Below are 72,089 nucleotides of genomic sequence, written 5' to 3'. Positions count from 1 at the left end.
CTGGCAATGGAGACCAGACAGAACCCCTGGGACCTAACTCCCAATTCTGTGTTTTTTGGTTTCAGAACTCCGACCCTGGGCTGACCATGTGCAGATGCAAAATGGTGTAGTGAAGAGATAAGAGGACCAGGTATCAGGAAACCACGATTCTAACCATAATTCTGTCATTCCTGGCTGTGACACTTGAGAGGAGTCTTTGACTTTCCTGGGACTAGTCCTCTGGTCAGTAAAATGTAGAGATCGACAACATTTTCATCAGCAAAATAAAGAGAATGTCTCCCAAAATATTTTGCTTGGAATACTGGTGTCAAGAGATATCTGCGGGGAAAAAATATGGTTTTGTAGTCAAATATTTGGGACATGCTGCAGACTTAATCCCTCTTTTGGATATTCACAAAACACATTAGCATGTTAAAAGAGCTGCAAAGTTCTGTGGTAAAGAAATCTGTTCATTTTTCTTCACCCACGATCTTACTTTGGGCTCCCGAAGCAGACACTGAGCCAAGGATTTGAGTACAAAAAGTTTATTTGGGAAATGGAGGGGAAACGGTAAGGAAATCAAGAAGGAAAGTCAGTCTTTTTTTTTTTTTTTTTTTTTTTTTTTTTTTTGAGAGGAGTCTCGCTCTGTCACCCAGGCTGGAGTGCAGTGGCCGGATCTCAGCTCACTGCAAGCTCCGCCTCCCGGGTTTACGCCATTCTCCGGCCTCAGCCTCCCGAGTAGCTGGGACTACAAGCGCCCGCCACCACGCCCGGCTAATTTTTTGTATTTTTAGTAGAGACGGGGTTTCACCGTGTTAGCCCGGATGGTCTTGATCTCCTGACTTCGTGATCCGCCCGTCTCGGCCTCCCAAAGTGCTGGGATTACAGGCTTGAGCCACCGCGCCGGCCAGGAAAGTCAGTCTTAAAGGATACGTAATCAAGTTAGCTGCCCTTGGGACAGCCAGCTCACAATCCCACTGGGGAAATTCTAGAAGCCAGAGTAGGACATAGTTCAGTGATCACACCTGAGGGGTGGGGGAGCTGAGGTGTTTATATACCACCACCTGCCAGTCATAGGCTGAGGACGGCTTGTGGTGAGTGTCAAGCTCCTGGCACTCTTGGCCCATTATTTGAAGGCAGAACAACCCTCCATGGCTTCAGAAAGGACCCTAGACAAAAAGATTCAGACTCGAGTGCTGGACCGTCAGCCTCTTGCACTGAAGCAGTAAGACTAGAGGGATACAGCAGAGCACCAACAGCATCTGCTCCATCAGCTTTTCCCAAACTGCCATGACCCTAGAACGCCTCCTCCCTTATTTCTCGACACCTAAAAATATCCTACAGAACCTTAGGAAACAACACAATCTGTGAGATCCCTCTGGTTCTAATGTTCTAATGAACTCTGATTTTAAGTTACTTAAAAAAACTTACGATGCAACTTCCAAGCTCAACTACCATTCTATTTCTCAGCCTTGACCCTACCTGGCATGTGCTGGGCAAGGCTGGCCTCCTGCCAGGGCTGGCACAGAGACAGGCTGTCCAGGCATGGCAGGAGGAAGAGATCAGGGACCTGCCCTCTTCTCCCGCCCCTCTAGTGCCTTGGATCCATGAGTGTGTGTCTCAGGCTTTTCTCTCAAAGGAGAATGCACCATCTGTAAGAAGTGGCAATCTCTTCTTCAAATGCACACATTCCTTGGCTATTATTAAAAAGTCAAAAAAATAACAGATGTCGGCAAGGTTGGGGAAAAATGGGAACCCTTTTACACTGTTGGTGGAAATGTAAATTAGTTCAGCCAATGTGGAAAGCAGTTTGGAGATTTCTCAAAGAACTAAAAATAGAACAACCATTCGACCCAGCAACCCCATTACTGGGTACATATCCAAAGGAAAATAAATCATTCTTCCCAAAAAACCTACATATACTCGTATGCTCATCATAGCGCTATTCACAGTCACAAAGACAGGGAATCAACTGAGGTGCCCATCAATGGTGGATTGGATAAAGAAAATGTAGTACATATATAACATGGAATACTATACAGCCATAAAAAAGAACTAAATCATATCCTTTGCAGCAACATGGATGCAGCTAGAGGCCATTATCCTAAGCAAATTAGCACAGAAACAGAAAACCGAATTTTGCATATTCTCACTTATAAATGGGAGCTAAACATTTGGTACGCATGGACATAAAGATGGGAACAGTAGGCACCGAGGACAATAAGAAGGAGGAGGGAAGGAGGAGGCAAGGATTGAAAAACTACCTATTGAGCGCTATGCTCACTACCTGCATGATGGATTCAATCACACCCCAAACCTCAGCATCACACAATAAACCCATGTAACAAACCTGCTTATGTACTCCTGAATCTAAAATAAAAGTTGAAATCACACACACACACACACACACACACAGAGAGAGAGAGAGAGAGAGAGAGAGAGAGAGAGAGGAGAGAAGAGAGAAAGAAAGATTTCTTTTAAAAGGAGGGTTCTTGTCTAGGTTCCCAAGTTTGCATATTTAATTTTTTTTTCTCCAAAAGCAAACCGACCTCTTATGTTCAAAAAGAGAACTCCTGTCTGAGCCTGGGGAAAATTTGAGGCCAGAGATCAATCACTAAAGTCTAATATCATACCTGTTTGTAATGAAGAAAAGAAAGGACAAATCCTTACCCATGAAATGTGGATCATTCCTCCAGACAAATGGGCTGTCCTTAAAGAAGTCGTATGCTGATGAACAGTCAGCCTCATCCAACCCCACCGTCAGCGTTCTCTCTCAGAGCCAGGCAGCTTGAAGGCTTCCTTCGGGTAGAAAAAATTACATTGGCCTTGGTTCAAGCCTCCTCACTTTCTTTAGCTGACAAGTCTTAAAAAGAAATCAAGAACCAGAAAGAATTAAAGGTTTGCCTATTTTTCCTCACAGTCAGAGGCGGTGCTGCTTCTAGAATTCATCTTGAAGCTCCATTTTCAATCTCTTTCTCCCTGCACAAACACATCAATAATCGTCCCATTATACACACACCTGAACTATATTTACAAAATGCAAGTATAAATTATCCTGCAAATTGTATTAACACTGTGAATAAATTTAAGGATGTTCATGCGAGACAGAAAACCAGCCTGTTTCTAAACAACAAATACCAATGTAAAATCTATTCAAGTCAGTTCAGTCAAGAGCCTGGCTAGGTGCTGAGTGCTGAGGAGACAGCAGGCTAGGCTCGGTTGAACTGCTGTTTTTGTAGGAAGAAAAAGGCCAGATATTGGCAATTTAATGTGGTCAGCCTTATACAAAAATAAGTCACACAAACCCTGGGTGCAAGGAGTTTACAGTTCAGGAGAGAAGACTAATATGTGAAACAACCGAGGTTGAAACAAGGACCTAAAAACGTACAGTGTGCTGAGGAGCTGAGGGAGGTAACCAGGGCAGGTGCTTTCAGGAAGACTTTTTGCCTTTTATGTTAACAAAAAAATCAAATATGATACAAGTATTTTATTCATTTATTTATTTATTTTTAGATGGAGTTTCTCTCTTGTTGCCCAGGCTGGAGTACAATGGCGTGATCTCAGCTCACTGCAACCTCCGCCTCTCGGGTTCAAGCGATTCTCCTGCCTCGGCCTCCCGAGTAGCTAGGATTACAGGCATGTGCCACCACGCCTGGCTAATGTTGCATTGTTAGTAGAGATGGGGTTTCTCCATGTTGGTTAGGCGGGTCTCGAACTCCTGACTTCAGGTGGTCCGCCCACCTCAGTCTCCCAAAGTGGTGGAATTACAGGCGTGAGCCACCGCACCCGGCCATACAAGTATTTTAAAAAGAGAACTTCCCCAGAGTCCTTCCCTCCAGAGATAATTTACATTATCAATAGTTTAGTGTATTTTAGATTTTTTCTTTGTCTACACTTTTATTTCTGCTTCTTTAAAGAAAAGTTGGGGCTAGGCATGGTGGCTTATGCCTGTAATCCCAGCACTTTGGGAGGCCGAGGCAGGCAGATCACTTGATCCCAGGAGTTCCAGACCAGCCTGGGCAACATGGTGAAATCCCATGTCTACAAAAAATACAAAAATTAGAGTGTGGTGTGCGCACCTGTAGTCCCAGCTACTTGGGGGGCTGAGGTGGAAGAATCACCTGAGCCCCAGAGATAGAGACACGGTGAGCTGTGATCGTACCAGTGCACTTCAGCCTGGGCAGCAGCGGAAGACCCTGTCGAGAGAGAGAGAAAGAGAGAGAGAGTGAGAGAGAGGGAAGGAAGGAAGGAAGGAAGGAAGGAAGGAAGGAAGGAAGGAAGGAAGGAAGGAAGGAAGGAAGGAAGGAAGGAAGGAAGGAAGGAGGGAGGGAGGGAGGGAGGGAAGGAGGGAGGGAAGAGAAAAATTCCTTTATTTCCTTTACTTTCTTAATAAACTTGCTTTCACTTTCCTCTATGGACTCGCCTCAAATTCTTTCTTGCGTGAGATCCAAGAACCCTATCTTGGGGTCTGGATTGGGATCCCTTTCCAGTAACAATACTGCTGATGTCGTAAACGCCCCTTCACCAATACACTTACACACATATGTCTCTTCCATGTCGTCAAAGGGCATTAACTCCCTGGGCCTCTCTAAGGTAGCAGATGGAACCGAAGTCCATGTTGGATAATCATTTAATCATTTATCAAGTAATAGAGCAGGAAGCGCTTCAAGTTGACAACCGTAGTTTGGAAATCAAGGAGGCTGTGATGGGAACGGAAGTGGAGGTGGTAAAGGCTTCGGCAATGGTGATGGAATTGATAAGGACCGGTAGGTGGAGGCCTACCGAGGTCCCTTTTTTTTTGCTTGGCGCTGTCTTCTCTGAAATTTGAAGGTAGAGAAAGTGTTGAGAGAGAAAAAAGTGCATCAGACGCAGATAAGAATTGGAGAGATAAAGGATGTGTGAAGAGCAACCATCTTCAGACTGAAGAACTGGAGCCCTGGGGTTATGCAGAGACTTTCCTAAGGACACAGGACACGGATGGTTCTGGAGAATTAAGTTCCACATCCTCCATTTCCACGCATTAATTTGCCTCGGGATGTGTCTGCAGCCAAAGGTCCTGGAGATTTGCCTTCCCCACCTCCCCCTTCACAAATCCAACTCCCACTGCTGGCTGTTATTTGGTTTGTTGTTGTTAACCATTTCCTCAGTGCATATATTTTCTATATTGTGGCACAATTTTGCTCAGAGGAGAGTCTCACAAGATGCCCTAGGGAAAGCAAGGGAAAGATATGATCTATAAATGTCAAGAAACCAGGAGCGGTTTTCCGACATCCTGTGTGTGATGAGAGATAGCCAGATCAGGGCTTTTATTACACTCTGTCTGATCAGTGTATCAGATGGGATCCTACCACGCGCCGGGCTGCATTCTGTAATCGATGGTAAGTTGTCAAAAATGATTTTTTTAATGAATTGCTTAGACTACACTGTGCCTTGAGAAAAATGGCCCTGTATTCAGAAAATCTCATTTTTTTAGAGAGGCAATTTTAGTAGCTAAATATTTGAAAGTAGTTAAATATTTATGGATTCACAATGTTAAATATTCACATTACCTCTAGTAGGCAGATGTTTCTTATCATCAGTCATAGACTCACAGATTCATGTGTCTCTCATTACCCGCTTCTTCAGTTATTCTTCCAAGTCCTTTCCAGTGATCTAATTGCTCCTGCAACCAAGACATTTTTATCGTCTTCTGTTAATTAAAAGGCTCAACTTCCAATGTGCCATGCCTAAACCAGAATTAGTAGTTGAGAACTATAATCCTTCTTGGAGTGGCTTGGCCATTCACCCACCCTGCTCCCTGCTTCCACCATCATAACCAGCCATCTCCAGCTCCAGCTTTCTGATACTTGTTCCTTCTGACTCTCTTGTCTTAGTCCCTTTGAGCTGCTAAAACAAAATGTAATACCTTAGACTAGGTGGCTTATAAATAACAGAAATTTCGTGCTCATAGTTCCAAGAAGTCCAAGATCAAGACACCAGCAGATTTGATGTCTGATAAGGGCCCATTTCCTGGTTCATGGAAGAAGGACTAAGCCAGCTCTCTGGGGTCTCTTTTATAAAGGCACTTATGCAATTTATGATTAATTAACCTAATAACCCCTAAAGGCCCCATCTCCTAATACCATCACCCTAGAGGTGAGGATTTTAACATATGAATTTGGAGGCAGCACAAACATTCAGACCACAGCATTCTGACTCTTCTGTCCATCTGCAAAAGGAAAAGTGAGGCTGCCCCTGCGGGTCCGCAGGAGCTACAGAAAACAATTAGGGTCAATATGGCTGGATGTCTTCTCATAAATCTCACAGTTTGGGCCAAAAGCACTAAGACCAAACTTGTTCATTCACTTAATCCCCTTATTTGGTCATATATGACCCAGGCAAGCCCACTCCGTACTCATTCATCCTTCTCACTACTCATTACCTCCACCATTATCTTAATGCTAACTCCCAGAGAGAAATCAGTAAGAGATGCAAATAAGGTCTGTGCAACACACAGCACTGTTGGTTCTAGTCCCTAAGGTTCCCTTTCTCTTCAATTCTGGAAACTCAGGTCCTTCCAGTGAGTCCCTTTCTTGATTAAACTAGTTTGGGTTGGATTTCTGTTTGTACATCCCAGACTGCAATCATGAACAATGTATGCAATGTATGAACTACTGTTGCTTTACCATCACAATGGTAGCTTATCTAAAGGGTCTCAGTTCTATCAGTTCTATTTTTCCACAAAACAAGAAGATCCATATGATATGTACTACATGCCAGGAATGCGCAGATGGATGAGTTGCTCCTTCACCAGAGTCAACAGACATTATCTGGGTTCCTGATGTAAGTCACTGGCCTCATGAGCTTGCTATCCAAAGAGAGTGCTCCCCTCTAATTATGACAATTGTCATAAGAGAGGGACAAAATACTTGCTATGGTGGCTCAGGTGGGAACAATGATACCACCATTGTGGGAGCAGGAAAGGCTGATGATTGATGACGCATTTTAGCTGGGTCTAGAAGGATAGGTAGGGTTTCAGCCGGCAAAGATCATGAGAAGGAACTTTTCAACCAGAAAGCCAGGAAAAGCAAAAGCAGAGAAGCAATAACATGCAGGGCAAGTTTGCAAACCAGCAGTACCCAAGCTGGCTGGAATGTCGGGTGTATGAGCATGACCTATGTGAGAAAATACAGGGAGGGAAGACGTAATCACGTGGTGGAGGGGGTGCCTACCTTGTGCTAGGCCAAAAGTGCTAGGCCATTTTTTTTATTCAAAAAAAAATGAATTTAATTTATTAAATTAAATTCTCTTAATTTAATAAACAATGGAAAGAACTCTCAGAACGTTTCTGAGTCAAGGAATGATGTGATCTGAGCTCTACTTTAAGAAGATTAATCCAGCAGCATTATGTGGGATGATTTCAAAGACAGAGAGGATGGGGGCAGAGAAACTAGTAAGAAAGCAGATGCAATAAGCTTAGGCAAGAGATAATGAGGGATTGAACTGGGACGGTAGAGATGGGAAGGGGGAAATTGATGGACGGGAGAGATACTGCAGAGGTAGAAAACCGACATGATTTGACAATTTTAAGTATGAAATCCTTCACAAACGTGTGTATCATTCTTATTTGGTGTTACTTAGAGTAGTCAAGATATGCAGACCATCTGTCACTGATGCTAATGAGGAAGTCAGATTTTATCCTCATTTGAAGCAGGCTGTCAGAAACCGAGAGACCCCAGGCTCACAGGACTGTGTAGTAAGGGAATATCACAGGGCCAGCATTACAAGGACCAGTCACCTATTTAGTGCAATGCCCAGAACAATACCAGGTTCCTACACCCCTAACACCTCCCCAGGTAGAACACCTTGACAGGTACCTGAACTATCACTACCTTCATGAACTTTCCTAAGGTCCAGTAGGACTGTGTTACACTTGGAGGCAAACCTGCTTCAGAGCGCCTCCCAATCCCCCAAGCAGGCCCAGGGCTCCAGGTAGGGACAGAGAACAATCTTTAGAGTCAGGAAGTAGGACTGCCTGTTTCTCATCTGCATCTGCAGCACCCAGCACAAAGTCAGCATGTAGCATTGCACAGGAAATGGATGAAAGAATGATTCAACAACGAAATGAGGCTGGGGATAGTGGCTCACTCTCATAATCCAAGTGCTTTGGGAGGCCAAGGCAGGAGGATTGCCTGAGGCCAGGAATTCAAGACCAGCCTGGGCAACAGAGTGAGACCCCCATTCTAAAGTTTTTTTTAGAGACAAGTGTCTCACTCTCTTGCCCAGGCTAGAGTGCAGTGATGCCATCTCAGCTCACTGCAACCTCTGCCTCCCAGGTTCGAGAGATTCTCATGCCTCAGCCTCCTGAGTAGCTGGAATTACAGGTGTGCACCACCATGCCCAGCTAATTTTTGTATTTTTAGTAGAGACGGGGTTTCAGCATGTTGGCCAGACTGGTCTCAAACTCCTGACCTCATGTGATCCACCCGGCTTGGCCTCCCAAAGTACTGGTATTACAGGCGTTAGCCACCATGCCCGGCCTACAAAAAAAAATTTTTTTTAATTAGCTGGGCGTGGTAGTGCACACCTGTAGTCCTAGCTACTGGGGAGGCTGAGGCAGGAGGATTGTTGAGCACAGGGATTTGAGGTTACATTGTGCTATGATCACAACACTGCACTTCAGCCTGGATGACAGAATGAGACCTGTCTACAAAAATAATCTTAATAATCATGATCATAATAATTGACCGAATTACAGGATTTCTAGAATGTCCAAGCATTCTATGGAGGCCCCAGCAGCTGTTGCCCCTCTCCCTCCACCAGCATCATATCCCTGCATATCTTCTGAAGCACCCCAGAAAAGCTGAGTTCTCCGTGGCTTTCGGCTGTAGCCTGCAAGGTGGTGGAACATGACCCCAACTTGCAGGAGACAGGGGTGGGTGAGGAGGGCTTTGCAGAGTTATGAATCCACTCCTGCTCCACCTTCACCGACTTGGAAGGCCGTAATGTTTGTTCTCTCAAGGGTGGGCGAAAGAGTTGAATATATTAAATAACCATTTTTTAATTTAAGTTGGTGAAGCATTTGGGAATATCAATGGTGTGAACAATTCTCACAACCAAATAATATTCAAGGCACCCACCACAGTGACTACTTATGTCTCAACACTTGTTTCTTTCCTTATCATCCCTCTATTGCTTCAAGCCATGATTTGATGAATCTCGGCGCCAGAAAAAAAGCAAAACTTATTAAAATTGTGCTATCAAACTGTTGTGATTTTACTTCATCATGCGTTCGACTGTTTAAAAACAATGTTCCCTCCCCAACCCTTGAGCCCTAAGCTTGGAAACAATACCCGCCTCAGGTTCTTCTGCTTCTTTCTTGCACAAACAGAAGTTTCTCCTGTAATATTGGGGTCTATAAAGGTCCAGAAAGGGAAATCTCTTGTTGTTCCCCCTTCCTTTAACTACATGTGGGTTGTCATTACTGTACACATGTGGCATTTTGAGATTGAAAAATTACAGCAATCAGAATTCTGCCATGCCATGCCCCAGGAGGATCCCCTGGAAAAGGTCTGAGCAAAAGGCCCTGATCTCTATTAGATTTTTGTTTGTTTATTTTTTTGAGACAGAGACTCGCTCTGTCACCCAGGCTGGAGTGCAGTGGTGCAATCTTTCCTCACTGCAACCTCCACCTTCCGGGTTCAAGCAATTCTCCTACCTCAGCCTCCCAAGTAGCTGGGATTACAGGTTTCTGCCATGATGCCCAGCTAATTTTTTTATTTTTAGTAGAGATGGGGTTTCACCATATGGGCCAGGCTGGTCTCGAACTCCTGATCTCTAGTGATCTTCCCACCTTGGCCTCCCAAAGTGCTGGGATTATAGGCGAGAGCCACCACACTCAGCCATCTATTGGGTTTTGACCATATCAAGGACCTGGGCCCTGCAAATGAGCTGAATGGTGTAAATTCAGGAACTCTCGAGGTGATCCTACAAGATCCTAGACCTTGGAAGGTATGGGATCATCCAGTCTTTTCAGGTGAGAGAAGGCCATTATCAAGGGTGATGGCTCCCTTCCTGGAGACCTAGTGGCCACTGGTGAGCCTAGGCCTTTGTGACCAACTACGCTAAACCTACCCTTCTTGAATCAGCCTCAAAAAGAAGCTGGTGAAAATGTCTCTGTGAAATCATACCAGGAAATGCTGGGGAAAAAAACAAGCTGTTTGGGGACCTGGCCAGCAGTGGCACCCAGACTAATTGGTGACAGAACTTTCGTGAAACTAAAGTAAGGAATCAGCACTCTATGATCACATTCATTTCCTCCCTCTTGTATTTCTGTGTTGTCTGGTTTGGATTTGTTTTTCCAGTGCATTTTCTAGTAAGATTTCCTTGGGAAAAATTCAACTTTACTTCAGCTGAACCATGGGCAGAAAGGATGCAGACACCTGGACCCAAGTAATGAACAAAGATCAGTCCACCTCCCCGCATTGGTGCTTGGAGGAGTGGTGACTAAAGCTCAAGTGGAAACGGGAGGGCAGGCAGAAGACGGTGGGGTAACCAGGAGAGAAAGCAAAATGTCAGAATCAGGAGCTAGAGACCCTCCTGGGCTCCTCCTGGGGCACTCTCTCTCACCCTCTTTAGCTCCTCCAGTCTCTCACCTACACTGACTGCACTGAAGAGCATGGGCTGCCGGCAGGGGAGAGAGAAGAATATTAAGAGCACAGACTTTGCACTCAGACACGCTTGGGTTCAAGGACTCGCACTGCCACACTTGGCTGTGTGACCTTGAATGTGACATTGAATATCCCTAAGCCTCTTTTTTTTTTTCATTTGTTAAAACAGAGTAACTAAAGTACTGCTACTGCATGATAGGTTGTTGCTGGAATGACATGAGATGACACATGCAAACACTGAGTGGAATCGTGTGGCTCAGCCAGCCCATCACCTCTGCCTCTTCTGGGAAAGCATCCTTCTTCTCTTGGGGAATTACCCTTCCTCCCCCAACTTCACCATAGCAATCCAAATGGGAGTTGCTGCCTTTTTACATGACCTTGAAGACAGTGACAAATCAAGAGGTGATCACCCATTCCAAGTTATGCCAAGCATGGTACACACCCCATAACTACCCTCACTGGTCGAGGGATGGGTGTGTGTCCTAAGCAGGTCAATGAGACTCTTCCAAAGGAACCTAGATGGCAGATATTGAAACCCCTGGCTCCAGTCACCCGGACCTTCTGTAGTTGGCTATATGCTAATTTGAATTGTGGTTATGCACCATACAGGCAAAAGGATCCTGTAACAGCCAGAAGGGGGTATTTAAAGTAACAGAACCTGAAATGTGGAACTGGCTGAATTCAGGATATGGGGGTTTTAACAAACATCTGCAAATTCTGTAACACCCCTTCCATCAAGAGGTAGAGTCTCTGCTCCTTCTTGAAGTTGGGCAGGTCTTGGTGACTGCCTGGATTAACAGAATGTGGTAGAAATGACACTGTATGATTTCTGAGGTTAGGAAAGAAATAAGCCATGGGGCTTCTGACAGTTTTCCTTGGGACTCTCACTCTGGGAGCCTTCAGTCACCACAGAAGAAATTCAGATCCCCGAGGCTGCCATGTGGACAGACTGCGTAGAGGGGGTTGCCTGAGAAGCCCCAGCTGTTGGAGTCTTCCCATTTCAGTCACCGCCTTCATGGGATGAAGTCTTTGCAAGAACCCCTTAGCTTCTGTCTGATACCATGAGTAAGGCCTCCCTCGCTGAGTCCAGTCAACCCCCAGAATCGTGAGCAAAATACATGATTGTAATTGCTTTAACCACTGTTTTGGGTGATTTGTTGTGCAGCAACAGATAACCAGAATAGCAAGTGAAGGCAGTCAGGACTCCTTCTTTCTGATAGCAATCTTTGGTAAGAGTCAGTTAAGCTCTTTGTTAAGTGATTACCTGCCGTGTCTGGGGACTCAGCCCACTGAGACTAGAACTTTAGAGATTCGGGCAAATTGAGAGTACTTAAATGTATCATATCATCTATAAATTGCAAGATCCTAAGAAGCTTCTCCTGGAACTGATGAAAAGGAATGAACGTCACCAATGATGTGGTTGGGTATACAAGATATATATGAGTTAGATATGACTTTGAAATATTTCAAGATGCTGAGGAAATAAGTAAGCATGTAATCTTTCCATGAGATAGTTGCATTAAATTGGACGAGACATTTCTGGAAATGCCTTGAAAGGACTGTGAGTGTGTGTGTGTGTGTGTGTGCACATTCATACCCAGGCACTGAATAGCCAAGGATATGGACTGTAATGGATCTATTTTTCTCTTTACCCTGCATTATTTCCTTTTAAATACAACCCTTTCTATGTCTTCTCCTCAGGTTTACCCTCAGGAGAGCCATCCCTCCTGTCCATTCACTAGAGGATCTGAAGCTGCCATTATCTTAACATGATGGGTTAGGAGGTAAAACCTGGCCCATGCTGGGCCTCCCAGAGGTCTTCCCAGCATTGCTGACCTGAGCAGGAAGGCAAATAGGGGGGTGAGAGGGAGAGACCCTTCGCGCTCTGCACTTGAATCTGTAATAATGAAAGACCAAATCTGAGAGCGGAAACGCTCCTAGCCTCATGCAGGATGAAGCCAACACAGAGAGAAAATAGTTGGTGGGAGACCAGAAAAGCCCATGTGGTGCTTGAGTAGCTACCTTTGCCACCACTGACTTACAGCAGCCAAAAATTCACGGCCAACACTGTTTGATTTAATCATCAGCAATCAACAGAATCTTTTAACACAGTTCCAGGGCCATAGAAAGCACCCAATAAATGCTTTTCAAACCTGTTTTCTACTGTTGTGCTTCAGCAAGAAGGAGAAAAGTCAACTATGCATGAGAAATGTGTTCAAAGCCACACTCCATTGGGGCTCAGTGGGCCACGAAGTCAGCTCACTCCATCAGCCTCCTGTAGAGCCCTTAAAATATAGCAGTGCCCAGATCCCACCCCGGATCCCTGAATGAGAATCTTTAGGGATGGGGCCTAGTGCCTGTGTATTGTTAAAAATTTCATGGGTGGATCCTGACTAAGTAAACACAGGTGCTTATCTCCACTCCTTCCTAAAACCCCATAAAATGACAGCAAAAAGAATTAAGGAGCTAAAAATATACAAAAGCAAAAAGAACAGGAGTAGAGCCAACAGCAGATGAGAAATGTCAATAACATTTTGTACCATGGAAACTGCATGGAAGAGTCAACAAAGAAAACCGAATCTAAATGCCCACGGGAAGATAAACAGAGGCAAGCCTGTTTGCACACAGGACCCCAGAAAGGCCCAGAAATTGATCATATGTACCAGGTACCCTGAAAGACAGAGGGGCAAAGTTGGGTTGAAAACAGGAGGATTGGTTACAACCCTGTGCAAGAAGCAGTTTGTGCCCCGATAAATGTCCCACCCACATTGCCAGGCAACAGCCCTTCCTTCAACAGGCAGAAGATAAGGTTCGTTCTCTAGGGAGGATCAACAAGCCAGGTGCTAGAATCTGGGACTCAGGCACAGGTGAGGGCAAGAGGAGATGTCCCTAAGATTAGGAGAGTTAAAATATCACAGGCTGAAAGGAGAGAACCTCCATCCCTCTTCCCTTCCTGCTTCCCCAGTGCTGGAACTAAACTTAAACCTTCAAGACAAGAGCATAGAGAGGAATCCTCCCAGAGAAAATTGATAGGCCCGAGAGAAAGACCCACAGGTAAAGACATTTGGGTGTCCCCATCAAAAAGCCAAATCCCCACCCATTGACCATATCAGGTCATGATCCTACCCATGTGCTCCAGGCTTCCATTTAGCTTTTCAGAGACTCACATTTAGATGTGAATGACAGCCAATGATCCCCAACACGTGAGGAAAACTACTTCAGGAAAAGAGACCAAAACCGTTACATGGGACAAAGATGCCTGGAAGAAAAAAGGCAATGAAGGGAGTAAAAGAAAACTTCTTTAAAAATTGTAATTAATCTGCTCACAGACAGAAGATATTACAGCAATGAAACTAAAATAAAATGCTATTTTTAAGAACCATTTGAGAACAAGAAAGATTATGGCAGAATAAAAGAAGTAAAAGATAAAGTCGCAAAAAGCTCACAGAAATTAGAATTTTTTAATGGAAAATAAAAGAGAAAAGATGAGTGGCCATTCAAAAAATATTCCAAAAAGTGAAAACTTAGAGGAAAAATTTAACCCCCCCAAAAAAAAACTACAAGAAAAATCATTAGAACTAAGGACATGCATTTCCCTTTTATGATGGCAGGAGGTAGAAACTCCAATCTCAAAACCCCAAAACCACTGGTTAACTGCTCATTTTATCTCTACAAACTTACATTCACAGGAAATACATGGGGATAATAAAATAATTGCTACTTACTGAGAACTTACTCTATGCCCAGTGCTTGCTGTGTCTTACATGCCTTATATCTCATTTAATCTTCATAGCAATCCTATGAAAATGGGTGCTATTATTTTTCCTGCTTGCAGATGAAAAAACTAGAATTCAAAAAAGTAAAGTGATTTAGGGGCTATAATTCAACCCAAGACTGCCTGTCCTAACCTATTCTGCTTCTTGCCTGTTAATACAAACTGCATATATGCACACATACACACACACACACACACACACACACACACAGAGAGAGATCTTTACCGGTGCCGCCCCTTGCTCTTACCTCTTGGGTAGCTGCTAACCAGTTTTGTTACTTGCTTTCTTTTGTTATTTTACTTTTCATAAAGACTTAATCCTTTTTGCCACTTCACATTCTCAATTTTTAACTAAATTGGCCATTTTCTGCTTTTCATTTGGGAGCTTTGCACACAGAAATGTGAAAAATAGCTCAGTCCTTGGGCTTGCTGTACCAGCTCATATGGCCCTTTAACCTCACAGTCATTCTTCAGAAGTCAAAATCCCCTGAAAAAGAAAAATCTTCCTTTTGTCCCTATTTGATTAGGTAAGAGGCTGCTAAGGAAGGACTTTGCAGAGATGCAGAAGAGTTCACATCCCCCGTGAAATGCAAAGACCAGCTGGGAGACAATATTGATAGATCTTGGGATGGGAACAAGACCGCCTTTCACCAAGGACTGCTTTATTTGAAAGTGTGAAGATAATGTCAACAGTGTCTGTCTTTGGGCTCCTCTCTAAAGAAAGGGTATGTGTTCAGCTGGGCTGAGCCGGCCCACTCCGAATAAAGGCAATGACAGAATCTTTCAAGGCACGTTGGCTCTTATGTGAACATTATGGTACATTGGCACTGAAAGCTTATAAAATACCTCAAAGGCTACAATGTTACTGCACAGCAAGGAGAGGTTTTTCTTCAAGGATGCACACATGCAATTTCTTCAGTCCTATCTATCTAGGTATTCTTTTATTTTTAAATTTTATTTATTTATTTGTTTTTGAGGCAAAGTCTTGCTCTATTGCCCAGGCTGGAGTGCAGTGGCATGATCTCGGCTCACTATAACTTCTGCCTCCTGGGTTCAAGCAATTCTCCTGCCTCAGCCTCCCGAATAGCTGGGATTGCAGGCATGCACCACCACGCCCAGCTAATTTTTTGTATTTTTAGTAGAGATGGGGTTTCACCATGTTGGCCAGGCTGGTCTCGAACTCCTGACCTCAAGTGGTCTGCCCGCCTTGGCCTCCCAAAGTGCTGTGATTACAGGCGTGTGCCACCACGCCCAACCTATCTAGGTTTTTTATTTATTTATTTATTTATTTATTTATTTTTGAGGCGGAGTCTCACTCTATTGCCCAGGCTGGAGTGTAGTGGCACAATCTCCGCTCACCACAACCTCTGCCTCCCGGGTTCAAGCGATTCTCCTGCCTCAGCCTCCTGAGTAGCTGGGACTACAGGCACATGTCACCATGCCGGCTAATTTTTGTATTTTTAGTAGAGACGGGGTTTCACTATATTGGCCAGGCTGGTCTTGAACTCCTGACCTCGTGATCTGCCCCCTTCGCCCTCCCAAAGTGCTGGGATTACAGGCATGAGCCACCACGCCCAGCCCTATCTACATATTTTTAATGTATCTGTTTCCATAGTGGGTCAGAGGCTCTTCTGTTCCACAAAAACTGTGTGACTAATGCCGACTTTTTAGCAGGGACCATCTCTTCCAGATTCACAAAGGGCGAAAGGAATAATGAGGCGACTAGGGTTAGCTCCCTAATATGTGTCATCACTGAAGCAAATAGAGAGGTTAGAAAACAGATGATATCCACCACCAAAAGGAGAAAAGGTAGGTACAGTGACGGGTCGACTTTCAAGACGGGATTGTCCTGTGAGTCGTTGAAAACAATTCCATAGTAACAAAAGAACATCATTTTGCTAAGCCACCAATATAATTATGCCTTTGGCTATTTATGGGATTATGAAAATCTTGAAAATCACCTGTAGATCAAATTAAATGAATGGCAGCATTTGACAAGATATAAAAATCATTAAATTATCCCAAAGTTTATAATACTTAGGGCATTCCACTTAAATATTCTTAAATTAATTTGAAAAAGAGGCCAAGCATGTTGGCTCATGTCTGTAACCGCAGCACTTTGAGAGGCCAAAGTAAGAGGATCACTTGAGTCCAGGAATTCCAGACTAGCCTGGGCAAAATAGCAAGACCCTGTCTCTATAAAAAAAAGTTTAAAAATTAACCAGACATGGTGGCACCTGTAGTCCCAGCTATTCTGGACGCTAAGGTGGGAAGATTGCTTAAGCTAGGTGGTCAAGACTGCAATGAGCTGTGATCACATTGCACTCCAGCCCGGGGGATAGAATGAGATCCTGTCTCAAAAAGAAACCAAGAAGAAAAAGAAAAAGTTGTTAAAATAGTATTTTGCAGACTACCCAGTGTTTTTCACATCATTTTGTTTGGAGCTTTAAGATACATTTATGAGATGGATATGTCTCCTGTTACTCTCCTCATTTTACAGAGAAGGAAACTAAGGCTCAGAAAAGCTAAGAGATTTGTCCAAGATCACACAACTAGTAAGAATAATGGCTAAATTACTATAGTACTTTACAAGACACTAAGTGCTTTTAAATTCACCATATCCTGTGGAACTCTCCCTATAGTCCTATTAGAACAATGTTTACTAGTAGGCCCATTTCTCAGAAGTAAACTGAGGCTTTGATAAGTGAGAAAGTTTTCCTTTTCAAGGTCTCACCATTGGTAGGATTGGTCAATTCAATACCCACATCCCAGATTCCAAATCTCACTCTCTATCTACTAGAATTCAAATCCAGGTCTACTGACTACGAATCCATTGCACTTTCTGCTGAACCACCTGGCCTTGAAGAGAATAGAGAAATAAATATTCTCCCCTCTTAACTGGCATTTGTTGGGCTGGATATTTTGAAATCCTTAGCGTCCTTGGGCTCCATGTTGATTATTTCAGCTCATTGGGTATTACAGCAATTGTCTACCCAACAGCGCTTTTAAACTGATTTACGAATAGAAGATGCCTTAGAAACTACAGAAGTCTTAACATATGGAAGTACGGCTATAGTACGGCTATAGTTTGGATATTTAACCCTCCAAGCTTCATGTTGAAACTTGATTTTCAGTGTTGGAGGTGGGGCCTATTGGAGGTGTTTGGGTTACATGGGCAGATCCCTCATGAAAGGCTTGGTGCTGTCCTCACTCTATTATTCCTGTGAGAGCTGACTGTTGAAAAGAGCCTGGCACCCCTCTGTGTTTCTCTCTCGCTTCCTCTCCGGCCATGTGATCTCTACACATGGGCTCCCCTTCCCCTTCTGCCATGAGTGGAAGGAGCCTGAGGCCCTCATCAGAAACAGAGGCTAAGGCCATGCCTTTTTTTTTTTTTTTTTTTTTTGAGGCAGAGTATCACTCTGACACCCAGGTTGGTGTGTGCAGTGGCATGATCTCAGCTCACTGCAACCTCCGCCTCCCGGGTTCAAGTAATTCTTCTGCCTTAGCCTCCTGAGTAGCTGGGATTACAGACACCCGCCACCACACTCGGCTAATTTTTGTTTTAGTACAGATAGCATTTCACTATGTTGGCCAGGCTGGTCTCGAACTCCTGACCTCAAGTGATCCACCCACCTCGGCCTCCCAAAGTGCTGGGATTACAGACACGAGCCACCGCGCCCAGCCCGGGGCCATGTTCCTTGTACAGCCTGCAGAACTGAGAGTCAAATAAACCTCTTTCTTAAATAAATTATGCAGCCTCAATAATTCCTTAATGGCAGCACTGAATGGACTGAGGCAAGTACATTCATATATAGCATGATATTTGAAATTTTACATTGAAACCAAGACCTATGATTTTAGAAGACCTAAGCATGCCTCAAAATGCCATCACTAAGCCCTCCACCAGGTCAATGTGTTGAATTGAAAGCATGCAGTAAGGTAGTTTCAAAGCAACACCCACGCGGCCACCTACAAAATACCCTGTTGTTCTGAAGACCCTAAACACTCCTCTTAGAGTAATCTAAATCTCACCAGGTCCAACTGGGAGACAACAACGAATCTGTTAACAAAGTCCAAAGGTTATTAGTCCTAACATAGCGTTCTGTCACTTTTCTTCTCTTTTTAATTCAAAGTTAACTTTATTTTGGCATTGATTTTGGTGTCTGGTATAATTTCATTTTTCAAGCAAAATTTAAAGACTGTCATTTCCACACACTTGCACCCAATGAGAAACAGCTTTGGTGACAACTTTTTTTATTAAAGTTCCTCATGACCAAACAATAGTGCTTCATTCATCTGAATTGAAAGACAAGGTTGTCAGAAAATCTGTAAACTGTTTCCACACAAATCCCCAAGCACTATGAATAGTGCCTCTGTCCAACTTTTTTCAGAGGTCTGGCTTCAGCACAAAACTTGGCTCAGTAGGTTTCATAAAACCAATCTTCAGATGCCACAAATACCCAGCGGGTTTTCTGTTGACTCTGAAAATATCATATACTGTATTTAATCTCTTCATGGGGCACGTTCATTAGTTTAGTTTCCACGTTTCTGATCTATTCGAAGGTTCTTACATGCTCAGGGTATAGTTTTAAGAAATCAAAATGGTTTATTGCTTTTTATGTTTAATACAAAATAATAGGTGTCACTTTTTCTTTTCAACATTTTTACTTTCCTAAACAAAGTGAAGGTAGGGATGAGGGGAAAAAAAACTTAATAGTGTGTTACAAAAGTCCATCATTTTTCTGTTTTCATTTCTCTAATTCTTATGTAACTATGTAGATAGTCTTTGAATTAATACCGAATCTCAATGTCAGTGGAAATCTTGGTGCCAAGAGAACTGCCAGGGATTTAAAACAGAAAGTAGCTCACATGATATATGTAGCTGGCATCAATCTAAGAAACCAGCTTATTAGGGAAGCTTTTCTTTGAAATGCAGCACGAAAGGCTTAACTCATTGCTGCAGATGAGATCTTTCTTGGCTTCACAAGAGAAGGTAGAGCAGGTGCCTATGGTGATTCTCAGATTACGTATTTGATTTTTTTGCAATTAAATGAAAAGTTAGGAACCTCTTGATTGTTCACATTTGTTTTTGCTACAGTTGCTCCCAGGAGAAACAGTATTTCTGCCATTTGTAAATTGGCAGTAACTCCCAGCTTTTCCTTTATGTCGTGGCATATGTTATTAGCAGTCTTCTGTTTCTATGATATTGATATGTTCTTTTTAATCCCTGCTTAAAATTCACTTTTCCTGTGCTTCCATGTGTGAAAACCCACCAGTTTGCGCCACTCTGCCACTACTGTGCATCTTCATTTAACTCAGCACCTATTACATGCTGGCCACTCTCACTGGGCATCTCCACATGTTAGTTCATTTCTATGCTCTCAATAACTTTCAGGGATAAGTGTTTTGGTTTTGTTTGTTTGTTTGTTTGTTTGAGACAGAGTCTCATTCTGTCACCAGGCTGGAGTGCAGTGGTGCAATCTTGGCTCACTAAAACCTCTGCCTCCCGAGTTCAAGTGATTTTCCTACCTCAGCCTCCTGAGTAGCTGGGATTATGGGCACGTGCCACATGCTCGGCTTAGTTTTGTATTTTTAGTAGAGATAGGGTTTCACCATGTTGCCCATAGGGATAAGTTTTGATGTTCTGATTCTACAGATGTCAAACCTGACATTCAGAGATATAAAAAGTAACTCGTCAGCCAGGCGCAGTGGCTCACACCTGTAATCTCAGAACTTTGGGAGGCCAAGTCAAGCAGATCACTTGAGGTCAGGAGTTCAAGACCAGCCCAGCTAATGTGGTGAAACCCCATCTCTACTAAAAATACAAAAAAAATTAGCTGGGGATGGTGATGCACGCCTGTATTCCCAGCTACTTGGGAAGCTGAGACAGGAGAATTGCTTGAACCCGGGGGCAGAGGTTGCAGTGAGCCGAGACCGCACAACTGCACTCCGGGCTAGGCAACACAGCCAGACTCCGTCTCAAAAACAAAACAAAACAAAACAAAAGTAGGCCGGGCTCAGTGGCTCACGCCTGTAATCCCACAACTTTGGGAGGCTAAGGCAGCCTGATCACCTAAGGTCAGGACTTCAAGATTAGCCTGGGTAACATGGTGAAACCACATCTGTACTAAAGAAAACCACAAAAATTAGCCAGGAGTGGTGGCGCGGTAATTCCAGTTACTCAGGAAGCTGAGGCAGGAGAATTGCTTGAACCCGGGAGGTGGAGGTTGCAGTGAGTCGAGATTGCTCCATTGCATTCCAGCCTGGACAATAAGAGTGAACCTCCGCCTCACACACACAAAAAAAGTAATTCATCTACAGTCACAAAGTTCATCCATAGGAGAATTGGGATTTGACCCCAGGGCTAGTGTACTCCAGAGCCTGGTCAGTCCATGTCAGCATGTTGTTCCTTAGATGATGTGTTACATCTGCCTAGAGCAGTAAAAGAGCTATGAATACTGACAGCATCTACATGTGTGTATAAAGGTCACATGGATCATGACTTAGATTCCGCAGGTCTTTGAGATCATCTCTTTCAAACTTCTACACCCTAATAAGCAATTCCCTCTACAACATTCCAAGTAAATGGTTTCTCAGTCTGTGCTTGAGCTGTTTTTAAATGAAAAAAAAAAAAATGTAGTAAATGGCTGTGAATATGATCACACTTACATATAAATATTCATCCCATGGTTGAGTTTCTGCAGCAACGCTCTATTTGGGAGCAATTGTGCAAACAGCCATGCTCAGGGTGGATCAGAGAATTCCCACCAGCAGAGCCAGGCACCCAGGAGAGACCCAGCAATGAGGTATAATCAAGAATTGCAGTCCTTGTTGTTGTTTATGTGCCTTCCTGGGACTGACAATCTTGAAACTTGTCCCCAGAAGGGCCAAACAGCATCCTTTTAAGATGGCACAAACAAGATCAACATAACACAAATTCAGAAAGAAGGGGGATCCCTTACAATCCCACCGGCCGAACTCATCTGTTTCTATTCTTCTTGCTTCCAATCCTTGCCCACATGTAAACATGATTTTTAGAGTTGTAATCAAGTATACTTGCAATTTGCTATTCCACTCTGCATGTTTAACATTATATCATCACATTTTATGATGCTACGCAGTCTGCATAATTACAATTTTTAGTGACTATATGGTAGTCCATCAAATTGACACAATGTAATTTACTTAACTACTCACTCTTAAGTAGTTTCTGGTTTTTCTTTATTATGAATTACTCCACAATGATCATTTTCATTGTTATTGATTTGCCTCTTATTTTGGATGATTTCCTTGGAGCCAGAAATCGGTATATTCTTTTTTTTTTTTTGAGACGGAGTCTTGCTCTGTTGCCCAGGCTGGAGTGCAGTGGTGCAATCTCGGTTCACTGCAAGCTCTGCCTCCCGGGTTCACACCATTCTTTTGCCTCAGCCTCCCAAGTAACTGGGACTACAGGTACCCACCACCACACACAGCTAATTTTTTGTATTTTTAGTTGAGACAGTGTTTCACCATGTTAGCCAGGATGGTCTCAATCTCCTGACCTCGTGATCTGCCCACCTCAGCCTCCCAAAGTGCTGGGATTACAGGTGTGAGCCACCGCGCCTGGCCAAAATCCATATACTCTTTAAAAAATAAATGTAAATGGATTCTGTTTTAAATTTTGTAACACACCAAAGATCCAAGGCCTTAGTGGAATTAACATCATGTGTGGTTATTTTTTTGCATTTTATTTAGTTTAGGTATCTAACAGATTTGTGCTGTAAATAGATAAAATCCTGTTCTCGCGGAGCTTACTTGCTAAGAGAAAGTACAAAGAGAATTTTTTCAAGAGTAAAATAATTTCTAAGTCTTCCCCAAAGAAAGGGTTTTTTTTTTTTCTTCACTTTTGTTATCTTTCTGCCTTTTGTTATCTTTTCTCTCTTTTTAAAATTTCAACTTGTATTTTAGGTTCAGGAGTACATGTGCAGGTTTGTTACATGGGTGTGTTGTGTGATGCTGCAGTTTGGGGTACGAATGATTCTGTCACCCTGGTAGTGGACACAGTACGCAATAGGTAGTTTTCAACCCCCTCCCCTCTCTCCCTCCCTCCTCCCTTGAGTCATCCCCAGTGTCTATGGTTCCATCTTTATCTACCAACACTATAAAAATGCTAGAAGAAAATCTAGGAAATACCTTCCTGGACATAAGTCTCAGCAAATAATTTATGATTAAGTCGTCAAAAGCAATTGCAACAAAAACAAAAATTGATCAGTGGGACCTAATCCTTTCTATTTTTAAAGTCTGCCACATTCACCTCACATGGCTCAGCAAACATTGGTTTTTAAATAGGAGGTTTTTGTTATTGGACTTGTTGCCAGAGAGGGCCCCAAGGTGGGAGGAGGCCTGGACAGGGTGGAGGTGTAGCAGGGGTCCAGTTAAGAGACCACAGCAATATCCATGCTCACAGGATGAAGCCCTGTGAGGTATATGTGGAGATGTGAGGACAAGAAGTAGGAATGGTCAGAAGGGTGCAAATGCAGGTGACATTTCTCAGAATGGTCAGGGGTTGAAGATCAACTCGGTGTGCAATTGGATAAGTATGCTTGTTTGGCAGCTCATTTTCTTTTCTTTTTTTTTTTTGAGATGGAGTCTTGCTCTGTCACCCAGGCTGGAGTGCAGCGGCACGATCTCGGCTCACTGCAAGCTCCGCCTCCCAGGTTCATGCCATTCTCCTGCCTCAGCCTCCCAAGTAGCTAGGACTATAGGCACCCACTACCATGCCCGGCTAATTTTTTGTACTTTTAATAGAGATGGGGTTTCACCATGTTAACCAGGATGGTCTTGATCTCCTGACCTCGTGATCCGCCCCCCAGAGTCCTGGGATTACAGGCATGAGCCACCGTGCCTGTCCTGGCAGCTCATTTTCAAATGATCCTGCCCCAGGCTTAGGAGCAAGAACAATAGATACCTGCAAACTCAGGTTCACCTGAAGTATTTCCAAATCTCTGAGCTCACCTGCCAAAAATGCTGCCCCAAGGGAGTCACTTGTTTAAGGTGACATCCCACCTCCCCATCAGCTTCTAGTTACACTGCAACCCACTCTTGAGTGAATGACATATTATTATATCATCCACAGGTGCCCTGAGGAAGAAGCCACTAGGCTAGGGAGTCAGGGGACCTGAGTCCTAGTCTTTGCTATATTGTTGTGGTAAGTCCCTTGATCTTGCCCAAATTCAGTTTAGTATCTGTACAATGGGGGTAGTAATGACTATCTGCCTGTTTGACAAGGTTTTGAGCTTCATGTGAAATCTTGCATGTGAATTCTCTTTGTAAACTCTGATGTACTACAGAGATGTTGGAGGCGTGAGGGAGCAGAAAGGGGAGGCAGGAAGCTGGTCATATCCCCAGCTGGATGGTGGATGGTAGAAAGCAGAGTCCTAAATGAATAAGATACAGGATAGATAAATTCTGATGAGTGAGCCTGAAAATTTGCCTTAGGAAAAGGCTGCTGTTATAACAAAATTCCATGGACTGGATAGCTTAAGCAGCAGATGTTTATTTCTCACAGTTCTGGAGGCTATAAAGTTCAATGTCAAGGTGCCAGCAGATTCAGTTCCTGATGAGGGCTCTCTTCCTGGCTTGCAAACAGCCACCTTCTCACTGTGTTCTTACATGGTGGAGAGGGTGGGCTCTGGTTCTCTTTCTCTTCTTACAAAGACATGAATTCCATCATGGGCTCTCCACCCTCGTGATCTCATCTAAACTTAATCATCTCCCAAAGGCCCCGCCTCCAAGTACCATCACATTGGGGGTTAGGGCTCAACATATAAATTTTAGAGAGACACAAACATTCGGTCTATAGCAAGGGCTAACATTTGAGGACAAAGCACTGAGGGAAACAGACCTGAATGGGAGGCTGATGGGGCTTCAAGCACCCAGGACAAGAGGATGCCTGAGGATCCTCTTGGTGGTGAACAATGTTGTGAATCCTGCTTCTGTCACTTTCTAGAGTTGTACAAGCTGGACAGGTTACCAACTCTGCCATACCTCAACTACCTGTTCTAACATGGAGACTCATTTATTCACTCACCAGATATTTATTGAGCAGCTACTGTGTACCAGAAACTGTTCTCAGTGCTGGGGATTATAAAAAGGTGATTAAGACAGACTAAGTCCCTGCTTTTATGAAGCAAACATCCCCATGAGATGTACCAGTGCCCTGCGGGGGTCTCATGTAATCTACATGGCATGGGCATAGTAAGTGCTCTAGAATTGCTAGCTGCTATTATCATCTATTTCACCATTTTTCCTGGGGCTTGTCCTGTTAAGATGCTACGTGAATAGAACAAATGCATAGAAAGCCAGGGTATTAACCCAGAGGTCCATTCATATATTGCATCTGTTTGTATTTGCTTTGTGGATAGAACTTCCAGGGTCACCCCCGCACTGCTCATCTCACTGGGTAGCCAATATCTGTGCTATTCAACCACTCTCTGGGCTGTCTTCTCCAATGTGTCCAGAAGGGCATCGCTTATTTAGGAAATGACATGTTCCGAGTTATTAATACATTCCAAATATTAAAATTTCAGCCGAAGCACTGGGAAAATCATGGCAGGATCATAATTTAGGGAGGCCAGGTGGCTAATGAATGCTTGGTGCCCAGGAATATCTTGATTCCTCTGCCCCTCTCTCTCAATTAACAAAAGCGCTGATGATCTCGGGGCTGTTTCTGGCCAGCTGGGATAAATCAGCCCTCTGGCAGCTGCTCAAATGATGTATTTTAAGGGCACAGGCCATGTGGCTCACGATTGCAAAGCAATTGGGGTCACTGTGTTTGCATATGGATTAACTTGCTGTGCAGGGATCCTACCCGCTTACTGTGCCCGCTGTGGGTTAACACTCAGTAACTATTCAACAATGATAAAGAGGAGCCGGACCTAATGACCCTTCAGAATGCTCCCCATCTTCATTTCTCTCCATTCCTCTTTTTATTACTTGCAGCACAGAGAATTCAGTCGGCTTTCCTATTTTCAGAGTCCTTATTCTTCTTAGAAGTTTTCTACATTTGACAGAAAAAGGTATCTGGGTGACTATGGTTGGGAAAAAAACATACTGATAGGTTGAAAATTATTGGCCTGGCCCATTCTCCTTGGTGATTCCAAGGCAAGTCGCAAAAGTTAGAGTCGTTTTGAATAAACTATTAATTGGATGCGCTGTTCTCTGGGGAAATCCAGGGTAAGTCCCATTGATGGGCTTAGGTGGTAATTGCTCTGCTGTGAACAGTGTCTAGAAGTTCCCGAATAGTCTGTCTCCAGTCCCCTGAGCAATCATCTGTGGCACCAAGGAGGTAACTGACTTAGTCCCTATTTAGCCATTCAGTAAACATCTACCAGCAATCTACTGCATTCAACACACCATATTAAACATGGGAAGGTTCCTGCGATGTAGAAGACAGTCCCCAGCAAGCCAAGAGCTTGCTGTCTTACAAAAGGGATCACGGATTCACAAAATAAACACAACACAGTTCATACAGTTTAGGCAACAACAGTTTCATGATCATTGTGATGTGTGATCACAGGTCCTGGATTTTCTGAGCTCATTCTAATACTTCATTTTCTCTGTTATTATCCCCATAAATCAATGAAATATTCCAAAAATTCCAATAGTTAAAAATCCAAACTACATTTCTCAGACTACCTCTACTATTTGAAAGCAAGACAAAAATCCTCTGTTAAAGCAGAAGTTCTGGTTTTTACCTAAAATGATGGCCACTGGCCACCTAAGTATTCTTACCATAGGTGACTGGCCCGCTGATGATTCTGCAGTGGTGATTAACAAGGAACATGAGCCTCTTCAGCAAGGTCTTCTGTACAATGACTTGGCGCATGTTTTCAATGGTCCTTGTCCCACTTTCTTTTCTTTTTCTTTTTTTTGAGATGGAGTTTCACTCTTGTCACCCAGGCTGGAGTGCAGTGGCGTGATCTCAGCTCACTGCAACCTCCGCCTCCCGGGTTCAAGTGATTCTCCTGCCTCAGCCTCCCGAGTAGCTGGGATTACAGGCACCCACAATCACACCCAGCTAATTTTTGTATTTTTAGTAGAGACAGGGTTTCGCCATGTCAGCCATGGCTGGTCTCAAACTCCTGACCGCAGATGATCCACCCACCTCGGCCTCCCAAAGTGCTGAGATTACAGGCGTGAGCCACCGTGCCCGGCCCACTTTTCTCTTCATGTATTAATTTACTATCCTTCTGCCCAACGAACAACAGTAAATAAGACGCAGACCTGAACTCCCAGAAGCTTACTTGATGGTCTAGTGGGGACAACAGGCAATTAAACAGGTCAAGAGGAAAGCAGGGAAGGGACCAGAGCTTCAGATGTGCTTCAAAGGCATTTGGACTTGACTCTGATGGAACTAGGAGACACAGAAGGGTCTTGAGCAGAGGTGCGAGTGGACGTGAGTTGCACTTCAGAAAAGGTGATGTCACCACAGGGGAAGAGATGAAAAGGAGCAGGACTGAAGACAGTGAGGAGGTTCTTGTGTCATCCCAGAGATGACTGCCTCATAAAGCTCCACTGAAAGCGGTTTGAGTTCTTGAGAGCGGAAGGGTGAGATGGAGTCCACAAGCCAAGATACAGTCGCCGTGAGGGGTGCAGGGGCAGAGCATAGCTCCAATTATTTATACATAGTCTTGTATCACTATGCTCTGTGCAGGTCCTGCACACTCTGGTATTTGAATGAGAAGGAGGAAGCTTAGAGACACTCGGTAAAGATAACTTGAAAATTAACCTATCTGTGTGGACTAATATACTTTTAAAAGGCTCAAAATTTGCTAAACTAAAGGGAAGAAACCCTGTTTTGATGATTCCAAAAGGCAGATAATAAATGAATACCTGGTATTTGGCTTTAGAATATGACATTATTTTTTCTGGAGTGTATCTGTCATCAGTGCAATTTTTTTTTTTATTTTGCCAATGTAAAAATGTTCCCTGCAGTAACTCCAAATAGGCTAGACAACAGGAAGTAGAAAAGGAAAAGCAAATAGAGCCCGTGAGCCACAAGGATGTAGGGTCTGTAATAATGCACAAAAAGTTAATTGCCGGGCCGGGCGTGGTGGCTCACGCCTGTAATCCCAGCACTTTGGGAGGCCAAGGCAGGTGGATCACCAAGTCAGGAGTTCAAGACCAGTCTGACCAACATGGTGAAACCCTCTCTCTACTAAAAATACAAAAATTAGCCAGGCATTGTGGTGGGCACCTGTAATCCCAGATACTCTGGAGGCTGAGGCAAGAGAACCACTTGAACCTAGGAGGCAGAGGTTGCAGTGAGCTGAGATTGTGCCACTGCACTCCAGCCTGGGAGACAGAGCGAGACTCTGTCTCAAAAAAAAAAAAAAAAAAAAAAAAAAAAAGTTAATTGCCTATGACAGCCAGACATCAATGCCCTCTCACCTCCCCTCCACCTAGGTTGTAAACATCAGTATCATCATCAGAAAATTCTAGAGATGCTTCAGTTGCTTGACTGGAGTAATTATGTTAGTGACATGGTGAAATTCCCTTAAAGGCTCTCCTTTATCTTTAACCACTTGTCCCTAAGCACCCTCCTTCTCCTAATCTAAACGCTGAGGTGTTCAGAAAGCTGTAGTGATGGAAAGCTGTACGTAAATGTAACTACAATAATAGTGCCATGAATTGGAGCTCTCCACTGCTCCCCAACCCTTCTGGAAGAGAGAAGCTCTGTATGGATTCCCAGGAGACAAGGGGCTGTTTCTGGTTCTCCACTGTCCATTCCAGGACTTGTTCCAGCACCCTCTATCTGCAAAATCTCTTCTGACATTCATGCATCCATTCATACTACCTTCTTCTCTCTCTCATCTCTGGCTAGGGAGTTCCACATAGAACATACTGCCACTCTCTGTCACAATTTCTGCAACTCCCTCACAGGTTTTTTGGTTTTATCCCTGTCGGGTCCCTATCATGCCCACAGCAACTGCTGTGGTGTAAATGTTTGTGTGCTCCCTGCCACATTCATATGTTGAAACCTAATCCCCAATGTGGTGGTACTGGGAGGAGGGACCTTTGGGAGATGGTGGGTCATACGGGCTCCTAGAATTAGTGTCTTTTTAAAGAGGACTGAGGGAGCTTGTTTGCTCCTTCCTCTGTGTGAGATGCAGTGAAAATGTTTCATCCTGAACCAGAGACTGAGCCCTCATTAGACACAAAGTCTGCTGGTGCCTTGGTCTTGCACTTCCAAGCCTCCAGAACAGTGATCAGTAAATTTCTATTGCTTATATGTTACCCCATTTAAGGTATTTTGTTATGGCAGCCTGAATGGATGAAAACAACAACTTCAAAATGCACGCTAATTTCAACACCTTTCCTTCAATATCCTCAACTCCTAGATGTGTCATGATCTCCAAACCTTTGTTAGTAAGTCCACACTTTAGACCACATTTTTACGCAAAATTGGTCCACCCCTAAAATCTCAAAGTCTGAGTTCTCCTTCTCTGATTACAGACTTCTTAATTTCTCCCTCTCCTGTCCCATCCAGACACCATCATCATGCCAGTCCTGCCCTATTCCTGGTTCATGAACCTTTCCTCACTTCGGGGACCTTCCTTCCCAGCCCGTGTTCTAGAATCACCTAGACCCTGACTCTCTCTCTCCTTCTCAAGACAGCCTTCAATATCCAATACCCCACTGGGCACGGTGGCTCACACCTGTAATCTCAGCACTTTGGGAGGCCGAGGTGGGAGAATCACTTGAGGCCAGGAGTTGAAGAACAGCCTGGCCAACATGGAGAAACCCCGTCTCTACTAAAAATACAAACATTAGCCAGGCGTGGTGGCAGGCGCCTGTAGTCCCAGCTACTCGGGAGGCTGAGGGAGGAGAATCGTTTGAACCCGGGAGGCAGAGGTTGCAGAGAGCCAAGATCATGCCACTGCACTCCAGCCTGACAGAGCGAGACGCGTTTCAAAAAAAAATAATAATAAAATAAAAAGCCAGTACTCCTAACATCTTCCACGTTCCTCTAACCTGCTCTGTCCGTTCAGTGCTGATGGGGAGTCTTGGCTCCTTCATGTTCTCCAGCCCCAAATGGTTGCTGCTCTTATAAATTCTTATTGTATTTCTCACGCAACTGATGTCAACTTCTCCCACACTCCCTAAACCCTGCTGGCTGCTCCAGCCTCTTTGTCTCAGCAGATGGTCTTCTTGGCTTATTTACTGACACTCTCAAGTACAACATCTGCACTTGAATTTTCACAGCTCTTCAACTTAACACGTCCAAAACTCATCCAGTCATCCTGACTTCCTCCCTCACTCACCTCACACTCAGCCAGTCTCCAGAGCATGTTGATTCTACCTCCTGCAGCATGGATCTGAAATCCTAATGGACTCCTTCGGATTAATATTTCTTCCCATCTGTATCACTTACAATTATTCTAGTTCAGACCAACATAATCTCTTGCCTGGACCACTGCAAGAGCCTCCTAAAGGGTCTACTCTTGGCCAGGTTCAGTGGCTCATGCCTGTAATCCTAGCACTTTGAAAGGCCAAGGGAGGAGGATCGATTGAGGCCAGCAGTTCAAGACCAGCCTGGGCAATGTAACGAGACACTACCTTTACAAGATAAATATATGTGTATATTAATTAATCAGGCATGGTGCATGCCTGTAGGAAGCTGAGGGAGGAGGAACACTTGAGCTCAGGAGTTCAAGGTTACAGTGAGCCTTGATCCCACTACTACACTCCAGCCTGGGCAACACAGCCAGACCCTGACTTTAAAACATTAAAATAAGGCCAGGCACGGTGGCTCACTCCTGTAATCCCAGCACTTTGAGAGGCAAAGGCGGGCAGATTACCTGATGTCAGGAGTTCCAGACCAGCCTGGCCAACATGGTGAAACCCTGTCTCTACTAAAAATATAAAAGTTAGCCAGGTGTGGTGGCGAGCGCCTGTAATCCCAGCTACTCGGGAGGCTGAGGTAGGAGAATTGCTTGAACCCAAGAGGCAGAGGTTACAGTGAGCTGAGATCGTGCCACTGTACTCCAGCCTAGGCAACAGAGAGAGAATCCATCTCAAAAGAAAAAAAAAAAGTAAAATTAAAAAAAACTACCCCTTCTATTTCACCCACTCCAGTTTGATTATTCTACTCCACAGTGACCAAAATGATATTTTTAAAATGCAAACCAGATCATATCATTCCACTGCTTTAATCCCCTTAATGACTTCCCAATACTAAAAGGAAATTTTTCAAAATTCTTAACATAGCCTAGAAGACTTTATTAGCCGAGGTAACTGTCTCTCTCTGTAGAGTCATCTCTGGCCACTCTTTCTTTTATTCTCTACAATCTAGCTTTCCCTTTTTCCAATGCCAAACTACCATTTCATGGCCTTCTAATACGCTGTCCCTCCACATTTCCCACACCCTTTCACCCATCTCCTTTCCCATTTGGAAAATTCCATTTCCCATCTGGAAAATTCCTCTGCTCTCAGTTTTCAACCTAAATTACACTTCTTCAGGTACTTTCCCCCTTCCCCACTCAGGGTAAATTAGATGTTATACGATCTTAGTGTAGCCTATGTTTTTTCCTCATACTGTGTGTCACAAATGCAATGACATCATATTTTGTGATTACCTGCTTAATGACCATGTTTTCCACTATTCTATAAGCTCATCAAGAGCAGGAGCCATGTCTCATTTGCTCAATACTGTGTGCCCAGACCTGGCACAGTGCCTGAGAGCAGAGTTGGGTTATAACCTCCAGAGAATGAGCCTACGGGTGGGCCCAGCAGCAAGGTGGGTGGAGGAAAGCAAGCCTGTGAAAGGGGGCACCCCTTTGATTTCATTCTTCACAAGTGTCTAAGTTCATTTTGTGCTGCTAAAACAGAATACCACAGGCCAGTTAATTTATAAACCAAGCTTATTTGGCTTATGGTTCTGGCAGCTGGGAAGTCCAAGAGTAAGGTGCTGTACCTGATGAGGGCCTTCGTGGCAGAAGGTGGAAGGGCAAGAGAACACATGCCCATGTCAGAAAGGGAAAGGGGGCTGAACTCCTTTTATCCTTTTATCAGGAACCCACTCTCACAATAACTAACCCACTCCTGCAGTAGTGGAATTAATCCTTTCATGCAAAGGCAGACCTCTCATGACCTAATCATCTCTTAAAGGTCCACCTCTCGACACCTGCATTGGGAATTCAGTTTCCAGCACATGAATTTCGAGAAACACATTCAAACCACAGCAGTGAGCCTCCCAGTCTTGCTCCCTTACTGCTTTTTCTACTGCCTTTTCATTATCTATAACCATCATCATGTGAACACACCACCTTAAAGTTGTTGAAAATATGCCACTTTAGGAGAATGTGCTCAGAGGAGGCAACTGATTTCCATACCCACTCGTCACCCCTCACGCCCTGGTCAGCTACTTTCTGTATATTATGTGTTAAAAATGTATGAATGAGACAAGGTCTTGCATTTCCCCTGATTCCTCGACCTCTCGTCAATGTCTGTTTGACCCCAAAGTATCCACTCACCACTCATTCCCTCAAGTCCTTCTCTCCTTCTCAAGGTTCATCAAGGGAAGGTGGTACCTTCCTTGATCCTCTAACTCCCCTCATCTAACCTCCTTAGATTCATCCTTCTTCCCCTCAAGTTGAAAGTTCTTGAAAGAATTGTCTCCATTTGTAGCATTCACTTCCTCCCCACCTACTCACTGTTATTTAGTGCTTTATTCACTCAGTTCCTGAGTAGCTAATACGTCTTCACAACATATAATTCAAAACATTCCAGAAGGTTCACAGTTAAGCATCATTCTACTGGTCTCCCCAAGCTTCACATTTTCCTCAGCGGCAACCCCCACTACCAGCATCTTGTTTGTCTTTCCAGAAAGCATGTACTTACATTTATTCTTGTTTGTGTTTCTTTATACAAATGGAAGCATTTCTATGCATTTTCTACCTTTAGCTTTTTTCACTTAAAGTACCTTAGAGAGTGTTCTATCTACATCACGATATCCAAAGCTGCCTCATTCTTTTAAAGGGCTGCCAAAGCCCCATGGTGAGAATGGATCATAAATTCTCTACTCTGGACATTGAGGATATTACTCGTGCTTTGTTCTAACAAACATGCTGCAGTGAGCATCGTTGCACATACAGGATTTTTCCACCCTTGTGAGTGCATCTGTAGGATAAATTCATAGAAACGAAACAGCACTTTGCATTTTGGAATCAAATTGCTCTCCATAGAAGTTGTACCAATTCACCCACTACAGTAGTCCATAAATTCACTGCCCCTCATATTCCTCAACAGATTGTTTTAACAAGCGTTTTTATGTTTTTCCAGTGAACCAATCTACTTTTAATTTGCATTTCCTTGTATGAATGCAGTTGTTGCCGGGCGTGGTGGCTCATGCCTGTAATCCCAGTATTTTGGGAGGCCAAGGTGGGCGGATCACTTGAGGTCAGGAGTTCAAGACCAGCCTGGTGAACATGGTGAAACCCCATCTCTATTAAAAATAGAAAAATTAGTCAGACATGGTGGCTGGCGCCTGTAATACCAGCCACTTGGGAGGCTGAGGCAGGAGAACCACTTGAACCCGGGAGGTGGAGGTTGCAGTGAGCCAAGATCGCACCAGTGCACTCCAGCCTGGGTGACAGAGCAAGACTCTGTCTCAAAAAAAGAAAAGAAAAGTAGGCAAAACAATGCTGTTGTGCATTCTTCTTACATTTAAGAGCCCTTTGTACTTCTTGTTTCACCAACTCTCTGTTTCCATTCTTTGCCCATTTTTTCTACCACATTTTTGGTCTTTTGGTTTTCCTAGGAAAACACTATACAAGAAAACTAGTTCCTTGTCGTGGTATAAGTTGCAAATATTTTTAATTACTCTGTAACCCTTTGCAATGTGTCTTCTGTGTCCAGGGAAGCAAATGGAACTACTGTCTCGCTGGTTCCCCATGGCCTCCTGGTTGTGCCCTTCCAAGGCCTTTCTCTGTGCTCATTTTTTTTTTTTTCAGCATTTGACAATGCTGACCCACCCTTTTTGAATGTGCCTTTAAAAATTACATGTACTACTTTGTATTGCACCATCTCCCACCTCTCTGATGGTTACTTCTCTTATTCCTTCACCAAAATTCCTGTGAAGAATGCCCTTGTGAAGAGATCTTTGAACTCTGCCTCAGCAGTTCCCCAGGGATGAGCCCTGGCAGAAGATCTTGCTGGAGTTTTTTCCAAGCACCTTAAGTCTAGTGTGATGCGCAGACAGCTATTTCCATAGCTGAGTCCAAGGCAGGCTCAGCATATTTCCTTGGCTCTTTTACTTTTTCATCCCCACATCAAGCTCAACATGTCTAAAACTGTTCCTTCCAACTTTTTCACTTCCCTGGGGTTCCTATCACTCTCCCAATCCTCCTAGGTCTGAATCCTCCAGTTCCCACAGCCCAGGAGTTGCCAAGTCCTATCAATTCTTCTGTGAAAGTCATCTCCTCCACTTCTGCCCTCCTTCCCAGACCCAGGTCATCATGCTTGTCACCTCACTCTTTATCATGTGTCTTGGATGATTCTTCAACACTTTTTCCTTCTGCAGTCCTGCACATGCAATCTCCCGCTGCCCTTTGGGGAAGCCTCAATCCCTCCCATGTACCAGTGCTCCTCACTTACACCTCACCAGAGGGCTCTGCACAAAGCTAGAATCGAATGTGAATTAAGGAAGCCTGGATCCAAATGAAGTACCATGTATCCTGGAACTGGAAGATGGCATTTCCAAAAGTGAAAATTTTATATATATATACACACACACATATATATACATATATAACATATAGATATATACACACACACACACATATATATTTGTGTTATTCCTTTGGACACATCAGTTCTCTCTCTCTCTCTCTCTCTCTGTGTGTGTGTGTGTGTGTGTGTGTGTGTGTGTGTGCTCGCGCGCGCGCTTTGCCATTATTGCTTTTGTTTGCACTTATTTAATTTATTCAACCAACCAGCGTGTACTTTTATTCTGGTCTCCCAAACTCCTTCCCTCCAGCCCCGCTCTACTTAGCTCTCACTTTTGCTGCAGGTGTACCCACCCCCTAGAAAAATTGGTGGCAAGGAGCCATCTCCAAGACCCTGCTCCGTTTTCCAGTCCCAGGGACCATCCAGCAATGCCAGGCCAGTGAGAAGGTGGCCTAACCCTGACACTCTTAGGCCAGTGTCTCCTGTCCACCTGCGCCACTCTGCTGTCTTCTCCTTCACCTTCCATGAGCCATCTTTCCCCCACCCCCACCCCAACACACACATACAAAGACCCTGCAGGAAATGGCCTCCAGCCAGGTGTCACAGCAGAGTCCGCTGACATTCTAAGACATCCTCGGTGCATGGCTAGTTGCTCTGGCACTTGAGTATTTCTTTGGGTCCCAGGATTCAGCATCCCGCTCTGAGGGACGCAACCACCCTCACACATTCAGAGTCACCGGGATGCTGTTTGGGGGTCAGTAGACAGGATAGAGTGAGGAGAAAAGGGGGCATCCGGGAGTGCAGGACGAGCTGCCCGCGGCAGGAGAGAGAAGGGAGGAGAGAGGTGAGGCCCTGGAAGGGGTGGGGACCGCTGGGCTGGCCCAGGCGGGACCGTGCACCCTGTGTGCGCGCGGCGTTGAAATGCCCTGCACGTCGGGGTAGCGGGACAGAGCTCAGGGCGCCCAGGGAGTCTGCGAGTGCCTCGCTCCTCCTGCCGCAACCATGACAGAGAACTCCGACAAAGTTCCCATTGCCCTGATGGGACCTGATGACGTGGAATTCTGCAGCCCCCCGGTGAGTACCGCCAGGGATTCCACACGCAGGGTCCGGGGTGAGTATCTGGTTCCACAAGTCCGACTCAGGGATGCGTGCCACCGAATGAGTGTGTTGGCGGGGGGGATAAATTTGGGTTCCAAATGTGTGCGTGGGGTGTCGCCCCACGCGTATGAGTGTGCAGGGGGCACGGCATCCACAGGCGGGTACGGAGGGGCGTCCCGTGGCCAGTGGAGGGTGCAGGTCCTGGGGCGAAGGCCCCGCGCTGCGAGGTTTGCTCACCGCACTTCCTCGCCCGATGGCAAAGGACCCTCGGGAGCGAGCGCGGCAAAAGAGGCACCCGTAGGAGCCCGGGCCAGCTGTTTCCCGCCCGACTCCCCACTCCCTGGGGGCCACCGTGTGGGCCCGGGTGCGCGCGGGGCTCAGGTGCGGGCGGCACAAACGTGACGGTCCCTCTCCCACCCCGGTCCGCAGGCGTACGCTACGGTGACGGTGAAGCCTTCCACCCCCGCGCGGCTGCTCAAGGTGGGAGCTGTGGTCCTCATTTCAGGGGCGGTGCTGCTGCTCTTCGGGGCCATCGGGGCCTTCTACTTCTGGAAGGGGAGCGACAGTCACGTAAGTCCAGAGGGCGGCGCGCGGGGACACCCGTGTTGCCCACGGTGCCCCTAGGGGGAGCCCAAGCGCGGGCCAGCGAGGGGCGCGCGGCCGCTGCCGCAGGACCCCTCGGGGCCAGCGTGAGCTCCCCTCTCCGGTCCCACTCTGGCACGCAACTTTCCGCCTTAGGTCAACTTTGTAGAAAAGCAAGTGAAGGATTCACGGGAGAAGACTGAAGCGTAGAGTAGGGGAGAATGCAGTGGACGGTCCGAGAAAGGCCGTTTTCGGTCATCTCCCGCTAAGCAGTGGCGCGACAGTGGGGAAGGCACGTTACCTTTTGGCCTCAGTGTACTCCTCCTTAAGGGAAAAAATGGAACTGGATGATCTCGAAGGCCTCTCCCTGCTGAGAAAGGCTATGGATGTAAAATCCAGGACAAAGATAGTGGAGGAATATTCAGACCCATATTCAGACCCATTGGGAAGGAATTTTTGCCTTTCAGAAGGTTTTTTTGTGACCTAGCCATGAACATTCGCTTCTCTCTCTGGAAAACAAAAACAAAAACAACAAACAAACAAACAAACAAAAAGTCTAACTTCCTTAAAGGTGGAAAATCTCTTTAACAATTAATTCTGGCCTAGTCATCACATGTGATTTAATAGTAGGTGTTTTACTGACTGCTGTCCTACTTTCTTTGTATGCAACTATTTATTTTAAAGCTCCATGGCTCTCGAGGAGTACAAAGACTGCCTCTAAGTTGACTGGGCAGAGCTCCAGTGTGTTCTCTAAATACTCTGAATGTGTTCACCTATGTAAAAGGAGGCATTTTATCTTGATGACCACTGCCAGGTCTGGTATAAGCTTATTTCGACTAATGGAAAAGAATTCCATCTCCAGGGCACACACAAAGGGTTCTTTCATAATCACTATCCTCAGAGGATCGGTGATTGCTGTTTTTTCCTCTCTCTCCTACCATGAAATGCAAGGCATGAACGAATTCCAGTACTTACAGAAAATGGTGCTGAAAGCAATTCAACCATTTTACACATCACATCTTCTGCAGTCACTGCATAATTTGTATTTTTAACTCAAATGTCTAATGTAGATAAGCATGCCATTTAGCACCGAGTCTGTTTTAGAGACTATATCAAATTTACAAGCATCGATTTGTAAGATCTGAATTGCACTGTATTTTGTGGGTATTTGAAAAGTGCCTTAATGTATTTGTATTTTAAATATAGAAGCTGGGCCAGATGCTCATGTTTGAAACAGCAAATGTGAATAAGAGAATGATTTCAATATCTACATCTCCATTAATAGCGGGGTTTAGATTGTCATCTCTTTGGGGAATTCTGTGGTTTTAGAATGTAAACGATATCTTTTTTTTTTTTTTCTTTTGAGACGGAGTCTTGCTCTATCACCCAGGCTGGAGCGCAGTGGTGCCATCTCGGCTCACTGCAAGCAAGCTCCGCCTCCCGGGTTCACTCCATTCCCCTGCCTCAGCCTCCCAAGTAGCTGGGACCACATGCGCCCGCCATTGCGCCCGGCTAATTTTTTGTATTTTTAGTAGAGAAGGGGTTTCACCGTGTTAGCCAGGATAGTCTCGATCTCCTAACCTCGTGATCTGCCTGCCTCGGCCTCCCAAAGTGCTGGGATTACAGGCGTGAGTCACCGCCTGTAGATAGCATTTAAAATGCTATCTTTTAAATAACAAAGCCTCAGTGCTATAGGTCAATGGGGGATAAAAATAGCTCTGCTTTTTTTGGGTAAAGATTCTGGACATGATATATATTTTAAAATGAATACCACTTGGCATTTAATTATTCAAGGTAAACTTCACTAACTGACAAGCTTCTAAAAAGAGAGATTAAACAATCATACTGAATAAGCACAACTCCCTTTTTCATATCTTTTACTTTACTGCAAGATGATTGGTTGTCTGGTTCAGGAGAGCAGTATTAAATTCTAAGAATTCAGAGGAACAGTGACACACATTTTATTGCCAACAATCAAAGTTATTACTATATCCTATACAGACAGGAGAATGAAGAAAATCACGATAGTTTTTTTCTCCCTGATCCATATGACTTAAGTATGAAAAACAAATCACAAAATACTAAATAGAGTAACTTTGGCACCATCTAGGCATAGCACATACACAGGTCTCTTTGCCTGAATACAAATCTAGATAGCTCAGACAAAATGTAATCAAAAAAGGTAAGTCTCTGTCAAACAAAAAGACTTGTCATACCAGATGGATTATCCACTCTTTGGGGATTATCTGTGCCTCGGCTCCTCTGTATTGGTTTATAGAGGAGAACCAGCTGTAATTCACCACCTATGCCTTTCATGTGGGGAAATCTCCTTAGGACAGGTTTACTGAAATTTAGTTGGAGGACTATGAAGCACCGGAGTACTAATAATCAGGGTACAACTGAACTGGTCTCCAATATTGAGGCCATTTTTCATCCACATTATTGTAAATGGAACAAGGCACTGAAATATGGGAGATTTCCACCAGTATGAGATAACTGACAACCCCACCCTGTGGGATGAGGGAAGGAGATCATTGCTTGGGGCCTTTCCTCTCAGACTAATTTTTCTAGACATTTTCCCAAACATGTAATTAATCTTATAGAACGTAGGCCTTGTTAAAAACTCATTAGCAAATATCCTTGGCTGTAAAAGGCACCATATTGAGCAGAATTTTGGGAAATAATAAATTTCATCTTATTTGGATAAAAATATCCTTGGGTGTCCACAGTTCCACGGACTTAGAGCAGATAAGGTAAATGCTGCTCCAACAGCCCAGCCTCGTCCCCAGCTCAGAGTCTAGTCTGTTAGAAACTGGACTGCCTCCTCCCCCTCCAACCTCCCCCAGTAGCTTTAAGAGGGCATGAGCTTTTCACTGCTGCCCCATGCAGATGGCGCGGTGCACATAAAAGGTGGGCTGCAGGCTGGCCATGGTGGCTCAGGTCTGTAATCCCAGCACTTTGGGAGGCTGAGGCAGGAGGATCACTTGAAGTCAAGAGTTCAAGACCAGCCTGGCCAGCATGATGAACTTCCATCTCTACTAAAAATACAAAAAAATTAGCCAGGCATGGTGGCGCATGCCTGTAGTCCCAGCTCCCTGGGAGGCTGAGGCAGGAGAATGGCTTAAACCTGGGAGGCAGAGGTTGCAGTGAGCCAAGATTGTGCTACTGCACCCCAGCTTGGGTGACAGAGTAAGACTCCATCTCCAAAAAAAAAAAAAAAAAAAAAAAGGTGGGCTGCAGCTGCACAACCAAGATGCCCTACTGCCCTACGTCAAGCTTGTCCTGCATGCGGCCCAGGGCGGTTTTGGATGCAACCCAACACAAATTCGTACTTTCTTTTTTTTTTTTTTGAGACGGAGTCTAGCTCTGTTGCCCAGGCTGGAGTGCAGTGGCCGGATCTCAGCTCACTGCAAGCCCCGCCTCCCGGGTTCACGCCATTCTCCTGCCTCAGCCTCCCGAGTAGCTGGGAGTACAGGCGCCCGCCACCTCGCCCGACTAATTTTTTTTTGTATTTTAGTAGAGACGGGGTTTCACCGTGTTAGCCAGGATGGTCTCGATCTCCTGAACTCGTGATCCGCCCGTCTCGGCCTCCCAAAGTGCTGGGATTACAGGCTTGAGCCACCGCGCCCGGCCCAAATTCGTACTTTCTTAAAACATTATGAGATTTTTTTTTTAGATTTTTTTTTAAAACTCATCAGCTATCGTTAGTGTTAGTGTATTTTATGTGTGGTCCAAGACAATTCTTCTTCTTCAATTGTGGCCCAGGGGAGCCAAAAGATTGGACACCCCTGCACCTAGTTAGGGAGGCTTTGTTGGGGAGAAGACAGCCAGAGGTAGTGGTGGAGGAATGTGAAATTCAGACCACAGACCACTCTTCTAGTGTGACAACCTTGTCTCCTTAAGAACTGCTAAGAATTTAGAAATGGTTATGTTCTTAAATGTTGCATTGCTTCACTAGTAAAAGCTTATGTGCAATGTTCTTAAAAAAAAACAAAAAACTGAACCTCTTGTCACATGAGTGGAAGATACTCACATGGGTGTTGCCTGCCAGGCTCCTTCTGACAGTTGTCACTGACCCATATGAACACTGACTGCTCAGAGAGCACCGGACAGAACAGAGCCTGCTTTCCAAACCTCGCCTGCAGGAGTCTCACAGCCAAAGAAAACAGGTTTCCCAAACCTGGCTGATCATAAGGGCCACCTGAGGGGCAAGGGGAAAAGAGACTGGTGGGCTGTGCTCTAGCTCCACTAAATCAGAACCCCTAGGAGTGGTTCTTGTGATCAGGGAAGCCTAGGAGACAGTAAATTGCAGACGTCTAAGTTCCTCCTAAAGAGACAGGGAAGGAGGGGCGATGAGGGATGGTTGAGCTGAAACAGGACACTGGTATTTTCTGTCCTGCTGAATGAATGCTGTTCCTAAAAGGGTGCTGGATAGCAAAGCCATTTCTGTATCTCTGCTGATAATAAAATAGTGCACTGTGGGTCTTGTAATAATGAGTCTTCTGCAAGAAATAGATCCAACAGTAACAGATCCTTTTTCCAGTGTTTGTGCACGTAGCAGTCACTTTTCATAATGAGGAAGAAAAATCAGACTTGAATTGGATGTGAGCTATTTGCAGTTTTGACTGGCTGACGTGACATTAAGTAGCAACAGTTTTTCATCAGTTCTCACTCCTCCCCTTTAAGGATTTATATATATGTGTACATATACATCTACAATTTATATATAAGATATGTAATATATCATATGTAAGATATATAGATATACATCCATATGCATCTAAATCCAAAAAACAAACCCACCTCCTAGCCCTGACACACAGAAAGGTCTACCAGGACAGCAGCACACCGAGCAGGAGCAGCATCTGAGTTATTTTGAAACCAGTGCAGTAATCAGGTGTCTGAGCCCTTTGGGTCGGCTAATTAGTGGCAAACTTAAAAAAAAAAAATGTTTTAAGTGTTGAAATTTGTCTTTCTAACAAAACGTTACTCAGAAATGCAACACATAAGACAGAAAAAGCAGAGCCACTCTGGTTAGACTGTGGATGAACAGAGTGCTACAGTGCCATCCTCACCTCTAGGTCATGCCCATGAGATCCCAACAGTTCTAAGTACACGGATGAAAGCCACCTATGAGGTCCAACTTCATTCTACACTCGCGGCAACTCACAAGATCCAGAGATGAGTGGTGTGGCCACCTGTTTTCCTGATTCCTGGACCGGTGCTGTTCTGCAGTGCCAGGTCCCTTCCCCTCTTCCACACACCCCACACATCTCATAACAAAATGCCCTACAGCACCATGGGCCTGCCCCATAGAGTCGTTCAGGGAGTACTACTGTTTTGAACTGAAACAAACGTGCACATTGGCCTTCCTCTCCACACATGCTGCTCTATATCAAGCGTACCCTGGTCCTGTCTGCAGTCCTTTTCATATACCTAATACCATATACCATATGCCTAAGGCACTCCATGCCTAATCTTGACCAAAGGATGAAAACAACTTGTGAAATTGAGGTGCCACTGCAGACGTATTCAGCTGGGAGTCCAATTAACCTTCTGCCTCCTCAATTTCCATTTATCTGTCAATAGTTCTCAACCCAGTTGCATAATAGAGTTGAGCTTTAGAATAAGAAAGACCTATGCCCACGCGCCCTCCCCACAGCTTCTGATTTGATTTGTCCAGGGTGAAACCTAGGCATGGTACCCAGAGAGTCTACCCAGATGCTTCTAAAGTACAGCCAGCATTACAAATTACTGAGCTATTGGAATAGGTGTCAGAGACAACCAAAGGTTTTACTCGTAAGGTGTTTTTAAGGAAATCATTGCATTAACTGATTGCTGTATGAATGAAGTCTTCGTATATAAATGTATTATTATTAAGGACTATCCCAAGTATCTCTGAAACATATGGATGCTACCTCATACACTGCCGTTCTAAAGATGAGCCCTGAATTGCTCAAAAGAGAAAACATCACTAACTCTTATGCTCACTTTCAGATTTACAATGTCCATTACACCATGAGTATCAATGGGAAATTACAAGATGGGTCAATGGAAATAGATGCTGGGAACAACTTGGAGACCTTTAAAATGGGAAGTGGAGCTGAAGAAGCAATTGAAGTTAATGATTTCCAGAATGTAAGTATATTTCATGCATTTACAGAGTTTAACCAGGCAAGCCTGGGGGACTTTTCTAATTCATGGAGAAGCAGCATTTCTCACACACATCCAAACGGTAACTGTTCTTTATAGCAGCTGTAATGCCACTAATCCACATACGTCATATAGCATATTCTCTTTGAGAAAGGACCAAACTTTGTCCTTCATATTTGCGAAAGAAAAAACAACACTTCAGTTGTAAAATACCAAAAACAAAAAGAACCACCTTCATTGAATTCATGTACATAAGGATTTAGCTGTTTTGAAAAAATTTTTTTACTTCTAGGAAACTAAAGGTATTTCCTGGAAATCAAAATAAAACTTGATTTTTAAATGTGGAAAAAAAAAAACCATAGCACTGAAAAGAACAAGTTCTTCTTAGAATTATATAAAGTCTTGGCAGAAAGACTTGAAGGAGCTACTTCTTTTCAAGCGAATTTCTGTAACATGATGAATGAAATGCTCAAAACTATCCAAGAATGTTGTGAGATTTGAAATTTAAATTTCTGAAGTAGAGGGAAATTTTAATGACCTAATAATCTCATCAGCAACAAGTGGGATCTATTTACATACTTTTCTCAATTCCGATTTCCTATTTAATCCGGAAAATTACCATGAGCAAATTCTCCTATTATAGCATATGTTTTCTGACCATAGCATATTAGAGATAAAACATGCACACCTTCTTTGAAGAGGAGAGACTGTTTTGTTTTGATTTTTTAACAAAAATTTCATTTACAGGCAATTTGAGACATTAAGCTGTGCAGCAATGTTTCAGTGTACATCTGCAAACCAAAGTGTCACTCCAGGCCGAATTTCCTGTTGGTCAACATAAATTTTTTTTTTTTTTTTTTTTTTTGAGATGGAGTCTCGCTGTGTCGCCCAGGCTGGAGTGCAGTGGCGGGATCTCGGCTCACTGCAAGCTCCGCCTCCCGGGTTCACAGCATTCTCCTGCCTCAGCCTTCTGAGTAGCTGGGACTACAGGCGCCCGGCACCACGCCTTGCTAATTTTTTTGTATGTTTAGTAGAGACGGGGTTTCACTGTGTTAGCCAGAATGGTCTCGATCTCCTGACCTCGTGATCTGCCCGCCTTGACCTCTCAAAGTGCTGGGATTACAGGCGTGAGCCACCGCGCCTGGCCTGGCCTGGCCAACATATATATTTTATGCCCTTTCATGTTTTATGATGAGGAAGAGGCATTACTATTTGTGTTCTCCTGTTAAATCTGCAGATGGAGTAGGTGAAACTTCATAATGAAAAAAGACTCTTGAAAATAATGTCTCTTCTGATAGTTTATTGGTCCACAAACACCTCATCGACCCATCTTCCTCTGATTGATGAGAAAAGCTAAAGATGCTTTTCATTTGAGTGAAAGCACTCCTCTTGTTGGTACCAAAATATACCTCATAAGTCCATTTGAATACCCAACAGATGCTAACATTAGAGCTGCTGTGATGTTAGATATTATTTGATCATGACAAGGACTGACTGACTATGTTCAGAATGATCTCTGCCCTGGGGACAGCCTCTGCAGCTCTGTATGTGCCCAGCTGCACTTTGTTTAGTCATAGCTTTGCCAATGATTCTGGTCAATGCACACGTATAATTTCTCTGCACTTATTAAAGGCTTTTACTGCAAGACACAGGATAGGGTAAAATCATTTTTTCTTTGTACTTCTCAATATAAACTAATAAAATGTGACTCCCCAACACACACTATTCAATCCAGAAATTGAATGCCTGTGGTATGCCGCAATATTAAGATATGCAAAAGGAGCTACAGAGATTAATAAGATTCGTCTTTCCTGAGATGTTCATGTATCAAAAATATTCTTCTAACATATTTTAATCCCAAACCTGTATTTCTGTTTTATAATCCTTTGGTTCTTTTCTCATAATGGTATCGATTGTGTTTTGCTCTCGTAGACCAGCAGGGCCACAGATATTTTATAAACTGATCAATTCTCTTTGATAGCTTCCACATTTCTTTAAGTCAGAACTGGTGAGTAGAACATTTTTTTGATGGATAGAACCTGTTGGGGGTTTAAACAAGCCTGAACTTTTGAAAACACATGAATCAGTCACTATGGTACCTATGCTATTACTTTCTCCTGTATTTTGAATCAACAGTCAAATTCAAGAAGCATTTATTGAGACATACTGTGTGCAAGGGATGGTGCTAAGCAGGGGGAATGCAAAAATGATTGACCCTTCCCTCAAGGATCCTTCAGTTCAGTCCAGGAGGCAGACACACACACAGAAATAGCTTCAGGTTCGCCTGGAAAATGTGTTCCAATGGGCTATGAACAGAGAGGAAACATCCTTGCTGAAAAGGGGACTGGAGCAGGTCTTACAGAGGTGGTGATGGCCAAATCAGGTCCTGAAGAATGATTAGGATTTCAACCGTCAGACAGGTAGGGGAGAGCTCTCCAGGCCCAGGGAAAAATAGCGAACATGAATGTGCAGGCTTGTTCCAGGGTTCTAATTCTAAGTAGCCCAGTTCAGCCCAGCTTGGGGAAGGAAAGAAGATGGGGATACAGGTGGGGCTAGATCACAAAAGGTTTTGAATTGTAAATGAACAGTCTCCCCGGTTCATCCAGGACCCCACCAAGCTTTTAGTAGAACCCAGTGGGAAAAAACAACCCCCAAGGAAGGATAGCACTGAAAAAAGTGCTCCAGGCTCTCCACCCTGAGAGATAGAAAAGCCAAGTTCATTCAAGCTGTGTGAGTTACACTCCAGTTATACTCTCACAAACACCAGCGCTGTGCTTTAAGCCAACCCCCTTAGACTGAATGCCCCATTTATATAACAAAAAGCCTTAGAAATTGAAAGAATGAACTGATGGGTATATGGGTGTTCACTGTATAATTCTTTTAATTCTGTGAATATTTGAAATTTTTTATTTAAAAAGCTAGAGAAAGTAAAGACAGCATAACCTATCAATTCAGCCTCCAACTACAAGGTAAAGGAAAAAGAAAATGAAACTAATTTATATTAAAAATATGGACTTCATATGTAAATGTTCAGCCAGATGCACTAAAAGACATAAAGTCAAATACTTATAGTATAGTAGTAGTTGAATGACTGTCAGTGCCACAGCCCAAAATGCAGACAGACACAAGTGTGTGTTGGCAATTTAAATGCTATGTAATTTTCTCAAACAGTGAAGAAAAGCACTGTTTTCTCTCCATTTCACAGTAATTGCATTCCTAGGAAATTTGTTGTACATTAAGACTATGCCAGAAATTACTTTGTGTATACATATAAAACAACATTGAGTGCTAGGCACTGATATTTACAAACAGGTTTTTTTTCCTCCAACCCAGGACAATTAGTTCTTCAGGACTGTCCCAGGCTCTGCAGGACCTGACGTCCCTGGGCCCTGTGCAGTAAAGGTCAGGAGTGCCCCCAATCTTTGTGACAACAAAAAACTCCTCAAAGGATTTCTAAAGTGCTGTCTTGGGGACAGGAACTCCTACCATCCTTGGGAACCTCTGGTTTAAGCCATAGAAATAGATAGATGAGATACGTTAGAAAGAAAAAAATGTGCAGCCAAGGTAAGATTACCTCACTCTTTTGAAAAAAGAATGTTAGATTCTTGGACTCTTCACTCATCACCCTTGCTAGCAAATTTCTTCATTACCACTAGCTTCTAAAGCCTGTTTGTTTGCAAAAACAGAAGGTTTGCTCGGCTTTCTTGTGCTTCTTTCAGTTCCCTCTATTTAATCTCTTAATATATCTGGCTGCTTGATGTGGAGTTTTAGCTAGACATGGTGGTAAATATGTGTGAATTGTTTCCCACACTTCCCACCCCATGGGGGTTTCAGTTCTCGCTGAGGTGTGTCGATTGTCAGAACCAACTTAATACGAGATTCCCATTCAGGGCTGTGAATCCTTCAGTAGAATCAGCTCTCCCCTTTGGGGATATCGTGACGGTTGTATAGCGTTCCCTCCACACATGTCACATTCAGGGGATGTGTCTGAAGTTAAGAGAAAATGTCACATAAGGAGAATCATCTCCCTCCCTGCCTTCTGTTTTTCAAACTATGAGTCCTAAATTTACATGCCAAATAAGAGCAGTGGCCCTACAGGAGGTAGCATAGAGAAAGCAGTTATTCTCCAGGTGTATTCCTCAGGCTGCCAGTGGAGCATCACTGGAAGGCTTGTTAGAAATGCAGATTTTAGGCCCCACCCCAGACCTACTGAATGGGAAACTGGGGGTGGGGTACAACACTGTTTAATTTAACAAGTCCTCCAAGTGATTTTTTTTTTTTTTTTTTTTTGAGATGGAGTCTCGTTCTGTTGCCAGGCTGGAGTGCAGTGGTGCGATCTTGGCTTACTGCAACCTCCGCCTCCTGGGTTTAAGTGATTCTCCTGCCTCAGCATTCCGAGTAGCTGGCACTACAGGTGCATGCCACCATGCCCAACTAATTTTTGTATGTGTAGTAGTGACGGGGTTTCACCTTGTTGGCCAGGATGGTCTCCATGTCTTGACCTCACGATCCTCCCGCCTCAGCCTCCCAAAGTGCTGGGATTACAGGCATGAGCCACTGCGCCCCGCCCAGGTGATTTTTTAATTTGCCTTTTTTAAATTGTTACATAATATTTTATATATTTATGGGTTATATGTGATATTTTGTTACATGAATAGAATGTGTAATGATAGGGTATTTGGTTTTCATTTCTATGTGTTGGGAACAAGTCCTCTCTTATAGCTACTTCGAAACATATAATAATACACTGTTGCTAACTATAGTCATCCCACTCTGCTATTGAACATTAGAACTTACTTCTTCTATCTAACTGCATGTTTGTACCACCCATTAACCAACCTGTCTTCATTTCCCCAGCTCCACCCATATACCCTTCTCAGCCTCTGGTGTCTATCATTTTCTGCTTCCATGAGATCAACTTTTTTAGCTCCCACATAGGAGTAAGAACATGTGACATTTGTCTTTCTGTGCCATTTGTTTTTCATTTAACATAGTGACCTCCGGTTCCATCCATGTTACTGCAAATGACATGATTTCATTCTTTTCTATGACCAAATAGTATTCCATTGTGGATATATAGATATATATACCAGTGATCCTTCTCCCTTCCAAGTAGCTGGAACTACAGGCACACACCACCACACTTGGCTAATTTTTAAATTTGTTTTGTAGAAATGGGGTCTCACCATGTTGCTCAGGCTGGTCACGAACTCCTGGGCTCAAGCAATCCTCCTGCCTCAGCCTCCCAAAGTGTTGGGATTAGAGGCATAAGACACTATGATTGGCCCTTTTTAAATCTTTTTTCTTTATTTTTTTCTGACTGGGTTATTTCAAAAGACTTGTCTTCAAGTTCTGAGATGCTTGAAATAGTCTATTGTTGAATCTTTTTTTTTTTTTTTTTTTTGAGACGGAGTCTGGCTCTGTTGCCCAGGCTAAAGTGCGGTGGCGCCGTTTCAACTCACTGCAACCTCCGCCTCCTGAGTTCAAGCAATTCTCTTGCCTCAGCCTCTCGAGTAACTGGGATAATAGGCATGCACCACCATGGCCAGCTATTTTTTGTTTGTTTTTTTATTTTGTATTTTCAGGAGAGACAGGGTTTTACCATGTTGGCCAGGCTGGTCTCGAACTCTGGCCTCAGGTGATCCACCTACCTTGGCCTCCCAAAGTGCTGGGATTACAGGCGTGAGCCACTGTGCCTGGCCTCTATTGTTGAATCTTTTAAGTGTATATTGTATTTAATTCAATGAATTCTTCAGTTCCATAATTTCTATTTGGTTCTTTTTTATAATATACATCTCCTTATTAAATTTCTCATTCATATTCATATTAAATTTCTCAATCCTAAATTTTCTGATTTGTCATGTTTTTCAGTATTCTCTTGTATCTCATGGAGCTTCTTTAATATCAATATTTAAATTTTTTTCTGGGATTTAATAAATTTGTTTTTGATTGCGATCTGTTGCTGGAGAATTATTGTATTCCTCTGGAAGTGTCATATTTTATGGCTTTTTCATGCTTCCTGTGTCCTTGTGTTGATATCTGTGCATCTGATGTAATAGTTGCTTATTACAGTTTTTTAAATTTGCTTTCATGGGGTGGACTTTTGGTGTTGGGTAGGTAGGGCACTTAGGCTTTGATTCTGGGTGCACGCAGTAGTATACTCTCTGTATTTTTTTTTTTTTTTTTTTTTTTTTTTTTTTTTAGCTGTAAGCAGCATCAGTGGTGTCTGTGATTTTCCTTGGTGGCTTAAGGTGTGGTTGTTAATGAAGACTTCTGAAGTTTTGCTGGGGACCCAGGGGATTTTTGATACAAGGGAAGGTTTGTGAACCACTGATAAAAAGAAACTTGGGTCCAAAGGTTATTGCAATCATGTTACAAGCTTTGTTACCTTGAATACCTTTCTCTTTCATATGGTAGTCTTCAACCCTGGCATCAACCCTTTAAATTATAAACACCTGGGGAGTTTTTAAGACTACCATTACCTGGGCCCCAAAGCAAACCAATCAAATGGGAATCTCTGGGAAGGGGCACAGGCATCTGTGTTCTTAAACCCTCTCCAGTGAATTCAAGTGCAGTGAGAGCCAAGCCTCAGCAGTGAGCCTCGGAGTTCCTCCCCTTCTGTAAAGTGCGGATAATGCCCGTCTCTCTCTGAGTGAGCAGTAGTGCTGGGAGAAATAGGTGAAATGAGTTACATAGGTATGCATGATTAATGAAGCCAAATAATGAAGAGCTTGAGAAAGAATGAGCCCTTTCTTCTGTGTTCTGCAGTCCTTTACTCACCAGCTTCTGTAGGACTCCTGGCTCTGGGACTGCATAAGGTAGAGCTATCCATGAATCCCCTCCAGCATGACTTACATTTAATTTTCTTCTTCATTGTAAAGGGCTGAATCTTGAGCCAGGATCCCTAGATTTTAAGTGTTTTCTTCCCCCATTCCTTGTCACTGGACCTGGTACCATTTCTATATCATCCCAACACTTGCCTCAACTCAACAGAGGACTGATAAGGTTCAGATTTGTGCTAGTATCTCCATTATTATACCATAAAAATTGTAGGCCTTTAATATTATTTTAGGTTCACTACTCCTGAAACTAATAGCAGCAGGGGAGAGTAAACATTCTTGGGACAGAACGTCCTGTTACCCATCATGTCCTCTGTGGGTAGAACCAGGGCTGTGCTGTCAGCCAAGACTGGAGCTTTGAGGTTGATGTTTCCCTTGAGGCAGGTTTTAGGCAGACCAAGAGAAGATATTGTTTATATCTCTCAGGAGACAAAAAAAAAAAAAAAAAAAAAAATCCGAGTCCTTGGGTAAGGTATAGAAGGAAAGTTCAGGACCAGGTGCTGTAAAAAGTTTTACTGTTTACTCTGGGCTCAGTAATTTAGGAAAATTCTGAATTCATAGAATTAATTAATTTGACCAACATCTTTCGAGAACCTTTGTGGGATCACGAAAAAAGAAAACAAAAAAGATTCAAATACTGATCTCAAGAAGCTTGTAACTAAGTAGGCTATGTCTAGTTGAGTAATTATCCCATTTGAGGAATGAAGAGGGGAGGACTTACGGGAAAGCAGAGGAAAGATAGCTGCTTAGGCCGAGATGTTCAGAGAAGGCTGCATGGAGACGGTGGCATTTCATCTGAGCTTGTGAATATAGATGGAATAACTAACATACTCTGTCCCAGCTCAAATATCATGCCCTCACTGAGTCACCTCCCCTGAATATGCTGTCTAAATTACCACCTCATCATTCCTGTCTTATTTTTCTTCATAACAGTTATTACCCGACTTTATCTCTGTTTTTGTTTGTTTCTGTTTTTTTGAGACAGAGACTTGTTCTGTCACCCAGGCTGGAGTGCAGTGGCTATCTTGGCTCTCTGCAATCTCTGCCTCCCAGGTTCAAGCGATTCTCCTGCCTCAGCCTCCCAAATAGCTGGAGTTACAGGAGCTCGCTACCACACCCCACTAATTTTTGTATTTTTACAGAGTTTCACCATGGTGACCAGGCTGGTCTCAAACTCCTGACCTCAGGTGATCTGCCCACCTCAGCCTCCCAAAGTTCTGGTGGCATGAGCCACCGTGCCCGGCTGTTTTTGTTTTTTTGTTTTTGTTTTGAGACGGAGTCTGGCTCTGTCGCCCAGGCTGGAGTGTAGTGGCGCGATCTTGGCTCACTGCAAGCTCCGCCTCCCGGGTTCACGCCATTCTCCTGCTTCAGCTTCCCGAGTAGCTGGGACCACAGGCGCCCGCCACCTCGCCCAGCTAATTTTTTTTTTTTTTTTTGCATTTTTAGTAGAGACGGGGTTTCACCGTGTTAGCCAGGATGGTCTTGATCTCCTGACCTCGTGATCCACCTGCCTCGGCCTCCCAGAGTGCTGGGATTACAGGCGTGAGCCACCGCGCCTGGCTGCTCGGCTGTTTTTTATTATTGGTAAATAATGCTAAAAGGTAAGTTCCATCAGGGCAGTTTCATCTCTTTTGTTCATCCCTATCCCCAGCACCCAGAAAAGCATCTGGAACACAGTAGACACTCAATAAATGGAATAAATGAACAAACGGATAGATAGATGGATACACTTTTGTTTCATAGGGCATCACAGGAATTCGTTTTGCTGGAGGAGAGAAGTGCTACATTAAAGCGCAAGTGAAGGCTCGTATTCCTGAGGTGGGCGCCGTGACCAAACAGAGCATCTCCTCCGAACTGGTGGGTACCAACATGCCTGAGACAGTGAGACTGCTAGGCAAACATTGTTCGAAGGCACAACCCTTTCGGTTTTTATTTTTATTTTTATTGAGACAGACTCTCACTCTGGAATGCAGTGGCGCTTTTGGCTCACTGCATCCGATTCTCCTGTCTCAGCTTTCCAAGTAGCTGGGACTACAGGCACGCCACCACGTCCAACTCACTTGTATTTTTAGTAGATACGGGCTTTCACCATGTTGGCCAGGCTCTTCTTGAACTCCTGGCCTCAAGTGATCTGCCCGCCTCAGCCTCCCAAAGTGCTGGGATTACAGGAGTGAGCCACCGCGCCCAGCCTAAAGGCACAACCCTTTTGGTTTCTAGTATCTGGATAGGTTCATGACTAGATCGTAAATTCTATTTCTTCTCTGCCAAAGGAATTTAAACTGTTTTTGTCCTACTGGGGTCAAGGGATTCTTCTCACATGATATAGCATATTTAAACGTTTTGGGAAGCCACATTTTAAAGTGCATAAAGGGGCTGGGTGCTCATATGGCCTTATTTGCCTGCGGTTAGGGAACTATCTGGTCTGTGGTTAAGACTCCACAATAGAGGCAGGCATGGTGGCTCACGCTGGTAATCCCAGCACTTTGGGAGGCTGAGGTTGGCAGTTCATCTGAGGCCAGGAATTTAAGACAAGCCTTGACAACACAGCAAAACCATGTCTCTACTAAAAACACAAAAAATTAGCTGGCCGTGGTGGTGCGTGCCTATAGTCCCAGCTACTCAGGAGGCAGAGGTGGGAGGATCACTTGAGCCCAGGAGATTGAGGCTGCAGGGAGCTAAGATTGCACCACTGTACTCCAGGCTGGGCGTCAGAATGAGACCCTATCTCCCCAAAAAAACCCAAACACACACAAAAAACAAAAAACAAAAAACAAAAAACCCAAAAGAGACTCCACAATAAAGACAAAGGACTCCACAAGATAGAGTCTTCATTAAAGGGACCCACGATAGCGAATCACACAGCCTCCACTGGAAAGCAGCCACAGGGCACTCATCCCCCACCCCAATGCCAGCCGGCTTCACTGAGGGTAGTTCTAATTGTTTTGCCCTACATTAAGCTGAGATAGCTCCTCCTACAACTTCTTCCCACTGGTTCAGGTTCAGCCCATTGAAGCTACACAACATATATCCAATTCCTTTTCTATGTGTCAAACCTGTGAGGTTTTAAAACATGTTTCTTTCATTTATTATTAATAACTTGCCTTTGAGCTTGATTTTTTTTAAAATTTAGGAATTGCATACAGTGTTCTAAAGACACATTTAACAATAATACCTTTCTTTTAATAGTGGTTTAGGGCTTACAAAGTGGTCCCATTGATTATTGTCTTTTATTTGAGTTGTGGCAGGAGAGGGTGGAGAGAAAATGGGCTTTGAAGTCAGAAAGACGTGGATTTACATCCCAGCTCTCATACTCCCTATGGATATTGTCATCTGCAAGCTGGGGGTATGCACACAGCACCCATGGCCCTGAATCTACCTGATGGTTGACAGATGGCTGCTGCTCATTGTTAATTTTATTATGATCATCTTTGATCCTCCCAGTATCCCTTGAGAGGAGGTAAAGCAAGTATCAGCTCCCTCAAGGCAAAAGAGGAAAACTATGGGTAAGCAAAGGTGCCTGGAAACTGCCTGATTGTTTGCCCCCATAGGAACAGCTGCAGGCAGTGTCTCAAAACAGAACAAAACAAAAGCTAAAAAACAAACCTGTGAGTTTGTAAAGCTGGCTACCATTCCTCTGTTTTCTCTTTTCTACTGTTTCCCATCCATCCTGTGAGATGTATTCCAGACCTTCCTTGCTCTGGTCATTCTCTCCTGATGGTGTTCCAGCTGGTTCCTTATGAGCTGTGCTGTTCAGAATCAAAGGCCATCTTCTCGGTGCGAATATGTTATACTAAGTATAAAAATGGGACCAAGACCTCCTTTGTTCAGACCCTTGAACTTCTCTTATTGCATTACCATTTTTTATAGTCATATCCCTCAGTTTCTGTCATGAAGACTTCAGTGAACTATAATCCTTGCCATTTTCCCTATAAATGGACCCAGAACTTGTTCTCTCCTGCCTTCTACAAGGACCAGTTCCCCAACAATGGCTGACCCAAATTTAATCATAAGTTTGCAGTATATTTTCTGGGTTTTTTAATATATTTTTCCCTGATTTTTTTTTTGAAAAAAGACTTTGTTACTGTAGGAAATTTGAGAGATACATAAAAGTATATATACAGATGGCCAAATAGGAACAGCTCCAGTCTGCAGCTTCTAGCATGATCAACACAGAAGGTGGGTGATTTCTGCATTTCCAACTGAGGTACCTGGCTCATCTCACTGGGACTGGTTAGACAGTGGGTGCAGCCCACAGAGGGCAAGCCAAAGCAGGGTGGGGCATTACCTCACCCAGGAAGCTCAAGGGGTTGGGGAACTAACTCCTTCCCCTAGCCAAGGGAAGTTGTGAGGGACCATGCCATGAGGAACAGTGCCTTCCGGCCCAGATACTATGCTTTTCCCATGGTCTTTGCAACCTGCAGACCAGGAGATTCCCTTGGGTGCCTACACCACCAGGGCCCTGGGTTTCAACTGGGTGGCCATTTGGGAAGATACCAAGCTAGCTGCAGGAGTTTCTCTTCATACCCCTGTGGGGCCAGGAACTCCAGCACGACAGAGCCATTCACTCCCCTGGAAAGGGGGCTGAAGCCAGGGAGCCAAGTGGTCTACCTCAGTGGATCCCACCCCCATGGAGCCTAGCAAGCTTAGATCCACTGGCTTGAAATTCTTGCTGCCAGCACAGCAGTCTGAAGTCGACCTGGGACACTTGAGCTTGGTGGGAGGAGGGGCGTCCACCATTACTGAGGCTTGAGTAGGCGGTTTTCCCCTCACAGTGTAAACAAAGAGGCCAGAAAGTTCAAACTGGGCGGAGCCCACTGCAGCTTTTCAAAGCCGCTGTAGCCAGACTGCCTCTCTAGATTCCTCCTCTCCCGGCAGGGCATCAACTAACGGGCAAAATAACCAGCTAGCATCTCTGAAAGAAAGGCAGAAGCTCCAGTCAGGGGCTTATAGATAAAACTCCCATCTCCCTAGGACAGAGCACCTGGGGGAAGGGGCAGTTATGGGCACAGCTTCAGCAGACTTAAACGTTCCTGCCTGCTGGCTCTGAAGAGAGCAGTGGATCTCCGAGCACAGCACTCAAGCTTGGCTAAGGGACAGACTGCCTCCTCAAGTGGGTCCCTGATCCCCCATGCCTCCTGACTGGGAGACACCTCCCAGCAGGGATTGACAGACACTTCATACAGGAGAGCTCTGGCTGGCATCTGGTGGGTGCCCCTCTGGGACAAAGCTTTCAGAGGAAGGAACAGGCAGCAATCTTTGCTGTTCTGCAGCCTCTGCTGGTGATACCCAGGCATACAGTGTCTGGAGTGGACCTCAGCAAACTCTAGCAGACCTGCAGCAGAGGGGCTTGACTGTTAGAAGGAAAACTAACAAACAGAAAGGAATAGCATCAACATCACCAAAAAGGATATTCACACAGAAACCCCATCCGAAGGTCACCAACATCAAGGAAAAACCAGTGCAAAAAGGCTGAAAATTCCAAAAACTAGAATGCCTCTTCTCCTCCAAAGGATCACAACTCCTCGCCAGCAAGGGAACAAATCTGGACAGAGAATGAGTTTGACGAATTGACAGAAGTAGGCTTCAGAAGGTGGGTAATAACAAACTCCTCTGAGCTAAAGGAGCATGCTCTAACCCAATGCAAGGAAGCCAAGAACCTTGAAAAAAGGTTAGAGGAATTGCTAACTAGAATAACCAGTTTAGAGAAGAAATTAAATGATCTGATGGAGCTGAAAAACACAGCACGAGAACTTCGTGAACCATACACAAGTATCAATAGCCAAATCCATTAAGCGGAAGAAAGGATATCCAAGATTGAAGATCAACTTAATGAAATACAGCATGAAGACGAGATTAGAGAAAAAAGAATGAAAAGGAATGAACAAAGCCTCCAAGAAATATGGGACTATGTGAAAAGACCAAACCTACGTTTCATTGGTGTACCTGAATGTGACAGGGAGAATGGAACCAAGTTGGGAAACACTCTTCATGATATTATCCAGGAGAACTTCCCCAACCTAGCAAGACAGGCCAACATTCAAATTCAGGAAATACAGAGAACACCACAAAGATACTCCTCGAGAAAAGCAACCCCAAGATACATAATCGTCAGATTCACCAAGGTTGAAATGGAGGAAAAAATGTTAAGAGCAGTCAGAGAGAAAGGTCAAGTTACCCACAAAGGGAGGCCCATCAAACTAACAGCGGATCTCTCGGCAGAAACCCTACAAGCCAAAAGAGAGTGGGGGTCAATATTCAACCTCTTAAAGACTTTTCAACCCAGAATTTCATATCCAGCCAAACTAAGCCTCATAAGCAAAGGAGAAATAAAATCCTTTACAGACAAGCTAATGCTGAGAGATTTTGTCACCACCAGGCCTGCCTTACAAGAGCTCCTGAAGGAAGCACTAAATATAGAAAAGAAAAACCAGTACCAGCCACTGCAAAAACATACCAAATTTTAAAGACCATCAACACTATGAAGAAATTGCATCAACTAACGGGCAAAATAACCAGCTAGCATCAGAATGATAGGATCAAATTCACACACAACAATATTAACTTTAAATGTAAATGAGCTAAATCCCACAATTAAAAGACACAGACAGGCAAATTGGATAAAAAGTCCAGACCCATCGGTATGCTGTGTTCAGGAGACCCATCTCACGTGCAAAGACACACATAGGCTCAAAATAAAGGGATGGAGGAATATTTACCAAGCAAATGGAAAGCAAAAAAAAAGCAGGGGTTGCAATCCTAGTCTCTGATAAAACAGACTTTAAACCAACAAAGATCAAAAAAGACAAAGAAGGGCATTACCTAATGGTAAAAGGATCAATGCAACGAGAAGAGCTAACTATCCTAAATATATATGCATCCAATATAGGAGCACCCAGATCCATAAAGCAAGTTTCTTAGAGACCTACAAAGAGACTTAGACTCCCACATAATAATAGTGGGAGACTTTAACACCCCACTTTCAATATTAGACAGATCAATGAGACAGAAAATTAACAAGGATATTCAGGACTTGAACTCAGCTCTGGACCAAGCAAACCTAATAGACATGTACAGAACTCTCCACCCCAAATCAACAGAATATACATTCTTCTCAGTACCACATCACAATTATTCTAAAATTGAACACATAATTGGAAGAAAAGCACTCCTCAGCAAATGCAAAAGAACAGAAATCATAACAGTCTCTCAGACCACAGTACAATCAAATTAGAACTCAGGATTAAGAAGCTCACTCAAAACTGCACAACTACATGGAAATTGAACAACCTGCTCTTGAATGACTACTGGGTAAATAACGAAATAAAGGCAGAAAGAAAGATGTTCTTTGAAATCAATGAGAACAAAAACACAATGTACTAGAATCTCTGGGACACACCTCAAGCAGTGTTGAGAGGGAAATTTATAGCAGTAAATGCCCACAGGAGAAAGCAGGAAAGATCTAAAATCGACACCCTAACATCGCAATTAAAAAGAACTAGAGAAGCAAGAGCAAACAAATTCAAAAGCTAGCAGAAGACAAGAAATAACTAAGATCAGAGCAGAACTGAAGGAGATAGAGATATGAAAAACCCTTCCAAAAATCATTGAATCCAGGAGCTGGTTTTTGGAAAAGATTAACAAAATAGATAGACCACTAGCCAGACTAATAAAGAAGAAAAGAGAGAAGAATCAAATAAACACAATAAAAAATGATAAGAGGGATATCACCACTGATCCCACAGAAATACAAACTACCATACTATAAACACCTCTACACAAATAAACTAGAAAATTTAGAAGAAATGGGCAAATTCCTGGACACATACACCCTCCCAAGACTAAACCAGGAAGAAGTCGAATAACAAGGTCTGAAACTGAGGCAGTAATTAATAGCCTACCAACCAAAAAAAGTCCAGGACCAGACATATTCACAGCCAAATTCTACCAGAGGTACAAAGAGGAGCTGGTACCATTCCTTCTGAAACTATTCCAAACAATACAAAAAGAGGGATTCCATCCTAACTCATTTTATGAGACCAGCATCATTCTGATACTAAAACCTGGCAGAGACACAACAAAAAAAGAAAATTTCAGGCCAATATCCCTGATGAACATCAATGCAAAAATCCTCAATAAAATACTGGCAAACTGAATCCAGCGGCATATCAAAAAGCTTATCCACAATGATCAAGTTGGCTTCATCCCTGGGATGCAAGGGTGGTTCAACATACACAAATCAATCAACATAATCCATCACCTAAACAGTACCAATGACAAAAACCACATGATTATCTCAATAGATGCAGAAAAGGTCTTCAATAAAATTTAACACTGCTTCATGCTAAAAGCCTTCAATAAACTAGGTATTGATGGTATCTCAAAATAATAAGAGCTATTTATGACAAACCCACAGCCAATATCATAGTGAATGGGCAAAAACTGGAAGCATTCACTTTGAAAACCGGCACAAGATAAGGATGCCCTCTCTCACCACTCCTATTCAACATAGTGTTGGAAGTTCTGGCCAGGGCAATCAGGCAAGAGAAAGAAATAAAGGGTATTCTAATAGGAGGAGAGGAAGTCGAATTGTCTCATTTTGCAGATTACATGATTGTATATTTAGAAAACTCCATCGCCTCAGCACAAAATCTCTTTAAGCTGATAAGAAACTTCAGCAAAGTCTCAGGATACAAAATCAATGTGCAAAAATCACAAGCATTCCTATACACCAATAATAGAGAGCCAAATCATGAGTGAACTCTCATTCACGATTGCTACAAAGAGAATAAAATGCCTAGGAATACAACTCACAAGGGATGTGAAGGACCTCTTCAAGAACTACAAACCACTGCTCAAGGAAATAAGAGAGGACACAAACAAATGGAAAAACATTCCACGCTCATGGATAGGAAGAATCAATGTTGTGAAAATGGCCATATTGCCCAAAGTAATTTATAGATTCAATGCTATCCCCATCAAGCTACTACTGACTTTCTTCACAGAATTAGAAAAAACTACTTTAAATTTCATATGGAACTGAAAAAGAGCCCGTATAGCCAAGACAATCATAAGCAAAAAGAACAAAGCTGGAGGCATCATGCTACCTGACTTCAAACTATACTACAAGGCTATAGTAACCAAAACAGCATGGTACTGGTACCAAAACAGATATATGGACCAATGGAACAGAACAGAGGCCTCGAAATACTGCCACACATCTACAACCATCAGATCTTTGACAAAACTGACAAAAACAAGCAATGGGGAAAGGATTCCCTATTTAATAAATGGTCTTGGGAAAACTGGCTAGCCATATGCAGAAAACTGAAACTGGGCCCCTTCCTTACACCTTGTACAAAAATTAACTCAAGATGGATTAAAGACTTAAATGTAAGTCCTAAAATCATAAAAACCCTAGAAGAAAACCTAGGCAATACCATTCAGGACATAGGCATGGGCAGAGACTTCATGACTAAAATACCAAAAGCAATAGCAACAAAAGCCAAAATTGACAAATGGGATCTAATTAAATTAAAGAACTTCTGCATAGCAAAAGAAACTATCATCAAAGTCAACAGCCAACCTACAGAATAGGAGAACAAATTTTTGCAATCTATCCATCTGACAAAGGGCTAATATCCAGAATCTACAAGGAACTTAAATTCACAAGAAAGAAACAACCCCATCAAAAAGTGGGTGAAGGATATGAACAGACACTTCTCAAAAGAAGACATTTATGTGGCCAACAAACATATGAAAACAAGTTCATAATCACTGGTCATTACAGAAATGCAAATCAAAACCACAATGAGATACCATCTCATGCCAGTTAGAATGGCAACCGTTAAAAAATCAAGAAACAACAGATGCTGGAGAGGATGTGGAGGAATAGGAATGCTTTTACACTGTTGATGGGACTGTAAATTAGTTTAACCATTGTGAAAGACAGTCTGGTGATTCCTCAAAGATCTAGAACCAGAAATACCATTTGACCCAGCAATCCCACCACTAGGTATATACCCAAAGGATTATAAATCATTCTACTATAAAGACACATGCATACGTATGCTTACTGCAGCACTATTCACAATAGCAAAGACTTGGAACCAACCCAAATGCCCATCAATGATAGACTGGATAAAGAAAATGTGGCACATGTATACCATGGAATACTATGCAGCCATAAAAACGATGGGTTCATCGGATTTGCAGGGACACGGATGAAGCTGGAAACCATCATTCTCAGCGAAGTAACACAGGAACAGAAAACCAAACGCCGCATGTTCTCACTCATAAGTAGGAGTTGAATAATGAGAACACATGGACACAGGGCGGGGAACATCACACACCGGGGCCTATCAGGGAGTGGGGTGCTAGGGGAGGAATAGCATTAGGAGAAATATCTAATGTAGATGATGAGTTGATGGGTTCAGCAAACCACCATGGCATGTGTATACCTACGTAACAAACCTGCACGTTCTGCGTATGTATCCCATAATTTAAAGTACAATTAAAAAAAATTAAAACAGTTGAACTCATGGAGAGAGAGAGCAGAAGGATGATCACCAGAGGCTGGAATGGTTGGGGGAAGGGAGGATGGTAATAGGCACAAAAAATAGTTATAAAGAACAAAAAATAGAAAAACTAAATAAGACCTAGTATTTGCTAGCACAGCAGGGAGACTGTAGTAAAAAATAATTGTACATTAAAAAAAATCTAAGAGTATAACTGAATTGTTTGAAACAAAGAATAAATGCTTGCAGTAATTACCCTCATGTGGTAATTATGCATTGCATGCTGGTATCAAAATATCTTAGGTAACCCATAAGTATATATCTACTATAGATCCACAAAAATTAAAAATAAAAAAGAAAATAGGTGTAAGAATGTTAATTAAAATATGAGTAAAAGGAATATAGCAATATGTTGAAGAAGTAACATGTCATGACAAGGTAAGGTTTATTTCAGGGCTGTACAGATGGTTCAATACTGGGACATCTTAGGGAAAAAAAGTATAGATAATAAAAATTACATACAATTATATAATTCACAAAAAGCTAATGCTAATGTTTTGGTGAATTTTCTCCGTTGTGTGTGTGTGAGAGAGAAAGTGATAGTCTTTCCATAAGTGAAATTATACTGTTGTATGGCTTATTATTGTCATAACTTTAGTTCTTCTAAAATGTAGATTATAATGGACATAATGCTTTATCACATGATTATAATTTTAAAAGTCTTTTATTCTTAAATACTTTAGATATCTTCAATTTTTCATTAGTTTAAATAATAACAATAAAAATTACTATTTTTAAATAACATCATTTACCATGGTAAATAAATTCGCCATGATGGTGAATGCTTTTATATTTAAATCTTTGTCTGCATCTGATTCTTAGGCCAAAGAAGTAGATTATTTGTCGTGTGTTTCAGTTGTTTATGTCATGCATAATGGATCCTCTAGTGGACAGAAACAAATTCAGACAATACATTTGTGTGAATTAGGAATATATTTGGCTGTCAGTAGCAGAAAACTACCCTTAGAGTTACTTACACAAACTGGGATCTGTTTTTCTCCACAGTAAGCAATGCGGAGGCAAGTGGCTGCAGGCATTGGCTCAGTGGCCAGCATTTCTGTGATTTTTAAAAATCTTGCCTTCCAGCTCCAATCGGTTGCCACTGCTCAACCTCTTCCTGACTTCCTTAGTTGGCATTCAAGTAAAAATGTCAGGAAAAAAGAGGTTGAGCAATGCCAACCACGACTTCCCTTTAATCAGGAAAAGCAGAAGGCCTCCCAGGCCCTCAGCATACTCTGGATCTCGCTGGCTAGCACTGGTCACCCGGGCATCCCGGATTGCTGGAGAACTAGAGAAAGCAAGTGTCTCTCCTGGGGCTGGGCTCACTGCTGCTTCCAATAAAAGGACTATGTTACAAGGCAGGTGAGGGAGGAAGGAGATTGGGTAGGCAACCGAAAGTACATACTTCAAGATTTATTTAACATTCTTAGCGTGGAGGATGCATCTATATGCATTATCCCAATCACCCCACTCTTCCCCACACACTTTAGACTAAGATGGGGTAGATTTATGTACCACTTGCTTTCATAAATTTTTCATCAGTTTTGTATAACTTTAAAAAGCTACAGTACTCAAAGAGCATTCATTTCCTGGATGCAGCCATTTAATTTAAGGTGAATAACTGGATTACCTGACTGTTAGCTTCCTCCAATAACTTTAAGTTGTTTTAATGCAGCCATAAGCCTGAGGGAGAAAGCATAAATGAAGTACCGCTTTTAGCTAAAAATTAGGAGAAAACATTTTAATTTCTCCAAGCTATTGCAAACTAATAAATACATGAAAGGAACAACCTGGCAAGATAAATTTGTCTCCTGGGTTATCAAACCATTCTCAGCATCTCACTGTGGAAGAAAATCCAAGGTTTAACTTTGAAATCTCAGTGGTGTGCTTGATGCAAGGAACATCTGAAATATGTGTTGTTACAGCTGGGAAATGGAGAAATGGTTTATGTTAAATAATACTTTGAACCGAAGACATTAAAGAGGCAATCACTTGCTTTTTCCATTGTTGTTCAGAAGCTGCAGAACAAAACCCCACAAGATTTTCACTTCAAATGAAGGCTTCCTCTATCCTTTGTAGGATTCCAGGGTTCGTTCAATTGCTTTTCCTCAAAAACATCTTTGATCAAAAACATCAGATTAACCTAAATCTCAAAGTTGGTATCAAGTAATTTTCACTTCAACTCAGGGCACTTATGTTCACATGGTACAGCTATCCAGAGTCAGGGCAACAGGAGGAGGCGTGCTGAATATTGTGAAAAGAGCTACAAAGAGAAGAGATTAGAACCGTAAAGTGCACGACTGTACACACGCACACTCGGAATTCTCATTAATTTTTTATAAGGCAAAATAACCTTTTAGCAACACATGACTCTTAATATGCAGCATGTTTCACTGTCCTCTTTGCTCAAATGCAATCGTTTTTACTTTCAGGAAGGCAAGATCATGCCAGTCAAATATGAAGACAATTCTCTTATCTGGGTGGCTGTAGATCAGCCTGTGAAGGACAACAGCTTCTTGAGTTCTAAGGTCTTAGAACTCTGCGGCGACCTTCCTATTTTCTGGCTTAAACCAACCTATCCAAAAGGTAACATTTTAAATTATCTTAATGCTGTTTACAACTCTCCCTGTTCATGCATGTGAGGTTCCTCCAAGCCCCTCCACAGGCCTGAGCATGTAACAAGGAGGATAAATCAGGATGCATGTGGCAGTGTCTCAGTAATTAGCATGAGAGATGAAAGCAGGAAAATAGCCCATGACTATTGTAGGGAAGGGAGGGAGCAGTGGGGTTAACAGGAGGCAGATTGGGAAGACAACGCCAAGGCATTACCTGCAGCTTTTGTTTATGACACTCTCACTTCTTTCTGCTCTGCCCCTTAATCTCAGTTGTTTGCACCTTCCAATTTTACATTTTTTTATTTCTAAGGCATAGAATCAAGGGACTAAGAAACTGTCATACTGCCGAGTCTTTATTGTGTTCAAACCTAGAATTATGGGACAGCCAAAAGCTGCTGTGGGTATTGGCTGAGATTCCTCAAATTCAGAGCTTGAATATTAGCTTCCAAGTCCAGTGAAAATAAATGCAGACTCCCTGGAGTTCACAGCTAGGCTGGAGCATATCTTTGAGCTATTTCTGGGTGATGAAGGGCAGGTGAGCTCGGTGGACCTCGCTCTGCCTCCTGAGTTTCTCCTGTCCCCCGAGTTCTCTCACTATTTCTACTGCAGTCACCACACTGGCCTCCCAAAGGCCTATTTTGTAGCTCTGGTTCAAGTGTGGGAAAAAAAGGCCTTTCTCCTAGCACAGCTGAGATAGGCTAATGTTTTCTGAAAGATTTTATGGAACACTAGCAGACAGCAGCATGGAAATAAAGAAAATATAGGCCTTTAAAAGCACTAAGCTGGCCGGGCGCGGTGGCTCAAGCCTGTAATCCCAGCACTTTGGGAGGCCGAGGCGGGTGGATCACGAGGTCAGGAGATCGAGACCATCCTGGCTAACATGGTGAAACCCCGTCTCTACTAAAAATACAAAAAACTAGCCGGGCGTGGTGGCGGGCGCCTGTAGTCCCAGCTACTCGGAGGCTGAGGCGGGAGAATGGCGTGAACCCGGGAGGCGGAGCTTGCAGTGAGCCGAGATCGCGCCACTGCACTCCAGCCTGGGCGACACAGCGAGACTCTGTCTCAAAAAAAAAAAAAAAAAAAAAACCACTAAGCTTGGTGGGCATGCAGGGAAAAGACTGGGCAGTTAGTGTTTAATAGGTACAGTTTCATGTTTTGCAAGATGAAACATGTTCTAGATGGTGATGATTGCACAGCAATGTGAATGTACTTCATGCCACTGAACTGTACACTTAAAAATGGTTAACGTGGTAAATTTCATTATGTATATTTTACAATTTTTAAAAGTACCCACCAGGCTTAGGAAGTACAGGTCGCTGATTCTGCCATGACTAACTTATTCTTATGGTTCACAAGTCCCATTCTGTCCCAAAGCTGGAGAAGATGGCTCCTCTCTAGCCTGGGTGAGGCAAATAGGATTCAGTGACAAGCCACTGGCAGTAACTGCCCGGCACAGTGGGCTGGGAAGGAGCTTGAGACCATATGCAGGCTCAGTAAGAAAGAATTCCAAACTCAGTCAACACGGGCTGGCCGGCTGAAGCAGGCAGGAGAGGGGCTGCCAAATGGGCTGTGCTGTTGCCATTCCTTCTCTTGCTCCTGTGGGTGGTCACAACTCACAGTTCTATGATGGCTTGCCAAGTTCTGGCTTTCTGTTCCACACCTGCCGCCACCTGGGTGGGCCTTCTTACTTTCCATCGCCCAGGAACTCCCACCTTTTCCAGTTGAGGACAAGAGTCTGCAGTGCGCTACCAGTTAGGGCTCTCCCTGATCACGCTGAGGACAAGCCTCTTACCCAGAGAGTTCATTCACTCATTTGACAGACATTCATGAGGGCCTAGTATGTGCCATATACTTGTCATAGGTACTTGAGGTGCATCCGTGAATAGAATAGACAAGAACCCATGCCCTCAAGGAGTTTTGCATTGTAGCAAGGGGAGACAGCAAATAAACACTAAATTAAAATAAGAAAATTGTATAATATGATACAAGGTGCTATGGAAAACACCAGTGCAGGGCCATGGGGTGGGCATTGGCGATCAGAACACAGCATTATCGGCAATGCTAAGACAACTGGTATGATGAGTAATTTCTCACTTGGGGAAAGAGCTTCTTCCCTACACATTCAAGATGTGGTTTGGTCCCTCCTAGCCCAATAGCATGAACACATTTTAAGTATTCAATCACCACAACATCCATACAAGAATCACACATATTATGTACACAAGAAAAGTGGAAAACACCTCAATGCCCCCAGATTAGAAAGGTAAATGTTGATATATCCATAAAATGGAATATCATAGATATGAAAAATGGATTCCCCCATCTCTCATAAGTACAGTTATATTTTACAGTACAATCAAGAAACTAAGTCCCCCTCTGATGATGCCAGGCTTCCTACCACCTAATTCTAATAAAAGCACCACACTCCAGGGTCCAGTGGCCCATGTCCTTGGATCTTGAAGCCAGCAGGTCATCAGTGTCACACAGCTGTATTATCAGAGACACTGGGAATGACAGCTGGACACAGGTCAGAAGGGAAGGGGGAGAGCTGACGCCTGCTGAGCTCTATGTGTCAGGCATGACACTAGAGCATTACGCTTTGTCCTCATTTAATCTTCGCCAACAACTGTGGGGGTAACTACTCGTTCCCATTTTATAGATGAAGAAACTAAGGTTCACAGAGGTAAGTAATTTGCCTAAGGTCATTTAGTTAGTTAAATGAAGCAGAACTGTGATCAAATCCAGGTCTCACTTGTGCCTCTCCAACCATGCTATCTGTGGAAGCTACCAATGGCTTTAAAGCACATCTGAGTTCTCCTAAATAACAAAGCATGATATAATCCTCATCACCTAATAGTTCAGTGCTTATTATATGCAACACATTGTGCTTAAACCTTTAGACAGATTCTCATTAACCCTATCACTACCCTATGAATTAGATACTATTATTATCCCCATTTTACAGATAACGAAACTGGGTCTCAGAGAGACACCAAAATCCAAGCTGTGTGGTACTTTCTACTTTTTTTTGAGATGGAGTTTCACTCTTGTCACCCAGGCTTGAGAGCAATGGCACAATCTTGGCTCACTGTAGCCTCTGCCACCCGGGTTCAAGTGATTCTCCTGTCTCAGCCTCCCGAGTAGCTGGGATTACAGGTGCCTGCCACTGCGCCCGGCTAATTACTGTATTTTTAGTAGAGATGGAGTTTCACCATGTTGACTAGGCTGGTCTCGAACTCCTGACGTCAGGTGATCTGCCTGCCTCAGCCTCCCAAAGTGCTGGGATTACAGGCGTGAGCTACTGCTCCTGGCCTGTATTTTTGTTAATTGGCAGCCATCAGCCCCGCTGCAGGACCCATGAGGCTGTGTGGTAAACTAGACCCAGGGTGTTCACGCTGGGCACGTAGCTATGCCAACCATTCTGTGATCTTGGCCAAGTCACTTGGCCTTTCTGAGGCTTGATACCCTCATATATAAAAGCATTTGCTTTTTCTATCCCATAGGATTTTTAAAAAGCATAAGCCAAGATATTTCCCTTGCAAACTGTAAAGCTTTATACTGATATAGTCAATCCATTAGGAATACTTAGGGCTATAATTAACAGAATATTTGATCAACAGTGGTTTCAACAAACACAGGTTTATTTTTTTCATATAGCCAGAAGTCTAGAGAGAGGAGGTTTTTGACACTACCTGCTACTCAATGATACGATCAAGTCTCTTCCCAGTTACCATTTTACTACCTGTAGCATGCTGGCTTATGATGCCTATCACTTCACAGTCACAAGTTGACTCTTATAACTCCAGATATCACATCTGTGTTCAAGAAAGGAAAAACAAGACAGAGAAGCCTGTCTGTCCCCTTTTACCGAGAAAGCAAAAGGCTTCCCAGAAACTGCACTAGCATATTCTGCTGATGTCTCCCTGGTCAGATATGTCTCACCTGGCCACTTCTAATTGCAAAGGAAGCTGGGGAAATGAGGGTGTTTTACTTTCTCAGCCCCAGTAGCGAAGGCAGACCAAAAGAAAGGAGGGAGGTGGTGTTGAGTTTTGCCAGGCCATCTTACAATGTCGTCCTCAATTAGTATTACAAAACCAAATTCAGATTATCTGTATGTTTAACTATTAGCCCAAGACTCTAAACATGCTTTATTATTACAAACATCAGTACAAAAATTTTAAACCATCTGGTTATGCACAAACTTTGATATCCTTTTCTTATGTTTTTCACCCTGATAAACACAGATCTAATTTCCTTAATTATTCAAATAAAGGGATTAACTTACGGAAATTTTTGCAGAAATCCAGAGGGAAAGAAGAGAAGTGGTAAGAAAAATTGTTCCAACTACCACTAAAAGACCACGCAATGGACCACAGGGCAACCCAGGCGCTGGAAGACTGAATAATGAAACCAGACCCAGCATTCAAGAGGACTCACAAGCCTTCAATCCCGATAATCCTTATCACGTGCGTTCCGGTGCTTTATGACATGATTAGACAAATGCATTAAATATAGTGCCAAGGCCAGGTGCGGTGGCTTACACCTGTAATCCTAGCACTTTGGGAGGCAGAGGTGGGCGGATCACGAGGTCAGGAGTTCGAGGCCAGCCTGGCCAACATGGTGAAACCCTGTCTCTACTAAAAATACAAAAAATTAGCCAGGCATGGTGGCACACGCCTGTAATCCCAGCTACTCCGGAGGCTGAGGCAGGAGAATCACTCGAACCCAGGAGGCGGAGGTTGCAGTGAGCCAAGATTGGGCCACTGCACTCCAGCCTGGGTGACAGGGCGAAACTCCGTTTCAGAAAAAAATAGTGCCGAAATGGTGTTTGTACGTGAGGTTTCAAACGAGCATTTAGGTATTCAACTTAGACTTTTATTCAGTTATTTTAAAAATACATTTTCATTTGTTGCAAAGTTTTTTTGTTGTTGTTTCACTGCAACCTCCGCCTCCCAGGTTCAAGCAATTCTCCTGCCTCAGACTCCCAAGTAGGTGGGATTACAGGTGCCCGCCACCATGCCTGGCTAATTTTTTGTATTTTTCTTTTTTGGTAGAGACAGGGTTTTACCATGTTGGGCAGGCTGTTCTCGAACTCTTGACCTCAGGTGATCCACCTGCCTCGGCCTCCCAAGGTGTTGTTGGGATTACAGGCGTGAGCCACTGCACCCAGCCTGTTGTAAGGCTTGTAATTAAGGGTAAGAACACTTAAGCATTACCTCTGTAGTGTAAAATCCTGATTGGCTGGTAACCCTTATTCAGTTGTTTTCTGTGCTTTTTTGAGTCACAGGCAAATTCATGAAAACAAATTCATATGAGAAATTTGATTATTTGAAAATGTTTCCTAGAGTGCTCCCTGGAGGAAACATATGGAAGTATTCTCCTTCCCCCTTTATATCCACTTTATTCATTCATTCAACAGACAGTCATTTAGGCACCTGCTCTTTCCCAGGCTCTGTGCACAGTCAGGAGAACCTTCTGCCCTCAGGGGCTCTCAGTCCAGTTAGAGGATAGACCCACAGTTAGATGTAAAACGCTTTAGGCTGAAACACTAAAAAGTGATGTTTGTGAGGATGACACAAAGGTGCTAAAAACTCAAATCTTCCACAAAGTATTTACCCTTATACTTTTCAGGGAGTGAAAAAGTAGAATAAGTATTTATTTGTAGCTAGCTTTTAAAATAAAAAATACAGGTTGGGCGCGGTGGCTCACACCTGTAATCCCAACACTTTGGGAGGCCGAGGTGGGCAGTTCACCTGAGGTGAGGAGTTCAAGACCAGCCTGGCCAACATGGTGAAACCTCATCTCTATTAAAAATACAAAAAATTAGCCAGCACAGTGTCGCGCACCTGTAGTCCCAGCTACTCGGGCGGTTAAGGTAGGAGAATTGCTTGAACCCAGGAGACTGAGGTTGCAGTGAGCCAAGATTGCGCCACTGCACTCTAGTGTGGGTGACAGAGCGAGACTTCAACTAAAAATTAAATAAAATTTTAAAATACATGCAGAAATTTTTTAAAAAACAGTACAAAAGATATATTATGAAGTGTTTTCCTTCCACCCAAGACACCCTCCCCAAAGCAACCTATTAACAATGACTATTTGTCCAGTGTCTTTGCTTAAGTACACACAGACACAAGCACACACACTTTTAACACAAAAAAAGTTTTAACACAAAACTTTTATACCTTGCTCTCTTTCCAGTTACAGTATTTTGGAGACTGTTTTCCTACATAGTACCTCATTCATTTAATGACTACTATTCATTTAATAGTAATTCATTGTATACATAAATGTACAGAAATTTAGTTATGCTTTCATGACTATAAATTATTTCCGTCTTTTGCTGTTTGCAAATACTGCTACAGGATACAATCTTGTATATGACTTACAGGATTTGTACAGGATTATCAACAGTAAATCAAGGTAATGCAGGTGGAGCTCTTAGCACAGGGCTTGGGACACACAGGTGAGCAGTAACTTTCTCAATGTTAGCTATTAGTATTGTGCCGCTTTGTACACACACGGAAGTCTATGTTTAGCATAAATACTGAAGCATGAGTCTGCTGCATTGAAGTAGATTTACATTTTAATGGAGGATACCAAATTGTCTTTCAAGAAATTACATCAGCTATATGTCTGCAAACAGTAATGGAAGGACCCACTTATTATCAAACTTAAAAAAAAAAACTTTCACCAATCTCTTGGGTGTAAATTTTATCTCCTGGTTGTTTATCCTGCTTGTCTTTAATTATGCGTAAGGGTGAGCATCTTTTCATATACTAAGTCACCTGCACATTTTTCTATGTAGCCTATTCAGTCCAACACTATTTCAGGTGTTGCCAATATATTTCCTAGTTTATCATTTTAAAAATATTTTAGAAAACCTTGGAGCAAAAAGTATTTTCTAAATAACCAAAGGCTTATCATAAAATTCAGGACACCATAATACTACCTTAGCTTGAAGAAGAAAAAAAAAGAATCTGAATAGATGAACAAAATTTAATATTGTTTATTCCCTGGGGAGCTGGGCTGGCTGAATCTGGCTCAAGGGGTGAGGTCATCAGTCCCTTTACAGATGGGCAGGATGTGACTTTGCCTTGGATCCAGTCTTGAGTGACCTGTATCCCTTGAAAAACTCCAATTATATCAATTTTTTCCTTTATTATATGTTGGACTTTAAGCAGAAATGTTTTCAAAGCATTTATCTCCATGATCTCAGTCCTTCAGTTATTCCTTTAAAAAAATGTATCTTAGGGTAACAACATGAGATTTCCTCCCAACCTTTCAATCCTAAAACTTTGTCAGACCCTCAGATAAGGAAGTGCCTCAACCGACAGGCCTTTTAACTCTCCCTGCCCCATAATTAATAAATGAGGTTGTCTTTTTGCTGTCCCAGATTAACTTATTCAAGAAATAAGGCAAAGAACAGAGAGAGTCTGAATTAAAAAACGAATGCTTTAAGAGTAAGATAATAAATATTTTGATGACATAATTTGAATATAGGTTGTATCAGATCATGTTAATTTTGTGATAATGGCAATCTGGTTGTAAATTTAGGAAAACATCCTTATTTTGGGGGGCACATTCTAATTATTTATGGATGAAATGTCACAATTCCTCCAATTCTCTTTAAACTCACTTCAGAATTCACTTTAAAATACTAGTTTTGTTTTGATGGACATTATTTCCTTATCTTTTGCTGTTGCAGGAAGGGGAAAAGCAAATTTGACAATAGGTTAGCAATTGTCCAGTCTAGATGAGTCTACTGGTGTTCAATATATTTTTTTTCCTGTACTCTCCAGTATGTTTGAAATTTTTTTTTTTTCCAAGACAGTTTCACTCTTGTTATCCAGGCTGGAGTGCAATGGCACAATCTCACTTCAACTTCCGCCTCCTGGTTCAGAAGATTCTCCTACCTCAGCCTCCTGAGTAGCTGGAATTACAGGTGTCCACCAACCACGCCTGGCTAATTTTTTTTGTATTTTTTAGTAGAGATGGGGTTGGTTTCACCATGTTGGCCAGGCTGGTCTCAAACTCCTGACCTCAGGTGATCTACCTGCCTCAGCCTCCCAAAGTGCTGGGATTGCAGGCGTGAGCCACTGTGCCTGGCTGAAATTTTTAATAACTTCCTCCCCATCCCAAATTATGATTAAAGACTTTTTGTTTCAACACCAGAATCAGCTAACTTTAGGAAAGAGGCTTAAATTGAATCAAGAATTTTAAGATAAGGGCTTCTTGGGAATGTACTTCAATACTATATTAAAAATAATGCAGAATCTCTACCCTTAGAAGTCCCCTAAAAGGAAAACCAGATATGTAAACTGGGCAGGGTTAGAGGGATGGGAGTTCCTTCCAGTTCTGTAATCTCACCAGCAGTGAAGATGGAGATTTTTATTTCAATATAATCTTGTGTTTATATAACTATACTTACATAAAAAACTAGAAGGTAAAGTTTAAGGTCTTGAATTTTACATGTTTTTGTGGAGTCTTCCTGAGACCCCTTTGTCCCTATAGAGATAACATCCCCATTCTGTTACTGAAATGAAAGCAGGAGAAACTAAATGACTTGACAGTGTTCTCAGAGCCAGTGTAACTGGAACTGAAATCTGTCTTTAGCCTAGATTGATGAGTTTCAAAATGTGCTTCTAAAGAGCCTGGAAGCCATTACTGCAAGAAGTCACAAGCATTCAACTGACTTAGAATTAGCAGTGGCAGAAATGCTACTTTTTATCATAATGCTTCCTTTCTTGCTTTCCTACTTAAAACAAGCTGAGTTACTGAGTGGTAACCATGGTTCATTAAAGGCATGGAGAAACTCCAGAATATCATTTTAAAAGACAAAACAACTTTCTAGTCAGTGACAGGTGAGATAGGTGTAGATTCCTTGGTGTCAAAAGGAATTACGAATGACAGCAGGTAAACAAGATCAAAACTCTTTACAGCAGATTACAGTATCTCGTAGTAGTGAAAAATTCAGAATCTTATTTAAAAATAACATGCATGCTATGACCTTCTCATTATGCAGTTATCACAAATAATTATCTTTTATTTCACAGCAGCAGGAAGGGGAAAGCATGACATTCGACCCTAGACTGGATCACGAAGGAATCTGTTGTATAGAATGTAGGCGGAGCTACACCCACTGCCAGAAGATCTGTGAACCCCTGGGGGGCTATTACCCATGGCCTTATAATTATCAAGGTTGCCGTTCGGCCTGCAGAGTCATCATGCCTTGTAGCTGGTGGGTGGCCCGCATCTTGGGCATGGTGTGAAATCACTTCATGTATCATGTGCTGTAAAATAAGAACTAGCTGAAGAGACAACCAAAGCAGCATAAGGCATGCTGATGCTGATGGGACCACAAAATATTTTTACACTCTGAGCGGTTCTTCTTGACACTCTTAACAGAATTTTTTTCCAGAACTTTAGTATGTGCAAATGTACTGAAAGGGTAGTTCAAGTCTAAAATGCCATAACCCCTTTATTATTTGTCATTTTTTGCTTTGCTTTGCCATAAGTCTTCCCTTGCTTATATCTTCCAAAGCTATTTTGAAATAAACATGAAAATTTACAATTTGTCAAAAATCTCAATCGTACACTTGAGTTCCTTTTAATTAAGTCATGATGAAAATAAGTCATTGTTGTTTGTACAGAATTTCTCAATTGTTCTTAATCTTTTTTGCTCTTCCTCTTGTAAACGTGCCCCCAGAATTCCCAGATAAAAACACATAAAAAGGAAAGGATATAATGGAATCTATCTAAAAGTGAACATTTTTAGCCTCAATGTGGAAGCTCATGGGGAATTATTTGAGTGCACTGGCATGTGACCTGTGTTAAGAGTCACCTCCAGGAAAACAGCACTAGGATAAAGAAAAATGCAGTCGAAGATAAATCAGACTTGTGGGGAGGAAGGACTTTATTGACATTCTGAAAAGGTGGTCTTCACACCTTTCTCAATCTGTTTTCAATAAGTGGTCACTGGGCATGAAGCAGCATAATGATTTTTACCTTTGTAGTACAAATCAGGCTGCGGCTGTAGTCCAATTACCAATAAGTTACTCTCCTAGTAACAGGGCTGACAGTGTTGCTTGGCAGATACCGCAATAACATGTAATGGT

General features: G+C 43.1%; 1 protein-coding gene across 1 annotated transcript; it reads left to right on the top strand.

The window, feature by feature from the left end:
- Positions 1–35,036: 35,036 nt before the first annotated feature.
- CNMD (chondromodulin) lies at positions 35,037–71,549 on the top strand. The gene is made up of 7 exons (XM_050766718.1): positions 35,037–35,187; positions 35,641–35,781; positions 41,791–41,931; positions 50,529–50,642; positions 61,792–61,945; positions 66,274–66,440; positions 71,028–71,549. The coding sequence occupies exons 1-7, from the start codon at positions 35,116–35,118 to the stop codon at positions 71,241–71,243; spliced, it is 1,005 nt and encodes a 334-aa protein (XP_050622675.1). The 5' UTR covers positions 35,037–35,115; the 3' UTR covers positions 71,244–71,549.
- Positions 71,550–72,089: the final 540 nt, after the last annotated feature.

Source organism: Macaca thibetana, chromosome 17 (assembly GCF_024542745.1).
Source record: "Macaca thibetana thibetana isolate TM-01 chromosome 17, ASM2454274v1, whole genome shotgun sequence".
Classification (NCBI taxonomy): domain Eukaryota; kingdom Metazoa; phylum Chordata; class Mammalia; order Primates; family Cercopithecidae; genus Macaca; species Macaca thibetana.
Note: the sequence above shows the minus strand (reverse complement) of the source record. Positions and strands in the feature narration are given on the sequence as shown.

Bases quoted from the DNA above. Each gene is read 5' to 3' on its own strand.
- CNMD (XM_050766718.1), top strand. From the start codon at position 35,116: ATGACAGAGAACTCCGACAAAGTTCCCATTGCCCTGATGGGACCTGAT. The intron at 35,782-41,790 runs GTAAGTCCAGAG...GCTCACTTTCAG, and splicing joins GGAAGGGGAGCGACAGTCAC to ATTTACAATGTCCATTACAC. The intron at 41,932-50,528 runs GTAAGTATATTT...TTTGTTTCATAG, and splicing joins AAGTTAATGATTTCCAGAAT to GGCATCACAGGAATTCGTTT.